General features: G+C 39.5%; 2 protein-coding genes and 1 non-coding gene across 5 annotated transcripts; 2 read left to right on the forward strand and 1 right to left on the reverse strand.

Moving 5' to 3' along the window:
* The first annotated feature begins 1,807 nt into the window (after positions 1-1,807).
* Positions 1,808-39,693, forward strand: DLGAP5 (DLG associated protein 5). The gene is made up of 19 exons (XM_021701470.1): positions 1,808-1,819; positions 3,407-3,645; positions 7,384-7,577; positions 9,583-9,645; positions 11,225-11,309; positions 11,411-11,533; positions 12,292-12,362; positions 15,095-15,369; positions 16,406-16,533; positions 16,880-17,003; positions 19,757-19,842; positions 20,586-20,746; positions 25,683-25,775; positions 28,526-28,745; positions 32,529-32,721; positions 34,917-34,974; positions 35,762-36,005; positions 37,240-37,286; positions 39,225-39,693. The coding sequence occupies exons 2-19, from the start codon at positions 3,408-3,410 to the stop codon at positions 39,363-39,365; spliced, it is 2,544 nt and encodes an 847-aa protein (XP_021557145.1). The 5' UTR covers positions 1,808-1,819; position 3,407; the 3' UTR covers positions 39,366-39,693.
* On the forward strand, positions 10,806-10,912 carry LOC123325764. Its single transcript, XR_006540622.1, has one exon. It is a non-coding gene; the product is annotated as a U6 spliceosomal RNA (small nuclear RNA).
* Positions 39,694-43,167: 3,474 nt separating the features above from the next.
* On the reverse strand, positions 43,168-60,444 carry LGALS3 (galectin 3). 3 transcript variants are annotated; one of them, XM_044918004.1, is made up of 7 exons: positions 60,366-60,443; positions 53,879-53,900; positions 52,052-52,171; positions 51,743-51,970; positions 49,640-49,728; positions 46,454-46,619; positions 43,168-43,467 (listed from the first exon to the last, which is right to left on the reverse strand). In XM_044918004.1, exons 2-7 carry the CDS (start codon positions 53,894-53,896, stop codon positions 43,312-43,314), a joined length of 777 nt encoding a protein of 258 aa, XP_044773939.1. In that variant the 5' UTR covers positions 53,897-53,900; positions 60,366-60,443; the 3' UTR covers positions 43,168-43,311. The 3 variants fall into 3 exon arrangements, with proteins under 3 accessions (XP_044773939.1, XP_021557104.1, XP_044773940.1); XM_021701429.1 differs by having other exon boundaries at positions 51,743-52,171; XM_044918005.1 differs by lacking the exon at positions 46,454-46,619 and having other exon boundaries at positions 43,380-43,467; positions 51,743-52,171; positions 60,366-60,444.
* Between the last annotated feature and the right edge of the window lie 11,354 nt (positions 60,445-71,798).

Here is a 71,798-nt window from a genome sequence, read left to right on the forward strand (position 1 = left end):
ATGTTGGAGGGCTGTTTTAATCTGATTAACGCTCCATACTCCTGTCACCCAACCAGGTTTTTGTCCACGCACCCATCTATTAGGTAGTTGTTCACGTGGGAAAAGGTGGAGGGCTCCTTCCAGTGTGGTGTAAAATCCTTTTAAGGGTAGTTTCCTCTTGAGGGGAGAGGGGGCTTTGTCCCTGCCTGCCTTTCTCCTCCATTAGAGGGGTTAAAATTAGAGTGATGACTCCAAATGTTAAGCAAGCATGTGGAACAACTGGGGCTCTTATACATCACAAGTGGGAGTGTAAAATGGTCCAGTCATTTTGGAAAACTGCTTATCAATTTCTTATAAAATTAAGCTGACCTTCAACGACCCAGATATTCCACACCTATATTTCCCCAAGAGAAATAAAACATGCCCACAAAAAGATTTGTACAAGAATGTTTATAGCAACTTTTTAAATAATAACTAAAAACTGGACCGATCTAAATGTCCATCAGTAGGTGAATGGGTAAGCAAAGTTCAGTTGATCCTTACATTACAGGGGGCTAGGAGTACCAACCCCCTTACAGCAGAAAATCTGAGTGTAACTTTTGACTCTCCCAAAACTTTACTAATTGCCAATTGTTGATAGGAAGCCTTACCAGTAACATAAACAGCTGATTAACATATTTTGTATAGGTATTACATACTGTATTCTTACAAGAAAGTAAGCTAGAGAAAATGTTAAGAAAATCATAAAGAAGAGATAATACATTTACAGTACTATATTTATTAAAAAAAAAAAAAACACTACGTAGAAAAGGACCCATGCAGTTCAAACCCATGTTGTTAATTATATACAATTGAATTCTCTTTGACAATAAAAACAACTAAATGTTGATTCACTCACAATAGGGATGGATCTTGAAAACATGAAAGAAGGCGGGTGTGAAAGCATACCTACCACCTTTATTTTTATGATGATAGACATCAGAGGAGTGGTTGTCTAAAATGTGGGAGATTGGAAAGGGGCTTGAAGGAACTCTTGGGTAGTGGTTACACAGCTTTTTACATTTAATAAAACTCATCAAATCTACACTAAAAAAAGCTGTTTTTCCTGTTTTTAAATTTTACTTCAATTAAAAAAAAAAATGGAGGGGAAAGAAAAAAGACTGGCTGGGTGCCTGCGTGCCTCAGTCATTAAGCATCCAATTCTTGAAATCAGCACAAGTCTTGCTCTCAGGGTCCTGAATTCAAGCCCCACGCTGGCTACCCCCTGGGCGTGGAGCCTACTTAAAAACCAAACCAAACCAAACAAAAACGGGCACCCTTGGAAAGTTGACACTAAACAATTAAAGGAGAAATTTGATGGGTTAATTCCTTCCTTTGAAACGTTGAGGAAAACAGTCCAATAAACTCTCTGATTTTTGTGACTAAATAGGGACATTAAAAAGCCCTGGAAACTCTCCGCTCCTTCTCAGTTTTCTGGGGGCCTGGGAACAGGGTGACTCGAACGCCAGTTACGCGGGCCCAGGCTCCGCCCCTCATCAATTGCAGACCCGCCCATTCATTCCACTCACACCCATCCTTTGAACCGTCCGTTCACCTTTCAATCAATTCAAATATCGCAAGGAGCAAACCAATCGCAAGCCTCTTCGAAGGGAAGAGGCGGGCATTTCCCCGGAAGTGTTGGTTAAAACCCCTCCAATCAGAGGCTCCGTGCGGGAAGTTTGAATTTTGCGGAGCTCTGGGTTGTAGGGGTTCCTGCTTCGGAGGCGGCAGTGGTTCTTCAGACCCAGAGGATTCCTTTACTTTTAGTTCTGTTGAGGTTTTACTCCAGAAGCTGCCTCAGGTAGGTGGGTGCTGCGGAGCTGGCGGGAGGGAGCTGGCCCGCTTTGTAGAAGTTCTGGAAGGGTCGGAGGACGGAGGCGGTGGGCTGGACGCAGGTCAGGGGAGTCTCCTCTAGGACCGTGTTACAAGTCCTTCTGTAGCTGATGACGCAGCTCTCCAGGAGAGTAAATATTTGTTGCCCTTGCCCATGTAGTAGTCAGCGTTTCGCCACCGGGGCGTAATTAGCCTTTGGGCGGGACAGTATTTAGTAGGTACTGCAAAGTATTGTCAGCCCCAACATTAAATTCCAGTAGCTCTTCTCAGATCCCGTGAAAACTGAAAACACCCCGGTTGAGAACTTCTAGACAAGCAAGACTAAGGCATTTCTAGATTTTCAAGCTGGAAGAAACTCTAGCAAATCAAGGAACAGAGCTTAGATATATGCGAAGAGCCAGGCTGCCTGACTTGGGATGCCAGATCCACTACACTTTAGCTGTGCTAACGGGAGCAGTTAATTTCCCTCATCTGGATAATGGCAGTAATACTATCTTTTAGGGTTTAAGTAATTATTAAATATCACTTTAGTGTTAGTTCTCTTTCTCCCTCACCTTCCTTTCTCTGCTGTGTATAATGCTATGCTGTATTTTAAAATAACTAATCATAAGTTTTATTTTTTCTTTAATATTGAGCAAATTGATACTTGGCAGGAGGTGACAAATCAAATAGTAGAGGAGGATTCTTGAAAAGCACAGTCCTTGGGTGCCTGCTGGCTCAGTCGGTCGAATGTGGGACTCTTGATCTCCCAGTAGCGGGTTAGGGTTAGGCGAGCAGCGAGCTTGAGGCCCAGGTTGGGTGTAGAGTTTACTTTAAAAACAAAAGAAAACAAAACACAATCCTTTGTCACTTCCCCATGGCTCTTGAAGAAGAATCTTATTGGCATCCAAGTCATATGCATTCTCAATTTTAGCCTCTGTTGATTGCTTTAAATCATGTAACATTTTAATTTGTTGCATTTCTTATGCAGATTTTTCTTTTATCTGGAGTTTTCCGGCAGACTTTCTTAGTCTTGTTGAAGAGTGTAGTGTGCTTATAATTTTTGTAACTTCCTAATGCCTCTAGTTTATATTCTGGACCATAGCTTCCTGGGCTTCACGTCATCTGTCAAGCAAGTTTTTATTTGTTTGTTTATTTTTTTTAAAGATTTATTTATTTATTTATTTGACAGAGAGAGACACAGCGAGAGAGGGAACACAAGCAGGGGGAGTGGGAGAGGGAGAAGCAGGCTTCCCGCTGAGCAGGGAGCCCGATGCGGGACTCGATCCCAGGACCCTGGGATCATGACGTGAGCCGAAGGCAGAGGCTTAACGACTGAGCCACCCAGGCGCCCCGCAAATTCCTATTTAGAACTAAATAAAAAATTTGTTTTTCTTTTGATAATTTCCTTCCCTCTCTTTAGTGTTACATACTTTTTTTTTTTTTTTTTTTTTTTTTTTTGTATTTTAATGTTTTTATTTTCAAAGACTCTGAGATAGGACAGGAGTTGAATTGAAATCTTAATTTTTTAAATAATAAAAATCCATGGAAGTTGGTCTCTTTTTTCCTCTGATAGGATGTCTTCATCACATTTTGCCAGTCGACACAGAAAGGATTTAAGTATTGACATGATTAGAACCAGAATTGCTCATAGAAAATCACTGTCTCAAAAAGAAAACAGACATAAGGAATATGAACGAAATAGACATTTTGGTTTGAAAGATGTCAACATTCCAACCTTGGAAAGTAGAATTCTTCTTGAATTAGATGAGACAGCTCAAAAGCTTGTTCCAGCAAAGGACAGTGTCAAGCCAAGTAAGTAAAGGTCTATTGTAACTTTAAATGCTTTGAAGAGTAAATAAAATTTGGTTTAATACCTGAGGTTACGAAAACCCTGAACAGAAGCATGGAGTTTTGAAACATCATTCCAGGTAACTTGGTATTTTCTACAACTAAATGCTATTTGTTTAAGGTAAAGGCTGTGCAAGTCCCTGGCTAGGCTAAAGCCATTCACCTATGGAGTATTATAACACTGTATTATCTATATTGCCTAATAGGAATCCTAAAGTTCTTACTTTTAGAGCTTGATAAGATAACTATTGACAAGAGAAATTGATAAGGGGCATTAAAAATAGAACTGATTGAAGAATCCAAGAAATAAGGATACCTTATCAATGGGAACGTTTCTCAGACGAGCAAAGAATTCACCCTTCCAATTTGCTAAAAGGACTTGTAGTCATTAGGAAGGAAAAAACCAATTAAAGAAGAAAGGAATGATCTCAGCAAAAGATAAAAATAAAAGTAGAGTGTCTTAGAAGGCAAGGGATGCTATAGACAAGTAGGAAGAGAATTGGGAAATGACTTTAAAATTTTGCCAAAAGGAATCACTGGACTCCTATTTAGTTGCATTTATATAACAGGCATTAGGAGCTGGATTGCAGTGAAATAAAGCAGGGATAAATGCTGAATAAATGACAGAGATAGTCTTTTTTAGAAGTTTTATAGAGAATGAAATGGGTTGCTAAGTTCTTTAACTCTCACTACTTCAATTTTATTGTTTCCAGGACCAGTGTAATATGTGGCACTTACAAGACACCCTATATATTTAAGCCTAATTAGTTCTGTAAATGAGAGTATTGGGCTAAAAGATTTCTTCTGGATTTATCATGTTTGTGATTCTAAAGGAAAGTGAGAGAAAAGAATTAGATAAAGTGTTATAAGATTTTGTTTTTGTTTTTGAGATGATGTGATCCATGCATGTTTGAAGGTCAGAGGAAATGGGCTGGTAGTTGAAGGGGAGAAAGTAAAGAGCAACATCTCTTAGGAGTTGGGAGGAAATGAAAATGGGGTCATAGAATGAAAGAGGATGGCTTTTCAAGGAGTAACTAGACATTTTTTTGTCTGGGAAGCAGTTATGTTATGACTCCTAAGTCATCTCCTTGCCTCTTCTCTTGCCCTCTCAAATGCTCTATTCCTTGACCAAAATCTCAAATCAAAGTCTAACCTTTTCAGTATGCTATTAAAATATCTGGTTTATTTTCCATTTGCAAAGGACTAGAAGTGAGAGTGAGCCTGGTGTGTTCTGGAGAAAGCAAGTAGGCAAGCATGGCTAGAGAAGAATGAATAAGGGGTAGCTCCCATCCCTGGAGCCCTCAGGACTTTGGCTTTTACTCTGAGTGAAATGAGAAGCCATTAAGGGATTAATAGGTGTTTATGTAAATTTGATTTATGTCTTAGAAGCATCACTTTGGCTGCTGTGTTGTGAGTAGATTGTAGGGTGGCAAGCATGGCCTCGGGAAAACCCAAGTGGGAGACTATTGCAATAATTTAGTTGATGGCTGATCAAAGTGGTAGCATTAAAGATAGCTGGTTGCATTCTGGATATACTTAGAAGATTGGACCAATAGGATTTCCTAATGGATTGGATGTAGGGTTGATAAAGAAGAGTCAGGATGACTCCAAGGTTTTCGGCAGCACCACTCAGGACATAGTCTTGCCCCAAAAGTTGAGCTTGAGTCTAATCAAAACCTTAGATATAATTTCCAGTTTATAGAAGACATGAAGGCTAGAGGAATGAATAAAAAACGTGAGAAAGCAGACAAACAAATGTACAGTGCAGGACATTCTGTAAGACAACTGACTAGCTTTTTTCAGTAGGACCATAGCATGAGAAGTAGGGTGCCAATTGTGTTACAAATGAATACAGGTGTGACAAAGTATTGACGTTTCTGGGAGGATGTGGGTTGGTCAGAGATCTCTCCCTGGCTGGTTGTATTTGGTCATAAGCAAATCTCTCTGTTTGTTCCAGTGTGGTATGTAAATATTATCTTTTACGTGTGTCACAACATGAGAAAGATTGAAATACTGGCATGGAAGGGAAGAAAGCCTAAGAACTGAGAAGCCCTGGTATTGGAGGGGTCATCAAGATTTGTACAATGATAGTGACGGAGACAGTGACAGTGAGCTGGGAGCTAACGCCTTCAAGGGACGAGAGGAAACCTGGAGGGTCTATAGACGACAAACTGGGGTACTGGATAGTGTGATCTGATGACATGAAATGTAAAGGTGGGATCTTTTAGTGATGAGGAGGGAATCACTGGGAAGCAGCGATGAGGACACCTCTCCTCTTTAGGTCCAGTGATAGCACCATTGTGAGAGGAAAAAAACAGTCAACCATGGGAGAGGTTGGGGAGACTGTCTTCAGGGAGAGCCAGGTTTCAGTTAGATCAAGAGATGAAGAGAACATTTAGAGAAGAAGTTGAGGATACAGAGGTTTTGTCAGTTAACCATTTCAGCACCTGTGCTTTTGCATGTTCTGTTTTCTGGCTTTTTTTTTTTTTTTTTTTAACAACTTTATTGAGGTGTAATTTACATGGCATAAAAAATCTACCCATTTTAAGTACATACTTCTTTTTTTAGTAAATTTACTTGGTTGGGCGGTTATCCTCCTGAATTATTTTTAACCCTTTCCCAGCGGGTAAACATAGACTCATTCTTCAGAACCTTTTTCAGGTATTCTCTTTTTGAGGAGCCTTTCCTGATCTTCCCACATGGAGATTTATTCTGATTCTCTATTGTGTGCATTCTCCTATTTGTTTCATACTAAACCAGACTGAAACTGTTCATTTATCCAGGATGCTGTGAGCCCTTCAAGGGCAGAAATTCTCTTGTTCCTACTGCCTAAGCATGTCTTGCACATAGCTCCTCATACTTCCCCAAACCAGTTAAAACAAACAGTATGTAGGTGGAAACCTAAGTTGAACTAAAGAAACTGACTGGTAGCCCTAATATTGGGGTATTTGTTAACCTAAAACTTGGTGGCTTAAAACAATAAACATTTATTATTGCACACAGTTGTTGAGGGGCAGGAATTTGGGTGCAGCTTAAGTGGGTGGTTCTGGATGTTGCAGTCAAGATGTCGTCTGGGGATGCATCTGCAGACTTGACTCAGACTGGATGATCTGCTACCAAGATGACTCATTCACATGACTGGCAAGTTGATGTCGGCTTTTGGCAGGAGGCCTTAGAACCTTGTCATGTAGACACCTTTATAGGGCCAATCGAGTCCCCATAAGATTTTACAAGGCCACTGGCTTCCATCAGAGCAAGTGACCCAAGAGGGGGCAAGGCAAATGCTTTAGTGCCCTTAATGACCTAGTCTTGGGAGTCACACTCCATCATTTCTCAGTCCTTTGTTGGTTATCCAGGTCAGCCCTATTGACTATGGGCAGGGATGACACATGGGCATCATTGCCAGGAGGTGAGAATCATTGGTGTCAGCTTGGAGGTTGGCTCTCATACAAGCTCATTAATTCAAAAGTGAAGTAATACATGCTTAGTGTGTAGCAAGCAGTTAATAAATATTTGAAAAGACAGGCAAAAGAAATACAAATTTTAAAAGAATAGGGGTTGAAATAACTTGTGGTTAGAGTGCTAAGGAATTAACAAAAGTTACTGAAAGCATTTCTCAACAGCAGTTGAAGTTAGAAGTTAAGACATTTGCCTAACTTTTTTTCTGAAATGTATTATGTACTGTGGGTTTTTTCTGCCTAGGGTCAACGAAAACTGTTCTAGGTGATCAACGAAAGCAAATGCTCCAAAAATACAAAGAAGAAAAGCAGCTTCAGAAATTGAAAGAGCAGAGAGAGAAAGCTAAACGAGGAGTATTTAAAGTGGGTCTTTATAGACCTGATATGCCTTGTTTTCTGTTATCAAACCAGACTACTATGAAAGCTGAGCCAAAAAAGGTAAATTTACTGTCCTAATTTGATATAGAGGAATAGTTCTTTTAACTGGAATTTTCTTTAAGAGATTAAATAACTAGAATAACCACTTCCCCTAACTCTCTTTATTAATTTAACTAGTTGGTAGGAGATGGGAATGACATAATAGTAACTCAGAAGATGAAAATCAGGTCTCTTGATGTAGTTTATAGGTTCTTGAGATAGGAAAACAGTGGGCAGAAGTCAGGTTCCAGTGATTGACTGAGGAGGACTGGTCTGAGTGGCTAGAGTACTGAAACCCAGCATAGAAGGGTGGATGATCTAAAGAAAATGGTCAGTGAGTCAAGAAGGATAAAGTTTGAACCGGGGCAGTGGGATTTGTAACTTAGTCACTGGTGATTTGCTATTTTAAGATGTGTATAAAAGATCTTAGACTGTGTACTCATTCCTGATTTAATACAAATTGAATAATATAAAGGCTTATTGAATACTGCCTATTTTTCTGGGCATCACGCATCTCATTGATTTATTTAAACAGATCTTTGATTATTTGATTATTATTTGTGTATGACCTTAGGATAAGGTGGAAGGGACCCAAAATTAATACAATAGTGTTCAGGTGGAATGATATAGATAAATATATTCTATATATTAGAGGAGGGAGAGATTATTTATGTTTGGAGGAACATCAAAGAAGACCTCTTAGAAGGGGTTAGATTTAAGCTGGCTTTTTGAGATAGGATACCAATCATTGGTCTAAACTATAGACAACTATTTAAAAATACGTTAAAAATATATGTAGGGGAAACAAATGGACAAAGGAAAAGAGAGAGAGAGACAAACAAATGAAGGAACAGACTCTTACCTCTAGAGAACAAACTGGTAGCGACCAGAGGAGAGGTGGGTGAGGGAAGGGGGTCAAACAGGTGATGGGGATTAAGGAGCACACTTGTCATGATGAGCACAGGATGATGTATGGAATTGTTGAATCACTATATTATATACCTGAAACTAATATAACACAGTATGTTAACTATGCTGGAAATAAAATTAAAAACTTAAAGAAATATTTATATTACAGTGTGTGTAGGGGGAACAAGAGACCCATCAAGGTGTTAAGTAATAAGATTCGCCAATAATTGTTTTTTATTTTATTTAGATGGCCATTGTTGAATTCTGGTGGCCTTGCAATCTAGAGAAAAGCCTAATTTCTTTAGCACTAGATTTTCCCTGAGATTTGGAGAAGAAAATGACTTCTCATCTAGGGGAAAAATCTGATTATGTCTAAGACATTTTACATAGTTGATAAATATCTTGCCACTTTTTTTTAAAAAACATTTTATTTATTTATATATTTGAGAGAGAGAGAGAGAGAGAGAAACAGCATGAGAGGGGAGAGGGCAGAGGGAGAAGCAGGCTCCCCACTGAACTGGGAGCCCGATGCGGGACTCCATCCCAGGACTCCGGGATCATGACCTGAGCCGAAGGCAGTTGCTTAACCAACTGAGCCACCCAGGAGCCCCATCTTGCCACTTTTTAATCAGCCTTTCTCATGCTAGATTTTTTCCACATTTTGTGACCAAGTCTCCATTTTCTTATTGACTGTGGAGAAATGCATAATCATGAGACTTGAAGGTAAACTGTCAAAGCTGGGAGAGTAAGCTGTACAGTATCTTTTCATTAAACAGAAAACAAAAGATCCTAAAACTCTAGTCTGTTCATCTACCCCCTTCTAAATATGTCCAGCTAATTACATTAATGAGGATTCAAATAACTGGAAAATATGGCTTGAAATTTCTTCTTTCAGCTCACTGAGAAGTAAGTTTTGAAGCTATTAATTTAAATGTAGTTTAAGTCAAGCCAGAAGCAGAAAAAATAGGAATTCAAATTGGCAAGTATCTTTTTGCCATAAATGATCAAGGATAAAATTTCCCTTTAAAATGGAAACTTTATTTCATAAAGAGACATGAAATTAAACTTGTGCCAGTTCATTTTTTTTTTTAACTTTGTTTTCTTTGACTGTTTTAAGGCTGTTCCATCTTCTGTACGGATTACAAGGTCAAAGGCCAAAGACCAAATGGAGCAGACTAAGGTATAGTTGACAGTTAGTAGGTAATTGTTACTAAGATGACAAATTGTACTTTTTTTCTCAGAGTAAATTAGTTTTTAATCTAATACCAGTTTTAAGTGTAGTGATTAATTTGCTAGAGTTAATAGTACCAAAATCAATATTATTGGTATGGTGACATAAAATCATCTTGGCTACTAAGGAAATACTTAAAATATCTTTGCCTGACATCCCTTGTGAGATGTATGCTAAACCTTGTGTCACACTCTTTTGTTTACTGGGCTTCTGTTATGCATTCCATGTCATCATAAAATGTAGATAGGGATATAAAGCACATAGGGTGAGTGTTATAAATTTATGGGTCTTCAAAACACCATATGATTAAAATTATTAGGAAGATTACTAAAACAAAGTGATGTGGGCAAGGAAGAAAATAGTATGCCTGTTCATCAGGTGAGGAAGCTGAACTTCATGTATTCAATAATGTTTGAGTCACTACCACATTTCTCTCTAAGGTATGGTAGTGAACAAAATAAAAAAAAATTCCTTGTTTTCATTGAACTTACATGTGAGATAGGCAATTAAAAAAAAAGTATATAGTATGTCAGATGGTTGTAAGTATTATAGAGGTAAAAAAAAAGAGTGAAGGGAGAAGGGGAGTACTGGAGTAGGTGTCAGGTGGACTTTTGATTGGGGTGGTCAAGCAGGGCCTCGCTGAGATGGTGGCATCTTAAGTGAAGTCTTTAAGGAGTGGAAGAGTGAACCATGGGAAAGCGCTTTCTCTCCAGGAGAAGTTTCTAGACCCAATTCAAAGGTCTTGAAGTGAAAACAAGCCTGGAATGTTGAAGGATTCTCAGAAGATTATAGTCAGCTATTTTTAATAGCTTAGGTTATTAGCATTTTCTGAAGTCTAGGATTCTAAAGCTGTGAGGAAGTTTATATAATGGAAAACTTTTTTCTTCATCTCATTTTATTTGGGGAAGTAGATTTTTTTGCCGGGTCATTTACAATAGTCAGATGAGGGGTCAATTTACAGAAAACAAATGAGGCAGTAAGGAGGGCACGTATTGCATGGAGCACTGGGTGTTATACACAAACAATGAGTCATGAACACTACATCAAAAACTAATGATGTAATGTATGGTGATTAACATAACATAATAATAAAAAAAGTGGCAATTTGAGTGCTTGCTTTGGCAGCACATATACTAAAATTGGAATGATCCGGAGAAGGTTAGCATGGCCCCTGCATAAGGATGACGCACAAATTCATGAAGTGTTCCATATCCGCCCCCCCACCGCCCTCCCTGCCTATAGTTCTGTTGCCCCTCATTTATCCATTGCTATTTTTGTGATGTGTCCACCCTCCCCCACCATCTCCGCCTTTTGTAAGTGGCTCCTGGGGGATGGGGTCTGCTCAATCCTTCTCTTCCTCTTACTCCACTCCACTTTGGAAGAAAGTGGGGGTGGCAGAGATAAGGTGGTGGGTGGTCTTTGTATGGTTGAATTAATAAAATGACTTGAAAACTAATCCCCCCCCCAAAAAAGTGGCGATTTGATTCATTATGCAATTAAATCACATAACACCTAATCTTTTAAATAGATGGATAACGGGAGTGATATTCGAGCAATCCGACCTGGTCAGAGACAAACTTCTGAAAGAAAAGTGTCGGACAAAGAGAAAAAAGGTAGGAATTTAACAATTATTTTATTATATATCTTATTATAAGCTCTGATGTTGCCACAACAGTAATAATTACAAAAAGCGTTTGATTATTTTTTCCCACAGTTGTACAGCCTGTAATGACCACATTGGTGAGAATGACTCGATCAGCCTCTCAAGCAGCAAAGCAGATTGCCAGAACAGTCTCCTCTACTACAACAGGAAAGCCAGACACAAGAGCTACCAATGGTAAGAACTATTTCTGACCAGTGACCGATCTAGAATGTTTTGGTCTTTGAGGTTTTTGTGTTCAGTTTTAAAAATCATCATGTAGGATTCTTAATAAGAGGCTAGGAAATAGGAGATTCCAGTTCCTAAGGTAGGTTCCATGCCTCAGCACCCACACACAGTGGATGCTCAAAGGTGGAAGTACCTGAATTGGTGTTAGCAGCGCTTCAAAGAGAAAAATTAATGGCCCAAATAAATTACAGCCCATCCATTTGGCAACATATAATGTAAACATTGAAGAACAGTGTTGTGAAAGAACCTGATGTATTAAGTGGGCAAAGAATAACAGATGAAATTCTGACCAGTATGATCACAATCCTAAAATATGTATGTGAATATGTGAACCTAGGATAAAACTGGAAAAACATACCCTAAAGTGACAACCGTGATTTTTACTGAGTAATGTAATCTTGGGTTCTTTTTTAAAATATTGTGGTTTTTGTGCTTTTCTTTATTTTCCTAATTTTCTATAACAAATATGTATTTGATAGTCAGAGGCAAGGTGTTAACCTTGGTTTTGTTTTGAAAACAGATGGCCTATATTTGGCAGGAAGTTGCATCTATTTTTATCTCGTTTTATAATATGACTCTTAATCAAAAAATCCTTTAAGATATACATTCCTTTTGTTGCCTTTTTTCCTTTTCCAAATTACCTAGTACTTTAAAAGCAGCATTTTCCATCTAGTCAAAATGGTTGTCTTTTTTCACTTTTATTTTAGATAATGAAACAGAAAGAAAGGCACCAAATCAAGGAAGACCTGCCAAAAAGATAGAAACAAAACCTGACAAGGTAGAGTATAAACATCTGTTTATTTCTAGATACTTTGAAAATCTCATTGCTACTTTCATAAAGTTGAAATTAAGCATACAGAACTGCTTTAAGAGGGTTAAGCTACATGTGTGTTAAAACGTCTTGAGCCATAAGGAAGCATCAAAAGGATTTACTGTTGTTGTTGTCTTTCAGGTATTACATCCTCAGAGCTTTATAGCTAGAGAAAGCATAATTTGGTTAACGGGAGATAGAGAAATACAGGAACACAGCTGACAGAAACCTTCACGTGGAAATTCACTAAGCTATAAGATGGAGTAGGGTGAAATGTTTTGATTTTGGATTCATTAGGCATGAATTTGAATATTGTCTCTGCTTCCAATTAGCTAGATAACCTTGGGCAAGTTATGAGTTTGTTTTCCCATCTCTAACATGCAATACTTACATAAAGTAGTTTTGTTTTCTTTTTTTTTTGTAAAGATTTTATTTATTTGACAGAGAGAGACACAGCGGGAGAGGGAACACAAGCAGGGGGAGTGGGAGAGGGAGAAGCAGCCTTCCCGCTGAGCGGGGAGCCCGATGCGGGGCTCGATCCCAGGACCCTGGGATCATGACCTGAGCTGAAGGCAGACGTTTAACAACTGAGCCACCCAGGCGCCCCTTACATAAAGTAGTTCTAAGAATGAAATAACCTAGGGGCAGCTGGGTGGCACAGTTGGTTAAGCATCCGACTCTTGGTTTCAGCTCAGGTCAGGATCTCAGGGTCCTGGGATTGAGCCCCGCATCAGATTCCACGTTCAGCATGGAGTCTGCTTGAGATTCTCTCTCTCCCTCTGCCCCCCTCATGCTGTCTCTCTTTCTCTCAAATAAATAAATAAAATCTTTTAAAAATTTCTTTTTAATTTCTTTTTTTAAAGATTTAATTTATTTATTTGTCAGAGAGAGCACAAGCAGGCTGAGGGAGAGGCAGGCTCCCTGCTGAGCAAGGAGTCCAATGTGGGACTCAATCCCGGGACCGTGGGATCATGACCTGAGCTGAAGGCAGATGCTTAACAGACTGAGCCACCCAGGCGTCCCATGAAATAACCTAAATTTCTGATAGCATCTAGCACAGAGCCTAGTAGAGTCTTCAAAAAAGAGCCACCAATTTGAGGGCCCAATTCCTTGGCTTATGATCCACATTACAATTCCTTAACCTTAAAAATAAAAGCTCTGCCAGAATGTAAGAAACCTGGCTAAATTCTTGTAAGAATCAAACCTAGCTCCTCCAAGGAAGGCAGTATAGGATGAATTCTTCACAAGCAAGCAGCTGGATCTCATAGTTCTTCCCTTAAGATTGATTTCCTCCTTTTTTTTTTTTTTTTTTTTTTTTTAAAGATTTTATTTATTTATTCATGAGAGACACAGAGAGAGAGAGGCAGAGGGAGAAGCAGGCTCCCAAGGAGCAGGGAGCCCGATGCGGGACTCGATCCCAGGACCCTGGGATCATGACCTGAGCCGAAGGCAGACGCCCAACCATCTGAGCCACCCAGGCACCCAAGATTGATTTCCTCCTTATGGGTTAACCTAGGTTTTTACTTTCACTGCCATGTTGGCCTCAGGGACAATGTCACCCTTAAATTCTTGTCCAGGTTGAAATACTCTGGTTTCTGTTTACAAATTGTTGAAAATCAGAAACATAGAAACTTCTAAAAATTATGTTTAAATGATGCATGAAATGGATGAGGGGGGTCAAAAGGTATAAACTTCCAGTTACAAAATAAATAAGTCCTGGGGATGTACTATATCCCATAATGACTGTAGTTAATAATTCTGTATTGCATGTTTGAAAGTTGCTAAGAGAGTAGATCTTAAAGGTTCTCATCATAAGAAAAAAAATTCTATTAACTATGTATGGCTAAGGTTGTTAACTAGACTTACCGTGATCATTTCACAATATATACAAATATTGAATCATATACTTTTTTCTTTTTAAATATTTTATTTATTTATTTGACAGAGAGAGAGCAAGAATGGGAACACAAGCAGGGGGAGCGGGAGAGGGAGAAGTAGGCTTCCCGCTGAGCAGGGAGCCCAATGCAGGGCTCAATCCCAAGACCCTGGGATCATGACCTGAGCCAAAGGCAGACACTTAATGACTGAGCCACCCAGGCGCCCCTCATATTATATACTTATAACTAATATAATGTTATATGTTAATTATATCTCAAGTGAAAAAAAAACCAAGTAATTAAATTGACTTGAAAAAGAAAATATGCTTCACATTTTATTTGGTTCATCTAATTGTGTAACACTGAAAAATAGTTTTGCTCATATGACAAGGTTATTTATAATAATCCTAGATTATTTACAAAAAGGATTTGGTTCTTGACAATAGTAATCATTTAAGAAACATTGGATTTCTGATTCTGAAACTATTGTAATTATTAGCATAATCTAAGTAAAAAGAGGTCTGTATTTGTTAGATGAGTAAATTTTTCCACCTTAGTTTTCCTATATTTTAATTTGTTGTGACACCTAAAACCTGTTATTTATTCCTATAATGAGGATTGGTTCTCTCTCTTTCTGGATCATAGCAATGGTTTAGTGTAGCTGGTCTTCTGATTCCTTGTATACATTTCATTGTATTTGTTTTTGTCTCTCTATGTTTGTGCGACATATATCTCAGCTTTCACATTTTCAGTCCTGTAAAAATTGTTTAAATATATACCCAGAAGAGGAATTCTCACTCTATTCTGTTTACTCACAACTAGGTTGTTTCTTTTAAAGTCAATAGTGAAGAAAATACTTTGGATTCACAAACCAGTGCAACAAATGGAATGGATCCAGATGGAGTCTTACAAAAAACGGAGAACTTACCTAAGACAAATACTGCAAAAATGAAAGGGAAGAATTCCTTCGCACCTCAGGATTTTATGTTTCAGCCCCTGGATGGTCTGAAGACCTATCAAGTAACACCTATGACTCCCAGAAGTGCCAATGCTTTCTTGACACCCAGTTATACCTGGACCCCTTTAAAAACTGAAGTGTAAGAATGTAATGTTAATAATGAATTTCTTGCGAAGATGGGTAACAAATGCCTTTCTTAGATTTAGTCTGCGCTTTTCAAAAGTTCTTTTTTTTTTTTTTAAAGATTTTATTTATTTATTTGACAGAGAGAGACACAGCGAGAGAGGGAACACAAGCAGGGGGGGTGGGGGAGGGAGAAGCAGGCTTCCCGCCGAGCAGGGAGCCCGATGTGGGACTCAATCCCAGGATCCTGGGATCATGACCTGAGCCGAAGGCATACGCTCAACGACTGAGCCACCCAGGCGCCCTTTTCAAAAGTTCTTATATATCATGAAAATTTGGTTTTTAAAAAAAGTTCTTCAGAAGGCTACAATAATCTATTTGACAGTTTTGATATTTCTTATGCATTGTTACCAATATAATTTTCACAATACAATTTGTTTTATTGCTTTTAATAAGTGACTTTGTTATAACACTTAGAAATAAATTTTTAGAAAGAAGTAATTGCTATAATACTGTAGCTCAGACATGGGTTTTTGTTTGTTTGTGTTTTTTTGCTTAGAAAAATTACCTCTAAAAGCAAAAATGATTAACTTGCAAAGTGGAGGCTGGGGGCAGGTAGTGGGGATCATTTGGAATCTTTAAAAGGCAAGATTGTTTTGCAGACTAGCTGTTGGCAAACTGCTCAGCAGCGGCAAGACTAAGTGTTTCATTAAGAGATTTTCAAAATCTTTAGACCTCATTACAATTAGTAAAGATGGACATCCCCACTATATAGGTGTTTAAATTTTTCTGCCCTGGAATAGATATATTGTTTTTAAAACGAACATATTTCTGGGGCACCTGGCTGGCTCACTCAGAAGAGCGTGCAACTCTGAATCTTGGGGTCGTGAGTTCAAGCCCCACATTGGGTGTAGAGATTAAACAAACTTAAAAAAAAATTATACATTTCTATTTTTATTCCTGGTTTTTAAAAAGCAATGTAATTTTGAAATCCTTCAATTAGATGTATAGGATTCATGCTTCATGAAATTTATTTTTGCTATTGTTTTTAGTGATAAGACTCAAGAAGTGACAGAAGAAATTTTGGCTCAAAAATATAAAACTTACTCTGCAAAGACAGTACATCAAGATTCAGATAAACTACAATGTCCTTTGGGTTCTCTAACAGTTTCGAATAAAGGTATGGTATTTTAATTAAATTTTTACTTGCCTTCTGGATTGTGATTTATCAGAGATTTATTTAGAGCCCCACAGGGTCAGAAGAGATGGGAAACGTGGGGAAAGACATCTGGACAGAGTTGGAATGAGGAAAGCAGACTGAAGAAAGAGGGGAAATAAATATGAATTTGAAGAGATGAAATTATTGAGACATTCTAGAGGAAATGTAAATGAAATCATTGAAGCAGAAATAAAATGTTAAAATTTAACAACAAAAGAATGGAAGGATTTTTAAAATTTGTCTTTTGTAGGGGATGTCATTTAAAAAATTGCTGCTTTGAAATTTATATGTGGTGTTTTCTTTGTAGAACATGTCTTAAATAAAGATGAGACTACTAAAATTTCAAATGGCCTTACAATAAAAGAAGTCCCATCACTTGAAATAAATGAAGATCAGATATCTCAGCCCCACCATGATGTGCCATATTTCAGGTTTGTCCATTTGTTCCTAGTGTAAGACTTTGTATTAATGTGTAGATATTTGAAACCAAAATTAAACTATTTTAACCTTAATATAATAGATGAATTAGACTCTGGGTGATTTTCATTTATTTTTTAAAATTTAATTATTTTTTCAGTAGCTAGTATTTTCATTCATGTGGTTTCTAATTTGAAAGGTAGAAAAAGGTACAAGTGAGAAGCCCTTTCTCAACTGTCTCCTAACTTCACAGTTCAAACCTTCCATGGAAGCAAGTGTTATTCATGCTTTGTGAAAACTTTCAGAGAGATAGATAACATATATATATATAGATATAGACAGACATGGATATCTTTTCCTTTTTTTATACAAACAATAGCTTACTATTCTGTTTTCATTTAATGTTTATTGTGGGAGACATTCCATTTTAATACTTAAAGAGCTTTTTCATGTTGTTGTTTTGTTTGTGGGTATGGGTATGTGTGTCTGTTTAGTGACCATATAGTATCCAATTATGTAGATGTACCACAATTTAGTTAGTAGTAAATTGCTGTTGCTGGTTATTTATATTGAGTTGGGTCTTTTACTAATACACTCAAGCCTGTAAAGAACAACCTTGTATACTTTCCAATTCTCTCATGTGAAAATATGTCAGCAAGGTATGGGCAGTTCCTATTTTCTCATACTTCCCACCCCCCCACAAAAGAAACCAAGTTAATCTTTATTTTACGAAACAAGGATAGTGGGAGATGGTAGGAAGCTCTTTGGCCTACTAAATCATAAGATACGATTACTTTTCTCCAACTGTGAAGAGTGAAAATTAACATCCTGTTTGGGGAACCTCAACTTTGTCCCCTATAGGCCTTGGAAACAAATCAGAGGACTGCATTTGGAGAAAGACTCCAACATTTCACATTACACAGGAAATGATTACATGCTGCTATTCTTTTTTTTTTTAAGCTTTTTATTGTGGAAAATTTAAAACCTATATGAAAGTGCAGGGACTTGTACACAACCCCCATCACTCATGGTCAGTCTTGTTTCCTATTTATTCCCATATACTTCTGACTCAAGATATTTTAAGAAAATCCCAGATAATCATATCACTTCATAAATATTTCTGTAGGTATTTTTCAAAGTTAAAGACTCCTATTAACATAACCATAATACTTATTGTGTTAACATAATCATAATTACTTAATGTCATAAAATATCCAGTTAGTATTTAAATTTTCCAAATTATAGTTCACATGCAGGCATGCACACATACATATTTATGTACATGTTGTTATTCTTTCTCTCTTTTTTTTTTTTTTTGAGAGAGACCGAGCATGTGTGTGAGCAAGGGGCAGAGGGAGAGGGAGAGCGAGACTCTTAAGCAGGGTTCATCTCACAACCCCGAGATCATGACCTGAGCCGAAATCAAGAGTCAGACACTTAACTGACTGAGCCAGCCCCCATACTATTACTCTTTTTTTTTTTTCCCCAAGATTTTATTTATTTTTTTGACAGAGAGAGACAGCGAGAGAGGGAACACAAGCAGGGGGAGTGGGAGAGGGAGAAGCAGGCTTCCCGCCGAGCAGGGAGCCCAATGCGGGGCTCGATCCCAGGACCCTGGGATCATGACCTGAGCCGAAGGCAGATGCTTAACGACTGAGCCACCCAGGCGCTCCCATACTATTATTCATGAATGAATGTAGGAAGAATATTCTCATACCTTTTCCAATACAATGTTAACAATTTTTTGAGCTTTGCCAATAAAGTAGATAAGAAATACTCTCTTGCCTGTAGTCTTAATATTTATTCTATTATGAATATCTTTTTGTATGTTTGAAAGCCACTTCAATTATTTTTAGGGCATGAAATTTTAGAATTGTAAAGGATTTTAGTGATTAGCTAATCCATTGTGTTTTCAACTATGAGACATTGAGATAAAAAGCAATTTACCCAATTAAATAATGTCAGATCTAAGCCAGGTCTCTTTTCTCATAAATTAATTCATCCTCTGTCATGCCATGAGATATAAATAGGTAAAGTTTTCTTTTAAGAAACAAAAACTATCCACAGTTTCTCCTGTGAGGATGCTTTTTATAAAGAAACAGATTAAGTTTACCTTAGGCCAGTGTTTCTTAACCTTGGCACTATTGATATCTTAGACCAGATAATTGTTGTGGGGACCATCTTCTGCATTGTAGGTTGTTTGGTAACATCCTTGGCCAGTAGCGCTCCTCCAGTTCATGACACAGAAATGCCTCTAGACATTGACAGATGTGTCCAAGGGGACAAAATTGACCCCTCTTGAGAACCACTGCCTTTGGAGTAGCAAGCACAGCCTAAATAATTACAGAGAATCTGTAAGGCTCTATCACTGTAATTTCATACTTACAGTTTTTAGCTTCAACTTACTCTTGAGAGTTGGGTTGGTCTTAGTTCCATGGTCAATAACAGAGAACTAATAACAGAGAAGTAAGGAACATCTGATTCTGTAAAGTCTAAGACTGGAAGAAATTGGAAATATTAGTGTGAAAAGTGGGCTCTTAGCATTAACGATTTGCATAAGTTTTAGGTGTAGAAAGAGGGACATAGGGTATCAACTTGTATTTGTGGATTTTAATGAATCACGGTTCATAAAATCAGCATCAACTCTGAAAAATTAACATTGTGACCATCTTTTATACCTTCCTAATGTTACGTGTGTCATAATGCTAATACTTAGGTATTAGTATGAGAAACATTTGTAAAACTGAAATGTATGTCCTAATTTTAGAAATATTCTTCAGTCAGAAACTGAGAAATTAACTTCGCACTGCCTTGAGTGGGACAGGAAGCTTGAATTGGACATTCCAGATGATGGTGAGGGAACATTTATATTTTTTTTGTTTTAGTTTTGGTTTTTTAAATATGGTTATATTTATCCAAAACAATGATCTAGGGTTGTCTAACTGAATTGGTTACATTGTTATTCAAAGCAGCAAGAATTTTTCATATCTCAACATATGTTTGCTGCTATCTCTGTACTAAAATGGATATGACTTAAAAGATATAAGTAATTAGAATATTGATTGTTATTGCTGAAAATTAGACATTTGCCCATTATTAGATTGATATAACTATGAGTGACATCTGTAACTGGTATTGTCTAATTAAACAAAAATATTTTTCTGAATGAAAGTTACCTAAATCAATATGGAACAGATTTTCAGGGAAGTTCCTTAATCTTACTTATTTGGGGAAGCTGTTTAGAAAAAAAAATCATTTGTGTTTTATCAGTGTGAAGCGTTTCATAGATACTGATGTGTGATGGGTTGTTTGTGGTTGAATTCTTATTAAACACAAGGAAAGGTAGAGTGCTGTTAATTGTGCAGAAGTATGTATGAGAATGAATATTGCTAATTTTTAGCATGAATTGAAGCAGATAGTGAATGCTCAGTATTTGTAAAACAAAGTTTTGTAGTGATATTTTTTGTTTTACTAAGGTAAGAATTTGATTCTGTAAGCCCGAGGTATTTACGGTGAGGTCTTCTTATCATCTGGTGGGCTGGCAATAAAGGTCCAGTTTTGTCCTTTAACTTTTAAAAACCTCATATTTCCTTTAGCTAAAGATCTTATTCGCACAGCAGTTGGGCAAACAAGACTCCTTATGAAAGAAAGGTTCAAGCAGTTTGAAGGACTGGTGGACAATTGTGAATATAAACAAGGTGAAAAGGAGACTACCTGTACAGATCTGGATGGATTTTGGGATATGGTTAGTTTTCAGGTATGTGATCAAGCATTTTTAGTGTATTAACTCCGAGTAGGTCTTTTTGAAAAGGAGGTTAGCAAAAATAAAATGGGGGTAATGGGAGCTGCTTTTTAGGTACCTGTAATATTAAATGAGATATTAGATATTATTAAATGAAATATTAAAGATATTATCTTTATAAACTGTAAAGCACTGTCTAAATTTTAAAGATTTATTTATTTATTTTAGAGAGAAAGAGAGCATGAGCAAGGTGGGGAGGGGTAGAGGGCAAGAGAATCTCAAGCAGACTCCCCGCTGAGCATGGAGCCTGTCATGGGGCTCAGTTTCATAACCCTGAGATCATGACCTGAGCCAAAACCAAGAGTCGGACACTTAACCAACTGAGCCACCATCACACCCCAGCACTGTCTAAATTTTATAACTGATGTCCACCTCTTCTCCATGTTGTCAGGGTGATTTCTATATGGTTTGGAAATTGAGATTATATTCAACTGTTGCATAGACTAGGATGACTCTACATTTGAGAAAAATGAGCAAATTTAGTCTTTACTAGTTCAGATCATCTAGCATTTATTGAGTTCTTAATGTGTGCCAGGCATTGTACCAGGAGTTGAAAAATAAGGTACATTCTCTCTCCCAGAGAAGTTTGTAGCTTATTAGCAAGTCAGACACAACATATAATTTCACTCTAATGTACAAAGTGCTATGATAGTGGGAATCACTAGGAAGATCAGGAAAGGTATGGGAGGAGATGACACTTTCTAGCTTTTTGATCTTATTTTAGAGATGAACATATAAAATACTATTTCAGGAACTAGTAGCCAATAATCATTAGACATTTGATAAAAGCTTCAAACCTGGGGGGAGAAAATAAGTCAAAGCAACCCAGGAAGAAAGCTTTTTTGGAAGGAGGAAATGAGGATAATAAAGGAGAAAAGAACTTTTAAATGCAAGTGTTAATATTCTCAAAGAGACCAGACATTTCATCTGCCAAATAAGAACAGCTATTAAAAAAAGAACATTCCAAGAACAACAAAAATTGCTCTTTGAAGTTAAAAACTATGAGAGCAGAAATGTAAGATTCAATAGAAAGATGGAATATGAAGTTAAGATATTCCATAAAATGGGAGAGATGTAAAATAAGAGAGACTGCATAAGAAATAGATAAGAAGATTAAGTGGACCAGTCTACAAAATATAATATCCAAATAATAGGAATTCCAGAAAAAGAGAATAGAAAAAATAGCAGAGAGGAAATGATCAATTAAATAGTTTAAAATTTTCCTCAGAATTGGAGGACCTGAATTCCAGATTGAAGGAGCCCATTGAGTGCCTAGCACTGTGAATCAGAGTAGACCCACACCAATGCACATTATTAAATATGATTGTACAACTTTAGGGATGAAGAGAAAAATCTAGAAACTTCCAGGGAGAAAAGAAACAAGTTTTTTTTTAAAAATTTTTATTGTTATGTTAATCACCATACATCACATCATTATTTTTGATATAGTGTTCCATGATTCATTGTTTGTGTATAACACCCAGTGCTCCATGCAGAACTTGCCCTCTTTAATACCCATCACCAGGCTAACCCATCCTCCCACCCGAAAAAAAACAAGTTTTATACAAAGGGTCAAGAATCAAAATAGCCTTGGATTTCTCAACAGAAACACTGAAAGCTGAGAGAAAAATGCCCTCAAACCTCTGAGGGAAAATAACTTCCAACCTGGAGTTTTGTACCCAGCCAATCACATGTGAGGGTGAAAAGGCACTTTTTAGACACCCAACATCTCAAATTTTACCTCCCATGTTCCCTTTCTTAGGAAACCAAGTGAGAATGTATCTCACAAAAATGAGGGAGTAAACCAAGAAGCAGGAGGAGGTGGGACTGATCCCCAGATGGGGGCTAAGGGAATGGGGCTGAGGTGAGTTGAGGTGTGCAGTTAGGAAGCAGTAGTTGAGGTTGGAGCAGGAGGATACAGGGCTCTGTGAGATTGGTCTCTGTGAAGCTGACCTAAATATAATACCTGATTTGTTTGCTTTTTAAATTGTGTTAGGAGGTTTATATAGACTTGAGAGGTGAATTGATGATAGATACATAGAAGCTAAGCAAATAAAAAGCAAAAACGATGATTCAGTAGAGAAAAAGTGAAGGAAACATAATAATGTCCAATGCTGTACAGCCCAGATGTGAATTGTGTTTAGGTAGTCATGGTGATGTGTTGCTTTATGACCAGTTTTTATATATTTACCAATTTTCATAATGAGTTGGTTCACTACCATCCTTCAATAGTGACCAATTAGTTTTGTGTTTTTTAGTGTTATTAATGGATAGATTTGAAGGTTTTTGATGTGTTTGTATTGTTTACATTTATCATCTACTGATGATCATTTCCCAACTTTGGCTGTTGGGAGACTTTTCAAGTTGGCTCCTGGGACCTCTTTTTTTTTTTTTTCTTTAAGAGCTGTTTTCGGGTTTAATCTAATATAAAATTTACCAGTTCTAAATGCACAATTCATTGAGTTTCAGTAAATTGACAGAGTTGTTCAACCAGTGCCACAATCCAAATGTACAGTATTTTCAGCATAAAAAGATCTTCTTGCCTATGTGCAAGTCAATCCCCATTCCCACTCCCAACCCCAAGCAACTCACTCTTTGTGGATTTGCCTTTTCTGGACATTTCATATTAAATAGAATAATACAATATATAGCCTTTTTTTTTTTTTTTTTTAAATATATAGCCTTTCGTATGTGGCTTCTTTCATGTAGCATGATGTTTTCGAGGTTCCTCCCTGTTGTAACATGTATCTGCACTTTGTTGCTTTTCATTGCTGAGTAGTATTTCATTGTATAAATACATCACTCTCTAGTCATCAGCGGAGGGACACTTGGATTGTTTTCACTTTGGTGATGATGAATAATCTTCTGTGAATATTCACATACAAATCTTAGGGTGGACATTTGTTTTCATTTCTCTTGGGGTAAATAGATTTGCTGGGACATATAGTAAATTTACATTTAGCTTTTTAAGAAACTGCCAAGCTATTTTCCAAAGTGATTATATGACATTTTACTTTCCCATCAACACGTATGAGTTTCTTAGCACTCCCTATCCTCACCAGTATTTGCTATTGTCTAGGAGAGCCATCCTAGTGGGTGCAAAGTATTTGTCGTAGTTTTGATTTGCGTTTCTCTAATGAATAATGATGTTAATGATCTTTTCATGTGTTTATTAGCCATTTGTATGTCTTCTTTGGGTGAAATTTCTATTTAAATCTTTTGGTCATTTGGGTTTGTCTTTTTTTATTGAGTTGTAACTGTTCTTTATTCTGTCTTTTATCAGAAGTATTATTTGCAAATATTTTTTCCCTTGTTTGTGGCTTATTTTTCTTAATGGTGTCTTTTGAAGTGTAAATGTTTTTAATTTTGATGGTGTTTGATTTATCAATTTTTTTCTTCTATATTGTGATTTTTGGCATCATGTCTAAGAACTCTTTTTGCCTAATGTCAGCTCACAAAGATTTTCCTATTTTTTCTTCTAAAAGTATTGCAGTTTTAGTTCCACAGTTAGGTATCTGATTCATTTGGAATTCATTTTTGTGTATGATATAGTTAAAGAGTTCATCTTTTTTCTTGTGGATATCCAATTTTCCCAGCACAGTTGAAGACTATTTAGTTTCCTCATTGAATTGCATTGATACATTTGTTGAACATCAGTTGGTCATAAGTGTAATCCTGAGTCTTTATGGAATTTACATTTTTTCAGGAGAGAAATTGAGAGTACATATGTGTATAAATGAATAGTAGGGGAATGTGAAGAATGTTTGCTAAACTGTTGACAGTGGTTACTTCTTTGGAGGAGATTGGAAATACCAGACAGATGAGGATCATACACTGACATCAATGACTCCATCTTTGGCCCTCCATCTTGTTCGTGCCCTCGCGATGACCTCCCCCCCGGGCTATGTGTTCCAGCCCCTGGAGGTTAATGTCAGCCCCAACTGGAATGAGGGAAGCTTGTTCTGATCTTCCCTAAAGTGGCGCACAGAAGGCACCACTTCAGATATCTAGTAGAGATGAGGATCATACCAGAAGGATATGGATCATACATTCTCATCCTGCTAGTAGATATATTACTTGAATCTTTTAAAATGACATTGTGTCAAGAGAATGAGAAGGCAAGCCAGACTGAGAGAAAGCATTTGCAAAAGACATTGTGGTTAAAAAAAAAAAAAAAAAGACATATTGTGCTCTGTGTTCACATTGTATAATTTAGGAAACAAAAACATCTAGAATATCTCCTACATTTTATTTATTTATTTTTTAAAAGATTTTTTTTTAAATTTATTTATTTGACAGAGAGAGACACAGCAAGAGAGGGAACACAAGCAGGGGGAGTGGGAGAGGGAGAAGCAGGCTTCCCACCGAGCAGGGAGCCCGATGCGGGGCTCGATAGGTACCCCTATCTCCGACATTTTAATGGTCAAAAATAAATTAGGAGCGTTCTTCATATTTGACCCTCTTTATGTAGATTGTGGAAGCTTGTAAAACCAAAAATAACAGTGAACAATTTTACCATAAGAATTCTTTTTTGGGGGGGACGCCTGGGTGGCTCAAATGGTTGAGCGTCTGCCTTCGGCTGAGGTCATGATCCCTGAGTCCTGGGATCGAGTCCCGCATTGGCTCCCTGCTCCATGGGGAGCCTGCTTCTCCCTCTGCCTGCCACTCCCCCTGCTTGTGCTCTCTCTCTGTCAAATAAATAAATAAAATCCTTAAAAAAGAGAAAAAAAAAAGCTTGATTTGAATACTAAATTGAGAATGACTTAGTCTAATTTGTATGCCACCAGTCCAAGTCACCATTCTCGATTTTTATTGAAGCTTAAATTCATTAGCTTTTCATTTTAATAAAGTTAGCTTTAATCTGATAAACTTGTGCTTTATTTATTAACAGATAGAAGATGTAAACCAAAAATTCAACAATTTGACCAAACTTGAGGAATCTGGATGGCAGAACAATAATAATATAAGCAAAAAAGTTGTTCGGGTAAGTTTGTGGTTTTATATCCAAATTTCTAATACAGACTCTTCTACTTTAACAAATTTTTATTTTTAAGCTTTAAAAATATTTAGCTTCAGATCTTTCATCTTTTTACAAATAAAGTTCCATATATTACTTACATGTCCTGATTGCCTTTGAAGAAAGAATAAGGAAATGGTCAAAACTAAATTTAGTGTTATTTCTGGAGGGAGGAGGGGCTGTAATTGAATTGAGACACCTAGCGGGCTTCTAAGTTACTAAACAGTGGGTATCTGCATGTTTGTTTTATACTTCAAACTGTGCATCTCCATTTTGTTGTAATTATAATAGTAGTACTACATAATTTATATAATGTGTAGTCTGTGCCAAGTTCTGTTCCATGTTTTTACTTGTATAAACTCATTTAATCATCACAACAATCCTGTGAAGTGGGTTCTGTTCTCCCCATTTTACAGTTGAGGAAACTGACATCCAGAAATCACTTGCCAAAGGGGGAGCTGGCTTTCAAGGCCAGACTTTCTCATTCCAGAATCTGTGTTCTTAATCAGTAGGCTCTGCCACCTCTCTGTTTTATATACTCTTTTGAGTGATTTATTTCAAAATGAAAGAATTGAATAGCAGAGAGGAACAATCTCTCTTTAGAACATCTATCTTCTTCCCTATGCTTTATCTTATAAATTTTCTTATTTTCTCTGTAAAATTTGCTTTGTTAACATGATAAGATTCCATTCTTGTCTGTTTGTTTCTAGTAATATTTTGAACTCAAAAGTTTTTGGTCAGATGAATGCTTCTCAAACCACCTTACAGTATTGCCAGTTTTTCTTTATATTTTAGAAAAATACCTTTGGTTGTAGAATCAGATTTCTAAATTTGTGCTTTATTCTTATGTAATCCAAGTAAGATCTGTTTTAAATCCTATCGTAGGAGTTTAAGATGATAGAATATTAAAAGAACCTATTACAGCATCATTTTGTGACGAAATTAAATGAATGGATTTCAGATCTATTAAACAGTGAAGAATGCTGGAACATTTTGAAGCCACTGTGGGTATTTCTTATTGAGTACCTGGTCCTGGAGACATAATATCATCAGTGCTGCAGATAATGGCTGTCAGTACAGCATTCGGTCAGAGCCTTGTAATTCCGTCCCTTATCACCAGGTGTCTCTCTCTCCTCTTACTTTATTCTACAGGCTATTGTTAAGATTACGGAACAAATAAACTAAAACTATTACCTATACTTGATACCCTTACCTCTGACCTCTTATTCGTTGATCTCTCATTCCATCAGTTAGCCTTGTTTTCTCCTTTCCGCTCTCTTTTCCATCAGTTTTTAGACATGTTTAAGGGTCTTATCTTTGTTTCCATTAAAGAAAAAAACAACTTGTGATGTTCCCTACTCCCAATCACAGACAAGCTTCCAGAAAAAGTTGTCTATACTCTGTTGCTACTATTTTGGTTCTCACTTATCTCTCCAACTCACTGCAATTCAGCTTCACCCCTCCCTTTGCCTCTAGAACAGTTATCACCAAGGGTATTGATTCTCTAGTTGCTGAATTATTAGATACTTATAAAATCCAATCCCTCTGCAGGATTAAACATTGCTGAGTCCCTCCTTCTTAAAATTATATTCTGATTTTCCTCCTGCCTCTGTGCCCATTCTTCAGTCATGTTTGCAGTTTGTTTTTCCATTTATCCCTTATATGTTTGTGATATTCACATTCCTACCTCAACTCTGTTTTTTCCTTCCACATTCTCCCTGTACAGTCTTACCCATCCTGTGATGAGTCCCAAATCTGTATTTCAAACCACACTTACTGCTAAGCTCTAGGTTTATATATCCTGACTCCATGTACCTTAAAATCAGTATGTCCCAAACTGAAGTCATCTGCACACACATCACTGTTTCTGTCTCAGAGAATGGTATTGGCATCTCACTAGGTGTCCAAGGTAGAAACCTGACTATCTTCTTTAGTCCTTTCTCTGTTTCACCATCTCTACCCCACACACATCCAATAGATTGCTAAGTCCTCTCAATTTGCCCCCTTAAATATCTCTTGAAGCCTTTCTTGTTTTTCCATTTTTCCTCCTTAATCTAACTGCTGTCATCTTTTTCCAGTATCTGTGCAGTAGTCTCCTTCCTAACTGGCTTGTAACCCTCCAGTCGCTTCTCTGGGCTGTAGACAGAATGACTTTTCTGAATCACAAAGCTGATAATGTTAATCTCCTGGTTAAAAATCACCTATAAGCTCTATTCCTTTGTCCTCTGTATAAATGTGGAAATGGTTACCTGCAAGGGATTTTATAATCTAGCTGTTGCTTACCTCCTCCCAGCTCCTCTGCAATTTCTTTCGCTTCTGGCTTTGCAAATACGCTGTTCTCTGCACCCAGTCCTGTCCTCACTCCATCTTGTAGCTTGGCTAACAGTGATTCCAGCTCAGGGGCTACCTCCTGTCAGCCTTTCTCAATAACTCTGAAGATTGATTTAGGTGATAGCCTTGTGTTCTCTCATAGCCGTCTGATTTTGTCTGTATCATGACATTTATTATTCTTAGTGTCTATATATAGCCCTTCCGTAAGCTGTGAAGTCCTCGAGGGCAGGGGCTTTGTCCTTTACCTTTTGGCCCCCAGCATTTTTAGCACATACGAGGAATCTGATTAGTGTATGATGAATGTGTTAAATATTTTTTGTATGCTTTGTTTTTCTTGTAAGATGATAACTAGTAGCTTTAATACATGTCATAATTTCTCTTTGCAGAAGAAAGTGGTCTCAGGGGTAGCAAGTAAGCCCAAACAGGATGATGGTGGAAGAATTGCAGCTAGAAATCGCCTCGCGGCCATAAAAAATGCAATGAGAGAGAGGATGAAGCAGGAGGAAACTGCGGAGGCAGCGACCTTTGTAATGCCAAAGGAATTTGATAAAATAGTGTTTGATGCTGGATTTTTCAGAATCGAAAGTCCTGTTAAATCCTTCTCAGGTTAGTTTTTCTGCTAAGACTCCTTGAGAGAAATATTTGGGTTGGATGGGAGCTTGTATAAGAGGTCAAAAATAGTTTTCATATGAAGACCTACAAACTCTCTGAGTCTGGAAAATAGACTACATGCTCACTCACATACAAGGCATGTGTGGATATGTATGATTAGATTACTTTAAGTGTGCTGTATCTTCTAAAATGGCTCTTACATTTTCTAAGCGATTTCACGTCTGTTACTACCACTTAACCCCACAATACTGTGAGGTAGGTCACAGGGTCCCAAGAGGTAAGGCACATGATGGAAGCATAAGAAGTTAGGTGGTTTTCTTCAGGTTAGTTAGTTGGATTGGAATTTAAGATGCAAAGCATCTCAGGCATCAAACCCTCGCCCTTCTTTAGTTGTGCTTTAAAATGAAGCTTATGGAAAGTGGAGTTTGGTTTAATTTTCATTTGTATTTAAAACGTCTGCTCAGATTTTATGAGACACAGTAAATATACTAATTTCCTGATTTAAAAATATTCCAGTGAAACCAGCTTTTAATACTTCAAGAAACCATTCTTCTTATGATTTTCTAACTGATTTCTAACTCTGATCTTCTTATGATTTTTCTTTTTTTTTTAAAGATTTTATTTATATTTATTTGACACAGAGAGACACAGCAAGAGAGGGAACACAAGCAGGGGGAGTGGGAGAGGGAGAAGCACGCTTCCCGCGGAGCAGGGAGCCTGATGCGGGGCTCGATCCCAGGACCCTGGGATCATGATCTGAGCCGAAGGCAGACGCTTAACAACGGAGCCACCCAGGCACCCTCTTAATGATTTTTCAATAGCTATTTGTCATAGGTTGTCTTTATTAGATTGAATTTCTATATATAGATGAAAATTATTTATTTATAAGCCATGTGATGAGAGGTCATAGCTGAGGTAATCTCTTCTGTAAATCTCGGTGGGTGCTTCTATCAGTGCTTTAAGTGCTAGATGTTTGTTTTCAAGGAGAAAGGGGCCAAGTCCTCTTCAGGTACCTATCAGCTGAACGAATATTTTTTCCCTATTATTTAACTGTCCACGGGGAAATTTTCTGAACATAAACTTGAGCTGCTATCCAGTATTTACGTTAAAATGTAAATTTATCACCTCAACTATATTATAACCTTCCTGTCAGTTTAGCTATCACATCTGGTGTGGTCTGGTTTGTATCCTTTACTCTAAGCAGCTGCTTTTCCTACGAACCCAGGAATTGCCTCCTGCTAGTAACATGGCTCCTTGCTGCTAACTTCCCAAGGAACTCATTGCCACTATTCTCTCATGTACCCGACTTGGCCTTTAGGACTGGGGAGATTAAGGTTTATGGTCCAAATCTATCTTGTTAAAACTGAGTTTTAGTTCCAGAGCACATGGTTTGTATGAGGCTTGTTACAGAGCAGAAGTCCCCCAAGAAGCCCCTCTCACCCCATGTGTCACTCCCTAGAGGCAACCACTTCATTTTTTTAAGATTTTATTTATTTATTTATTTATTTATTTGATAGAGACACAACGAGAGAGGGAACACAAGAGGGAGAAGCAGGCTTCCCGCCAAGCAGGGAGTCCAATGCAGGGCTCGATCCCAGGACCCTGGGATCACGACCTGAGCCGAAGGCAGATGCCCAATGACTGAGCCACCCAGGCACCCCCACTTTTCTTTTTTTTTTTTTTTTTTAAGGTTTTATTTATTTGTCAGAGAGAGAGTACACAAGCAGGGGGAGTGGCAGGCAGAGAGGGAGAAGCAGGCTCCCTGCTGTGCAGGGAGCCCGGATGCAGGACTCCATCCCAGGACCCCAGGATCATGACCTGAGCTGAAGGCAGACGCTTACCGACTGAGCCACCCAGGCGCCCAACCACTTTTAGTTCTTAGAGGAGTCTTGGAGTCTTGAGATGTTTGACTGTGTAGATTTTTTTTTTTTCCTCAGGTTGTGTAGATTTTTGTGTGTGTGTGAATTGTTCCTTGGATTTACTCTCCTTAGTCGGTCCTCTCTAATCTATCTTTTCAGAAACATCTATTTTATTTTTTTCCTGGTAAATAGACTATTTTCATAATTTTTCCTGTACTTGTTTTTTACTTCCTTATTTCCTCAACTTTCATGTTGGCTCTCATGGTGGTTGTTTTTATTTTTTAGTTTTGCTCTCATGGTTTAAATTCCCAAGAGCTCTTTCTCATTCTCGGAATGTTCCATTTTATAACATTTTGTACTAGTTTGGTAAGTGCACTGCCTTACCTTTCTGAGGATGTTAATGATAGCTTTTATGTTTTCTTTCCCCTCTACAGTCAGTATTTGTTCCAAGAAACTTTCATTTGTTTGGTTTTGGTGTCCATCTCTTGTTTTGGAGGCTTTCCTTGGGTGTCTGGTGATCATTCACTGCCTGCTTGTGGTTAAGAACAGGTCTCTGCCCAGCAGCATGTGGGTAATGGGGGCTTTACTATGGGGTGATTTAGTTGTGCCATAGTGCTAGGAATCTATACATCACTATATTTAATTCTTTTTTTTAATTTTATTTTATTATGTTATGTTAATCACCATACTTTACAAATTAGTTTTTTTTTTTTTTTTTTTTTTTTACAAATTAGTTTTTGATGTAGTGTTCCATGATTCATTGTTTGCGTATAACACCCAGTGCTCCATTCAATACATGCCCTCTTTAATACCCATCACCAGGCTATTTAATTCTTTTCTTATGGGCTAGCTGGGTTCCCCAGAAAAGATTCGTCCAGTCTGCTGCCTGGAGAATATAATTCTGGCTGTCAGCCTTTCAGGAGCCAGGTGGGAGGGAAAAAACTAAGCGTCTCAACAGTTTGTTTGTGATCCCCTTTTTTCCATATAGTACCAATCTCTCAACCTTACCTGGTATCCCTTAAGCCAGGGACCTTCTCTTTCACCTTTTCATAAAATAAGCGTCTCTAGATTTCTGGTTTGGGTGGTGGTGGGGGGGGTGGCATGTTGACAGTCGCCTACCTGTGCAAAATGAGGAAAGGGCTCCATTTGTTCTTTAAACTGACTTTGAACCGATCTTCCTGTTTTTAGCTCCCTTTTCATCTCTGCTTCCAGACATACTTGAGGACACCAATTCTTTTGAAGGATGCTGTGGTATAAATTGGGTTAATTCTCCTCTTTCCTAACTGGTGACTGGTGGCTTAGAAATTATTTTCTGGGGTCTACTAAATATTATCCCACTCACTCATCTACATTACAACTTCCAAAATTCTCTGTTTATTATTGTCTCTTTTTTTAGTTCCCTTTGTCCAAATTTAAAAAGCTGAGTAGGAGCGCCTGGGTGGTTCAGTCAGTTAAGTGTCTGCCTTCGGCTCAGGTCATTATCTCAGGGTCCTGGGATTGAGCCCCATGTCGAGCTCCCTGCTCAGAGGGGACTCTGCTTCTCCCTCTGCCCCACCCCCTCCAGCTAGTGTGCACGAACTCTCTCTCTCTCAAATAAGTAAATAAATAAAATCTTTAAAAAAAATTAAAAGCTGCTGAGTAAAAAAAAGGGGGGCACTCTTTGTCCTTGTAACGTTCTGCCTTTTAAGATGATCTCTTTTACTGCTTATAGTAGTGGGATGTTAAGAGGAAACAGAATCTAATGTGTGTGTTCAATACTATCTTGAACTGAAAGTCACAGGCATTTTTCTTTAAAAAACATATTATGGAAGAAGCTAGTTGGTAGGGTAATAGGAAGAACTTGCACTGTCTTCCTGGATATAATGAAAAGTGAATGAAAGAACTTTTTGATATTGAGATGATTTCTCTCATCTTCTAGGAGTTTCTGTCTCTTCTGAACGTCTTTCTCAAAGACTTAGGACACCTAAGTCTGTCAGCAAAGCTGTGTCTGAGAGCAGGGCTGAGATGGACCATCTAAGACAAACTATGTCATCACAGAATCCTGATCCTCAAAGTACCAAAAGTGAGCATGTTGATAAGGAGACTTTGCTTTCAACTATTCCTAAAAACAGGTATTTCTTTCATGTGTTGTTGTTAAGAGTGTAACAGATGCTGGGGTGCTTGGGTGGCTAAGTGTCCACCTCTTGGTTTAGACTCAGGTCATGATCCCACACGTGGTGGGATCCAGCCCTGCATCAGGCTCTGTGCTCAGTAGAGAGTCCGCTTGAGGATTCTCTCCCTCTGCCCACTCATACACGTGCACAGATGCGTGCACTCTCTCTTTCTCTCTAAAAATAAGTAATTAAGTCTTTAAAAAAGAAGCATAACAGATGCTGACATTAAATATCATTTCGGATTGTTAGCCTGGTAAAATATGCAAGACCTATATTTTTAATTAGATTTCACAATGACCCTGTAATGTGTAAGAAATACTTCTATTTTCTAAATGAGAGAATTAAGGCTTACAATTTCATATTGATTATTGGTTATATTTAGGTGTGCAAAGTAAATTCTCCAGAACTAAGAAGAAAAGAAACAATACAATGTTGTTTGGTGCTAAACACAATACAACTTTGGTGCTTGGCAGGTCTGAGTTCAAAACCAGTTCTATGGCATACTAGCTGTGAAACTTTGGGACTTTAATTAACTCACTTAGCTTCAGGTTCATCATTTATGAAACAGCACTGCCAGTACTTCCCTACAGGGTCCTTGAGAGGTAGGCACTTTTGTGCCAGCCTCTACCGAAAATGCCTTGAGATTGCTATCTTGCATAAATAAGGGAGAGCTCATGTGTACTGAAGAATTATGCGCTAGACGTGGTTCTAGGTTATGAACAGGTATTATCTCATTTCATCTTCAAAACAACCCTGTGAGGTACTAGATGCCCATTTTTCAAGTGAGAAGACTTGAAAAGTTAGTGACTTACCCATTTTCAGCTTATAATTGGTAAAACTGGATGCCGCCTCTATTCTTTCTGCTGCAGAGGACTGCCTCTGCACAAATGCACCAGAATTATCTATACAGTCCTTGTTCCTGGAACATAAATGTACCAGAAATCTGATAGGAAAAAGATACTTTAAGGTAAGTAGAAAATAAAATTGTAGTCTGGAGCCAAGAGAAGACTATTGGTTTTATTATTAATCTGGAGATGGGATAGCATTGAATACTCCGTCATTATAGCAAAGAAGGTTGTCAAAAAAATAAAAGAACACTTTATGAATTGAAATAGAGGAAACAAATGAAAGTTTATGCTCTTAAATATTTCATGGAACAAATTTTAAAATTTCAAATTTTTAGTATAAACCAAGGTATATTTAGCCTTTGTGAGAACTAAATATTTTAGATATTCTAGAAATATCTGGATGATAAAATACCAATTTATTGTCATTTCTTAAATGCCAGTTGCTTTACTTTATATATCCTCTAGTTTATTATCTTGTGCTAAGAAGATCCATAATTATATTTAAAAGATACTATAAGTATTCTTTAAAATTTTTTTACTTAATTCCCCAAAATAGTCGTGAAATAGCATCTTACACATAACTTTGTGCAGTGAAGGCGAAGTGGAGTTGAAAACTAGAAAAATAGGATATTTTTTATTTATTTATTTTTATTTTTATTTTTTTAAAGATTTTATTTATTTATTTGAGAGAGAGAGTGAGAGAGAGAAAGAGCACAAGAGGGGGGAGCGGGAGAGGGAGAAGCAGACTCCCTGCTGAGCAGGGAGCCCGATGCGGGACTTGATCCCGGGACCACAGGATCATGACCTGAGCCGAAGGCAGTCGCTTAACCAACTGAGCCACCCAGGCGCCCGAAAAATAGGATATTTTTTAAAAAAAAAATGACTTGCAAGGGTTGAGACAGGTATTTTTAATGAAATAAAGTTACAGACTTCAAGATTAGAATATGTTAAGCTATAACTAACAAGTAATGTAGTCAACTCCAACTACACAGTAACTGAGTTGTTGCTTTGACCCCCCAGGAGTTGGCTTTATTCTAACCTTTCCCTACTATGTATATAGCTCTGGATTTGGCGAGATTCAAAAGATTGCTGGTGGACTGAGCAGCATGGTAATAGGCTGTGAACTTTCTGGGGAAGAGTTCATCTAGTCTTGCTGCTATAGCTGTAGTCCAAAACTAACTTCTTTGGACCAGGTCTGATCTTGGACCAGGCTCCATCTTTGACCCATGAAGGATAATATTAAAACACAAGTAAAAAGATAGCAGTATGTTTAATTATCTGATTATCTACTTTTTTCTTTTTTAGGAACAACATAGAAGATGCTCAGTGTCCTGGATTACAAGATTTAATTGAAATAAATTATGTAAGCCCTACTCCAGTATAGTAGATAGCAATTTATGTGGTTATATGTAATAACTCCATAAGCAACTTCCAGAATTTCCATTGGAAATCTAAACCAGTCATTAAAATGATACTTCTTGTTTTATTTATTTATTTTTTTTAAGATTTTATTTATTTATTTGTCAGAGAGAGAGCACAAGCAGGGGGAGTGGCAGGCAGAGGGAGAAGCAGGCTCCCCGCTGAGCAAGGAACCCGATGTGGGACTCGATCCCGGGACCCTGGGATCATGACCTGAGCCGAAGGCAGACGCTTAACCGACTAAGCCACCCAGGCGTCCCGATACTTCTTGTTTTAAAGGCCTTTGTCTTGTTTGAAACCATAGTGCCATTTTGTGTTCTTTAACTCACATCAAGATTATTTTTTTAAATAAAGTTTTATTATAACACAGCCATACTTATGTATTATATCTGGCTGCTTTGCAATACAATGGTAGAGTTGAGTAGTTGTGGCCAAGATTCTGTGGTTCACAAAGCCTAAAATATTTAGCATCTGGCCCTTCACAAAAAAATGTTTGCCAGTCACTGAACTGGAATATCATAGACACTTGCTGAGAAGCTTTCCTTCAATCATACCATTGCTATAATACTCTTTGAACTAATTGTTCAAGAAGCAAGATAGTAAGATTTACAATGTTCTTTAGCCTGTGTTCAGAATGTCATTCTACTGTTTTTATTTTTAATTGCAACAAGACTTTTTTCTATTTTTTCCAATTTTTGGTAATTAAATGTAAAAACATTTTTTACTTTCAGGATGCAAGCAAGATAAACTTTGAGATGGATTGTTTACCCAGTGAAAGAATGAATTTGCCTCTACTTGCTGGTGAAGTGGCAGATGATATTAATACTAATAAAAAGGAAGAAATTCCAGATGTTGTAGAAGGAATGGAACTACATTCTTTAGTTACAGCACAGGATGTTTTGATGAGCAGCCCTGAAAATACACCATCACAAAATGACATCTTACAGGAAGAGAAGACTAAAATTTCTCAGTCAGGTGAGGTCTTTTAAATTTATTTAGATGAGGCTTTGTTAAATAAATGAACTTGGACTAAAACATAGATTATTGTGAATACTTCTGGGTACCAGTTTCTAAGAGTAAAGGTTGAAAAATTGGGCATTCACAAGAAATACCTTCTAAGAATCAGTACATGTTATATAGTATCCCACTGTCCTCCTCAGACCTTTGGAAGTATACCTATTAAACTTATTAATGGCTACTAATCCATGTTGGAAATAAGTAGCATTTTACATTAGACCTATTTGGATTCTTCATTGTTTGTGAAAATTCAGAGAAATTCCCCGAAGTTTATTTTTTTAGTTTACCTCTTTGTCGACACACATCCTCAAAGCTTTCTTTAAGATGCCCTATTTTTCTTTCATAATGCCTTTTCCTATCTACTTTGTTGTGATTGTTCTGCAATAGGAAATGGCTCTTGGACTTTTGTTATAGTATAATGTGTGATAGTTTCGCCTACTATTTTCATCTGCTACTCAGTGGTGCTGTTCTGGCTGGGGACTAAGGCAAAATAAACTGTAACCTTGGCCAGACATTTAATGTACTCCAGCTGTGTTCTTCACCTAGCATCTTTGGGGTACCTTTTTTTTCCAACCTTAGTATATTACCTGTTTATTATAAAAGGATATAACTCAGAAATAACCATGTGAAAGAGATGCATAGGGCAAGGTATGGGGAAAGGATACAGAGCTTCCATACCTTCCAAATGCACCACTCTCCCCAAATCTCCACATATTCACCAACCTGGATACTCATGGTACCTTTAATATTGCAAGCATGAGATTTGTTTATAGAAGACTCTTTTTATACTGAATTTCAGGATGAGAATTTTAATTAAAAAAAATTTAAGTACATTTTAAAAAATGCTATAGCATGGGCACCTGGGTGGCTCAGTCGGTTAAGCGTCTGCCTTCGGCTCAGGTCATGATCCCAGGGTCCCGGGATTGAATCTGGCATTGAGCTCCCTGTTCAACAGGGAGTCTGCTTCTCCTTCTGCCCCCATCCCTGCTCGTGCCCCTCCCTCACAAAAATAAATAAATAAATCTTAAAAAAAAATTTTTTTTAAATGCTATAGCATAAGATGACCTATATTTTTGTCTTAGCATTTCATAGGGAGCTTTTCATCATTTTTGTCCATTTCTAACAACCCTTGACTGTGAGGATATTTAAAAAGGTAAAAGTTGGGGTTTTTTGTTTTGTTTTGTTTTTTCAGTATTTGATATTAAAAGTCTCACTACTGAATGCCATCTTCTTGATTCGGTAAGTTTTCCAACTTAATTTGAAAAATTGCTTTATATTCTAGATCTATTTTATAAAATGGTTTATTCACTTTTCAGTTTGTGTACAAAGTTGGTTTAAAATTTACATGTTATTTACTATGAAATCCATTTGTTACTCATTTTTCTCAAAATGGGAAAAAATATCATGTTTATAAACTTTAAAATATAGCATGTTTTAATACTACATTCTGAAGATTTATTTCCCTATATAATTTAGCTATCAAATTTGTTATGACATATTGGTTGAATACTTAAATATCTAATTGTAGCTTAGGTTATGCTAGGTATCGCTAAGTGATGTAAGAAAAAATAAGGCAAGGTTTCTGCCTTTAGAAACGTGCAGTTGGGAAGATAACGTCTATCCTACCTTCAGTCATCACTGGTTATTTTCATTTTAATTCTTTTGGATTACTATATCTATATACATAGATATATAGATATGTCCTAGTATTTTATTTGGAGGCTCCCCAGCTTTACTTTTGGTGACCTCTTGCCTCTACATCTAGTTCAAACCTTAGCCCTTCTGTGAGGCCTTCCTGGAAAAGCTCTCATCTCTCCCATATTAATTTATATATAGATATATATATCTGTGTGCACAATGCACACACTTATTATCTCTTATTAGGAATATAATATGAATATGTTATATTCCTAAAACATAATTTTAGGAATCTCTTTCCCTTATTGTCTGTAAATTCCTCTCTAGGCAGAGCTGTCTGATTCATATTGGTGGATGGGGGCACTGTGGCATGAATGAAATAGTGCTCTCTTGCCTACTCTTTACAGCACTGCTTTTCAGCCCTACCCCCAGATATTTTTATTTCAGCAGTCTGGAGTAGGACCTTCATCAGGTGATTCTAATGTGTAGCCAGTTTGACAACCCTGGTTTATAGCCTTACCTTGAAATTTTCCAGAGCCAATTGCTAAAATGGGTCAGGAAATGGCCTTGGTTTGCTAATCTTTGATCTCAGAATATAAAAAATTCATTAAGGCAAATGTAGGATAAAAGCAATAATTTTTGTTAACCTCATAAAGCCTGGCAAATGCTTGGCTTCCTTAAGCCACTAATTCCTTAAGGACCTCTGTATATGTTGGCTTCTCTTCATGTCCAGGCTTCTGGGCTGCCTGTGTCTCAGGAGCAGAATGAAGTGTGTCAGTGTGACCTGTAGTCTGCTTTCTTGATCTTAGAGTCAGGGATTTCAGCCTAAGGCCAATTGATATAAATCTGATTTAATCCTGTTCTCAGATCTGAACTCTGAATGCTTGGTTCTGATAATATAGGATATTCCAAATAAATTTGGAATGTAATATATCATAACATTTTGTTTTATACTAATATTATGATTAAAAGTGTTTCAGTTATCTTATACATTATCTAGTTGACAAGTCTTGGTACTCCCTATGAATTCTTTTCCACTTTCATAAATATTAGAACTCAGACTTTTTAATTTTATTTTTTGTAGGTCCACCTGTCTATTTTAGAACCAAATTATTACTTGCTTCTGTAGCATCACTTGAACCTGAAATAGGGCTGGAGGGGGAACAAAGAAAAGGATCCGAGTAGGATCACATTAGTAAAAAGCCTAGTAAGTGAGTTATATGGATTAGGATTTGTGGAATCTGTGTAAATGGCTTAAGATATGGTCTTAATTTTATTCATCCTACATATACTGCTGAAGTCAATTTACACATTACTAGTCACCTTTAAGGCATATGTGCCTAATACACCTTTTCAATTAAAAAAAAAGTATATATTTGAAATTAGATCCACTGGTAAGTAGCAAACTCATTGTGCTATTAATAGTTTTATTACTATATAGAAATTTATGTTATTAATTAACCTACTATTAACTTGCAGTGTTGAAGGCTTAATTGGTGAAACCCTTGATTTAGTGACTTCTCTGAATTTATTCTCTAGCCAGGCCTAAACTGCAGTAATACATTCACTCAGGTGGAGAGGAGACATCAAGATCATGCCAGACACATTTCCTTTGGTGGTAACTTGATTACCTTTTCACCTCTAAGGCCCCTCCATGATGAACAACCAGAAGAATTTTGAATTTAAAAATAAATCCACATATTTTTCTTCATATTATCAATGTGATATATTGTTAGCATATTGAAAATTGAAGAGTATGTATTTGTGTTCACTTCTGGTTAATTTATATAGTGTCATAAAATGTTTTAATATTCAGTGTTCATCGAAGTGTGTTTTAGATATGATAGTGTTTCTCGAGGGAAGTGGGGATATTTTGTACATTAACTATGCAGAATAAAAAGTGTACTTTACCTCGCCTCTCTTGTTTAAAATGTATAAACTTAAAGCTAAGTGTACTTAGAGCTTATGAACATTCTTCAGTTTAATCAAAATATAGTATTAAACTTTGACAGAAATATTTGCATCTTTTTATACTCTCTTAGTTTGGACTCTTAAATTTGTTGATATTGAACAGCTTTGCATATTGCATTTTTCAGAGTATACCGAGGTTTTTTTTTTTTTTTTTTTAAGATTTTATTTATTTGACAGAGAGAGACACAGCGAGAGAGGGAACACAAGCAGGGGGAGTGGGAGAGGGAGAAGCAGGCTTCCTGCTGAGCAGGGAGCCCAGTGCGGGGCTTGATCCTGGACCCCGGGATCATGACCTGGGCCAAAGGCAGACGCTTAACGACTGAGCCACCCAGGTGCCCCTATACTGAGTTTCTTTAAATGAGCTTTCTGGAATCTGAAGTTGTTTACATGCTGCAGTTTCAAACGGTTAAACGGTTAGAGGGGCCCGTTAAATCTTTGCCTTTTTCTTTTCATTTTCCCCTTGACGAAACTGACAGCCTTAGAAGGAAATGCCTTCTTCCCTTGAAAAGAATTGTATCAATCACTTAATGTGTTTGAAATATTTTCTCTTTTATAAAACTCTTAATTATAGGATTGTAGAAGACAGGGCCATAATAGCACCAAGAAGACTCGTAGAAGCTAACGCTTATAACCAGACCTGGGTCCAGTTATTTCTACCTCTAAATGAGTTAGGGTTGGAGGCATTCACCAAACAAGCAGCAGCTTTATAAACGTGTAAGATTAGAGGTTTTCAAAAAGAAAAGAAGACACATCCACTTTTGTTGTCAGAGAAAGGTATGTTAGGCTTGTGGGAAAGATAGTAGTATCAAGCCCATATGAGCAGTTAGGCTATGTGAGGTGCTGGCTTAGAAGAATGTTCTCAGAATACCTAATCTTACCAAAAGATAAAAGCAGCTTTAACAGCCCATTAATGAATAATTCAAGCAAGACATGCAGAACAAAGAAACATACATAAAAGTTAGGGTTTTCTAAGGGCCCATGCATATGAGCATGCGAAAGAAGTTGGTGCAAAGAAACCCAAAGACTTAGAATATAGATAAAGCAATATACAACAAAACAATAAAATAATATTTGCCCTCAAGGAGGGCGCCTGGGTGGCTCAGTTGGTTAAGCGACTGCCTTCGGCTCAGGTCATGATCCTGGAGTCCCTGGATCGAGTCCCGCATCGGGCTCCCTGCTCGGCGGGGAGTCTGCTTCTCCCTCTGACCCTCCCCCCTCTCATGTGCTCTCTCTCATTCTCTCTCTCTCAAATAAATAAATAAATCTTTAAAAAAAAAAAATATTTGCCCTCAAGGATAAAGCAAATGAGAATAAAAACAATGTCAGTAAACATGATTTTTTTGTGGGTTTAATAAGATGTACTGTTGACTTGTTCAGAGAACTTTTGTCTGTTTAGTGATAGTAGAGTGAACTCAAACTGGCTTAATAACAGGGAAGTTTATTATTTGCATGCACAAGTTGCCAGGGTGATTCCAAGCACTTTCCAATCAACAGCTCCATGATGGTATCAAGGTCCAAAATTACATTCATAGTTTCTGTCATCCTTGCTGTTGGCTTCTCCGTGGCTGGATCCTTTTGGGATCACATATATTGTTAGTGTGTTGAAAATTGAAGAGTATGTATTTGTGTTCACTTCTATTCAATTTATATAGTGTCATAAAATGTTTTAATATTCAGTGTTCATCAAAGTGTGTTTTAGATATGATAGTGTTTCGGGTGCCTGGGTGGCTCAGTTGGTTAAGCGACTGCCTTCGGCTCAGGTCATGATCCTGGAGTCCCTGGATCGAGTCCCGCATCGGGCTCCCTGCTCGGCAGGGAGTCTGCTTCTCCCTCTGACCCTCCCCCCTCTCATGTGCTCTCTCTCATTCTCTCTCTCAAATAAATAAATAAAATCTTAAAAAAAAAAAAAAGATATGATAGTGTTTCTTGAGGGAAGTGGGGATATTTTGACTATCCATTTGATATGGTCTTTAATCAGGATCCCTTATTTTATCTAGGAATATACTTGAATAAAACCATGACTATTAGGAAACAGGGAATGGATGGCTAAGCAGCCATCAGTATACCCTACATCTAGATAGTGTTCTTAGGCTATTGGACTCTAGAATTACGAGGTTTTAGAAAAATCTTCAAAGATACAGGAAAGAATATTGCTTCGCAGAACAAATGCCTTTCCAAAAATGAAACAAAAAAAAATGTCCATTTGTTGAGGACCTCCTATATGGCAAGCCCTTTGTAAACAATATTTATTCAACGATCACAGTAACCCTACAAAAGGTGTATTAAACCACCATTTTATAGACAAAGGAACCAAGGCTCAGGATTTAAATAATTTTGTGTAAACCAAGTTCCCCCTTTTTATCATAGCTTATGTTTTTCCACTTAATCATAGGTGTGGAAGAGTCAAGATGAGAATGTTGGAGTAAGGAAGTAACATAGTTTTTTGAAATAAACTGCTCACATCCCTCTTTAGGACTGAAAGTCTTTTTAATTGCTACAAGTGCTGTTAGATGGCTTTCAGATATCATTCCCATGTGACAACTACCTCAGGGGAAGACAGCCGCTCCTCCCGAGGTCATACCGTTTCTCAGGTGGCTTGTATTCGTTGACTGATTGAAGTGAAGACAGAAAGGACTGTCCCCCCTCTTGACAGCTCCAAAGGATCATCCCAGCTTCAGAACCCCTGTAGGGTGGGCTGAGGCATCGATACCCAACTTCTCCCTCTGCCCGATCCTGTGCCTTCTCATCCCAACAGCTGTCGATCTCAAGATTCTTCCCCCTAAACCTCTTGGGTTCTAATCTCTGCTTCCTGGGGAACCCAACTTTTGTGACAATAAAAGTATCTGAGAAGATGGTGTTATAGAAACAATAAATAGACCAAACAATATTTTGATTATTTTATAAAGTGAAGTGCTATGACTACATCCTAGTTTTGAAATTGTATGAATCTTTGGGCCTGCTGGTAATGAGGAAGGGCAGAAAGGCATGGTTAAGAATGTTGGCAATGGGAACTATTAAATTTTTCAAGCTGATGATATATCTAATTAAGAGCTTAATTTTCCTCTATAAATATGATGGAGATTTCATAAAAACCAGGAGAACCTACAGCAAGATTGTCTCATATTGGTATCAAATATGGATTTGAAAACAGCTAAGTATAGTCTAGAGAGAAAAAATAGTTAAAAGGAGCAAAAAGAAATATACCAGAATGCTAACAGTAACTGCCTGTGGATCATCAACAGCTATACTTTTTCTTTGTGCTTTTCTCATATCCTGAATATATACTTCCTTAAGTAAGGAAATGGGGGAATGATTTCCTTGTAGCATCTTCTGGTTTTTATGAAACTCTGAAAGACAGAGGTTAAAATAGTATTTTCTTTAAAAATAATAAGTATAGAAAACTCTGGGAGACTAATGTAGAATTAATATTACTACATATTCCTTTTTCACTGAGTCCATTGTGCATTATCAAGAATAAATTGCCCCAATTCAATGACATATAAAGACAGGAAACTCTTAGAATGTTTATTAAATGGATGATTTACAAGACGGACAGTGATGGATAAAGGTAAAATTTTTCAGTCAGGAAACATGAAGTTTCAATGTGTAAGGGTTTATATTCAATTTCATTTTTTTTAAATCTTCCCCTTTATGATTATATCATAGCATGTGAAGCACTGGTGAGATCTATGTCACCAGAAATTCCCAGTTTGCTGATTTCCTGGAGATTTTTCATCCGATGATTGTACTGCAACAAGTGAGCATCATTGACCGCAACCTTGAAGTGGTCGGATTCAACCAGCACTTGTATCTGAAATGGCACATACACAAAACTGTTAGAAATGCTCATTAATTTCAAAACCAGTCTGGCCTGAGCTGAGAATGTCCCACATTTCATCTTTATGATCATCTGTGGAACTGACTGAAGTTCCAAGAAAGGAACTTTGGGGGCACCTGCATGGCTTAGTTGTTAAGTGTCTGCCTTCAGCTCAGGTCATGATCCCAGGGCCCTGGGATCAAGTCCCACGTCAGGTTCCTTGCTCAGTGGGGAGCCTGCTTCTCTCTCTCCCACTGCCCCTAACCCCTGCTTGTGCTCTCTCTCTTCTCTCTCAAATAAAAAATAAAATTAAAAAAAAAAAGAATTTTGCAGCAAAAATAAACTCCACAGATTATTCAAAGATTCAAGCAAAATGAAAAAAAGATAACAGATGATAAAGATAAGGTGAAGCTATAAAGGTAAAGATTAATAATGTGTCTCCATAAAAACAAAGTTTTTGTATGGCTAACACCTAAAAGTAAAAATATAAACACACCAAGTGCTGGCGAAGACGTAGAGAAAAAGGAACACTCATGCATTGTTGGTGGGAATGTAAATTGGTGCAGCCACTTTGGAAAACAGTATGGAGGTTCCTCAAAAAATTAAAGATAGAAATACTATATGATCTAATAATTCCACTACTGGGTAAGTACCCAAAGAAAATGAAAACGCTAGTTTGAGAAGATATACGCAACCCTATGTTTACTGCAGCATTATTTATAATAGCCAGGATATGGAAGCAATGCAAGTGTGGATCCATAGACAAATAGATAAAGAAGATGTGGCATCTACACATATACCACACACACACACACACACAATGGGATATTACTCAGCCATAAAAATGAGATTTTGCCACTTGCAACAACATGGATAGACCTACAGGATATTATGCTAAATGAAGTAAGTCAGAAAGAGAGACAAATTCCATGATTTTACTTATATGTGGAATCTAAAAAAAAATCGAAGAAATAAATGAACAAAAAGCAGAAACAGACCCATAAATACAAAGAACAAACTGATGGTGCCAGAGGGGAGGCGGGTACAGGGATGGGCAAAATGGCTGAAGGGGAGTGGGAGGTACAGGCTTCCAGTTATGGGATGTAAGTCATGGGTTAAAAGGCACTATGAGCATAGGGAATACAGTCAGTGGTATTGTAATAGTGTTGTATAGTGACCGATGTAAGCATAGCATAACAAAGAGATGATGATCTCTATGTTGTACACCTGAAACTAATGCAACATCCTGTGTTAGCTGTACTTCAATAAATAAATGAAAGTAGAATACTAAAGTAGGAATCCTCTACAGAGTGGCAAATGTTGCGAAAATTGATAATAACCAGTTTGGGCCAGAGTAGGGGAAACATTCTTCCTACAGGTAGTAGTGAACATGTTTATCCTTACAGCGTTTTGGAAGCAGCACTTTGGCAATATCTTATCTAAATTTTAAATATGTATATTCTTGAGGGGCGCCTGGGTGGCTCAGTCAGTTAAGTGTCTGCCTTTGGCTCTGGTCATGATCTCAGGGTCCTGGGATCGAGTCCAGCATCAGGCTCCCTGCTCAGTGGGGAGTCTTCTTCCCCCTCTCCCTCTGCCCGTACCCCCACCCCCCGCTTGTGTTTTTCTCTCTCTGTCTCAAACAAAATCTTTTAAAAAATATGTACATTCTTGGAATAAAATTCTTGTTCTAGGAAGCAAAGATTTATAAGGACCATTATTACAGTATTTTAGTAAATAAACCTTTCAGCTTTTATTTGTTTGGAATATTTCCATACTCCAAATTATCATCCATAGGGCACTCATAGAATTAGCACATATCTAAGCAATGAAATACTATTAAGTAACAATGTTCTTTTTTTTTTTTTAAGTAACAATGTTCTTTTTTTTTTTTTTTTTTTAAAGATTTTTATTTATTTATTTGAGAGAGAGAATGAGAGACAGAGAGCACAAGAGGGAAGAGGGTCAGAGGGAGAAGCAGACCCCCCGCTGAGCAGGGAGCCCGATGCGGGACTCGATCCTGGGACTCCAGGATCATGACCTGAGCCGAAGGCAGTCGCTTAACCAACTGAGCCACCCAGGCGCCCAGTAACAATGTTCTAATGTGAGAAGATGTCCACCAAATATAGAATATGGTCCCTATAAGTCCCTGCCCTTGAGGAGCTTATAGTCTAGTTGTTTCATTGCCCACTATACTGTCAAGCTAACCCAGCACTGTGGACCTAGTATTTGTTAAAGCAGTGCTTAAAAATAAAAAGGGTGTTGGGACAGTTGGTAGAGCATGTGACTCTTGATCTTGGGGTCATTGGTTCAGGGGTAGAGGTTACTTAATAAGTTTTTAAAATAAATAAACAGTGCTGTATGTCACAGAAAATACTGGAAAGATGGTAACCAAGTTGCAACCTCTGTGAGGTTGGGAGAAAGGGGAAAAGATGGAGGTCTTTTTAATTTGAAAATCTATAAAAAATTTTTTCATAAAACGTCTCAATTTTAGAATTTAAAAAAAAATTAGCTTTGATTGCAATGCCAACTATGTTGTATTAAGGTACTAAGTCTCAGCCCAACTGGACCATTGAGACCGTCTGTCCTTTTTTTTTCTTTTTTTAAGTACACCCAGCGTGGAGCCCAACATGGGACTTGAACTCACGACCCTGAGATCAGGACCTGAGCAGAAATCAAGAGTCAGACACTTAACTGAGCCACATAGGCACCCCCTTCTGCCTTCTTTATTAAAGATGCTATTTTCCTCATTTCCAGAAAAGCTTAAACTCAGAGGTGTGGTAACAGGGACAATGGTGAAGGGTGGGAATGGGGCTGGGGAGTGTGCCAGTCCTGTTGAGCCTGGTTCCCTGGGATGGGGAGCAGATGTACCCGTTAGGTGTCCCAGGATAGCGGATAAATTCTTTTCAAGTGCCTTATGGTTATAAGAGTGATTCCCGTGAGAAATATCCATTATCCATATATAATAGTAGCAATAACTTACTTTAAATGGTTTACCACTTTCAAATGGGAAAGTTGCCTGTCTTTCTTCCTTTCCCCAGATGTTATCCAGCTTTGTATTGCAAACAATGACTCTCTTGTTGTCCTCACTGAAGCGTGGGTTAAAGTGGAAAGCAACATCATTCCCTCTCTTGAAATCTAAAGCAAGTCTGTTTTAAACCAAAGACCAGAGTTAGTAAAATGATTCAAGCTGTACATTTGTTTTTGTTTTTTTTTTTAAAGATTTTATTTATTTATTTGAGACAGAGAGAATGAGATACAGAGAGCATGAGAGGGAGGAGGGTCAGAGGGAGAAGCAGACTCCCCGCCGAGCAGGGAGCCCGATGCGGGACTCGATCCCGGGACTCCAGGATCATGACCTGAGCCGAAGGCAGTCGCTTAACCAACTGAGCCACCCAGGCGCCCTAAGCTGTACATTTGTATCAAGTGAAGAACATACAATTTTCTAAAGATCCAATCATTTTTTATAAAATACAGGAACATTTTCAAACGGAAGCAAACAAACCAGAGTATGTCTTCAAACTGGAAAGTATACGAGGCCTAGTATTTGATGTATTCTTGTAGTATCTGAAAGTAAGCAAGGTAGTATGTGTTCCATTTTTTTGCCTCCTTGTCTTTGGTCACATCACTCCATTCAGCTGTCATTCCCTCTTTAACTGCCTCTACTATGAAAACTCGTCAAGGTTTCCTTATAGAAGTTTAGGGCCACTTTGAGGGCACTTTATGCTGTACATGGCAAATAATAATGCTTACCTCTTTCCTGCCCTGCCAGTTACTTTTCATACCTATTAAAGGCAAGTCAGTCACATCAATAGAAGTTATCAAATACCTGGCTTCCTTATAGTTAACCAAAAACCTAGTCCTAAAATAACAGGAATGAGATAACATAATGTTCAGTGTCCTGTTGCTAAGTTGTAACGTCATGGCAATAAATGTGTTAAACATTCCCTGATGTGAATTAATGGAAGTGCCGGCTTAAATTTTTGACCTTGTTCCTTCTCCTTGGATGTTAATGCAAACACAAGGCCTTGGACTGTTAAAGTATTAACACTATCTCTCAGTTTCTCAAAGTGTGCTCCCTGAAGCGCTAACATCAGAATCAACCGGGACTCTTGTTTGAAAGCAAGGTCTACACCCTAGACTTATTAACAATGATTCCTTGAGCATTTTCATTTACCCATTAACAGACACATAAAACCACAAATGTATCTTCCAATAATTAAATGCCCAGGGAGAGGACCAATATAATCAGATGACAATAGCATTTGTATTTGACCAAAAAAATCCAATGGCTGTATTTTTCTCTACAGTGAAAAGGAAGATCTTGCATCTCTACCACTTGAAGCATTCTTTTTTTGTCAGGTAATTCCTCACAAAGATTTTGCAGAATGAAGCAACCATTTTTTCAGTTTACTACCATCTTACCCATTTCCACAAAAATGAGTGTTAATCTGCCATAGTCTCTGTCTACACCTCTAGTGTTACTGGAGCTAAAGTTTCTAGTGCAAAAACAGTCAATAAGGCAAACACACCAGTGTGGTTCTGTATGACCGTGGCTAAGGGAGGAGAGCAGATACTCACAAATCGTGCCTAGGCTCAGGTGTGCTGGGTTCTATGTTATTTGGGGAGATAAGATGGATAAGGACATAGGCAGGGGATATATACATTTTGTAATGGGCTGTGAGACAAGCTTTATTGTGCAGGTAAGCACTGTGTTTAGAGAAGCTGTATAGGCTGTGTGGAAAGAAGAAGGGGCTTAGGGTACTGGCTACCACACAGAACCAGAGAAGGCTGGCTGGAGGTACGCGTGAATGGGCTGGCTGAATGTAAAATGACTATATCAGAGGCTGAGTCCATTTCCTGGTAACAGAAGAGGAGGTTCCCACTGATCCACCAGGAGCAAGGTGACAGACACAGGTTGTTTATGGATTCTTATAAACCTGTGTACATAGCTTGAATTTGTACCTTTTGTGCACTGTCTATAAAACCCCAAAACACGGATTAATTTATGGCTGCAGCAGGGGCTTTAATGGTACCACTAACCTCAGGGGCAGGCATACTGGATATCTTCAGGATATCCTTAACCTGCTTGTATTACATGGAAATAAAACCAATGGTGATAACAGACCCAGGCATCCCAAGGCAGCCATAAGTCAGCACGGCTTTTCCTAAATTAGCTCAGAGGCTCACTCCATCTTAGCTCACCTCTATCAAACCAGTTCCAATGGCAAAGATTGACTTCTTTTGAGGAAGTCTTTAACTTGTAGGATCTTTTCAAATCTTTTTGTAAATTGTATATACTCAGAAGACTGGGGTTCCCCCACCCCGCCACTTAACATCCGTAGACCTGGCTGACCCCATGGGAATCTGTGACTGCTGATGTGCCCAGTAGGAAGGCGGAAAGGGAGGTCAAGCTCACCAGATCTGAGACTGCACTGTGACCTTCATGACTGCAGGGTGATCTGTCCAAATATGAGGAGAGAGTGGTATGATGTGCAAGCTCTCAGATCAACTCAAAATGACGTCCAGTGCGATCTTTGTGTTTCTGACCCTAATTTTTGATAGTCATCTAGATACAAAGTGCATGCTTGTTTTTTTAGACAAGATATGGCTCAGAGGTGGAGAGATGGCCAAGCATTACATTACAAAGGCTGTCCTTCCCTTAAATTCTAAGGTTCTCACTGCCAGGAAGAACCTAGGTTTTTCTGTATGGGTTGTCCGCTCTTTCTCTTTGTCCTCACAAAGCAGAACTGTTTCCGGGCGCCTGGGTGGCTCAGTCAGTTAAGCATCTGCCTTTAGTCCAGGTCATGATCCCAGGGTCCTGGGATTGAGCCCTGCATGGGGCTCCCTGCTCAATGGGGAGCCTGCTTCCCCCTCTCCCTCTGCCCCTCCCCCTGCTCATGCTCATGCTCTCTCTCTCTCTCTCTCTCAAATAAAGTCTTAAAAAAAAAATAGAACTGTTTCATTGCAGTTCTGGGAGAAAAACAAGATTTAGTGAGGGACACTTTATCCCCTTGGTGGACACACACTGATTTTTGGGATAATCCCATTCTATGGTATAGAATTCTCAATGCATAGTTTTAAAAATTTTATTAAAATTCGAAATAGATCATCCTTTACTCAAAAACCAATTGACAAATATGTTAGAGTTGCTAATATTGTTCTTTACCTGTTTGCATTGGGCTTTACTGTGCCCAGAATTGTTATCAGCATGCGCGGCATGATTCCTCCAGGCAAAGGCAGGTCATAAGGCACGGTCTGGGAATAAAAAACATATACATAACAATAAAGAGTCATGTCTTCTTGGGGAAAGAAATAAAAATATGTTGCTAATGTGACTAACACATAACCCTAATTTAAGCCATTTTTCCAGACTCTCTGGTCACCCTGCCCAGGGCCTGAAAGGATAAGGCTTCCTATCTGCACAAGTAATAATCAAGAATAAAGCCATCAAGGGGTGCCTGGGTGGCTCAGTTAAGCATCTGCCTCCCTGCTCGGGCTCCCTGCTCAACAAGAAGTCTGCTTCTCCTTCTGTCTCTGCCCCTCCCCCTGCTTGTGCTCTCTCTCTCTCTCTCACTCACTTTCTCTCTCTCAAATAAATAAATAAATAAATCTTTAAAAAAAGAGAAGAAGAAAGCCATCAGTTAATTGGTGCCAAAGACAGAACATATTCCCTTTTGGACCACTGTATCTCTCATTACTAAGGTCATCCCAATCTATAATTCATTTACTTGGACTATTTTTCGGAAAGGCTTAGGCTAGACCTTGCAATCAACATTAACATTTTTGTGCCACTCTTCTTTTTTAAAAATTACTTTTATTGAGATATAATTGTATTGGTTTTAGCTGTACAACTGTGTGCCACTTTTAAGAACCTGGTCACATAACATACTTCATCATGGTCATTTTGCTCCCTGAGGGCAGGCATTGTGTCACATCGGGAACTTGTGAGTTCTTATAAGTTCTACTTACAAGGCATCAACAGGAGGCTCTGAATGTGGCAGATACTAAATATTTGTGGAATGAACACTTTTCATTTAATACATTCCCTAGTTCTTCCACAAAAATGTATTAACCATCTAGGTTCAAGGTGCTATAAATATTCCCAAAACTCCCTTTGGCCTCTTCTCTCTTCCCTTCATAATTTCTTCCCCCTGTGTTCAACCACCAGCCAAGTCTTTTCTCTTGGGCCCCAAACCTCCTCCTATCTGAATTTCCTACAGATGCCTCAAAACCTAAAAGCAGGTCTGGGAGAAAAACATTACCTTGGTTTCCCTACATGTTCCTTCTATGACCCCAGGCAAGCTGTATAACTCTCTTGTTCCCTTTCCTCGTGTGTAAAGTAGGGACAATAACAGTAGCTTATGGGGCGGATATAGGGTTAAATGAAATCATCCATGTAGAAGCACACTGCTGGCGCATGTTATGTGCTCAGTGTTTATTAATAATGGTAACCAAAATGTTCCCCCATTACTATGATCTTAACTTCATTTATATTAAAGCTGCTTTACAGATGTCTTCAAAAGATATACTGACTTCTCTTTATACTAACAGTTCCCATACTAAACTCAATACAAACAATGATTTTTTCTTTTTTTTTAAATTTTTTATTGTTATGTTAGTCACCATACATTACATCATTAGTTTTTGATGTAGTGTTCCATGATTCATTGTTTGTGCATAACACCCAGTGCTCCATGCAGAACGTGCCCTCTTTAATACCCATCACCAGGCTAACCCGTTCCCCCACCCCCTCCCCTCTAGAACCCTCAGTTTGTTTCTCAGAGTCCATCGTTTCTCATAGTTTGTCTCCCCCTCCGATTTCCCCCCTTCATTCTTCCCCTCCTGCTATCTTCTTCTTTTTTTTTCTTAACATATATTGCATTATTTGTTTCAGAGGTACAGATCTGTGATTCAACAGTCTTGCACAATTCACAGCGCTTACCAGAGCACATACCCTCCCCAGTGTCTATCACCCAGTCACCCCATTCTTCCCACCCCACCCCCCACTCCAGCAACCCTCAGTTTCAAACAATGATTTTTTCTATTGGGCTGACATACACCATGGCTGGTCCTTGAAAAGTGGCTCTAACCAGCGAGTTTAAAGCTTCAGGTCTCTCTGAAGTCCTTTGCAGGTTGGTGCCCAGAGCCAGCTCCCAGCCAGAGCACAGCAAAGTAATGGCACCAACACTCCAGACAATTAGTGTGTTGGTTCTTCATTAGCTTTGTCCTGATCACAATCAAGTCTATGAAATGCCTAGTTCCATCTTACCAGTGGTCCAGCAGGGATGCCAAAAGGGCCAGCAGCAGGGTGGGCTCCAGGAGCACTTGGCTGTCCAGGAGGTGGGTAGGCCCCAGGCCCACTCGGTTGCCCAGGGTGGGCTCCCGGTGCAGATGGTCCAGGATAAGCAGGTGCTGTTGGGCCAGGGTAGGCTCCTGGAGGTGCCTGACCAGGATAGGCACCAGGAGGGGCCTGGCCAGGATAGCCACCAGGAGGGACCTGTCCAGGGTAGGCTCCTGGAGGGGCCTGACCAGGATAGCCGCCAGGAGGGGCCTGTCCAGGGTAGCTACCAGGAGGGGCCTGTCCAGGGTAGGCACCAGGATAGGAGGCCCCTGGGTAGACTCCAGGAGGCTGGTTTCCCCATGGACCAGGCCATCCTTGAGGGTTTGGGTTTCCAGACCCAGATAAAGCATCATTAAGCTGCAAAGAAAGACATCAACAATTACAGGATGAAAAACATTCACAAAAACAGAATTTTCAGGAAAACAGGAATATGTGATCTAAGAAGTAGAGGGATATGGTAAGGGTATGAAATTCAAATCAATAAAAATTTTCCCACCTATTAAATAGTTTGCAGTTCCTAAGACTAAAATTAGGCTTTGGGATTATATATGCTTCATCACTTTATTCTTTTTTTTTTTTAAGTAAATAATGTATCAGTACTGGTTTATTAATGGTAACAAATGTACCATACTAATGTAAGACGTTAATAATAGAGGAAAGTGGGCGTAGGGTATGTGGGAACTCTTGGTACTATCTTTGCAATTTTTTGTAAATCTAAAACTATTGTAAAATTTCAAAGTTTATTTTTCTTAAAAGGCCAGATCATGCCATTAAGTAAGTGGGATTCCAGATTGATTACTGTCTGTATGGGGAGGAGGAGAACCATATAGAAAATGATAAGCAAAGCAATTTACGGTTCTCAACATGAATTGTCTTACCATAAAGAGTGCATTTTATTGATGGATTGTAATTCTAATAAGGATTGTTATATTTTCTTGGCCATATAGGGTCAATATATTAACTACATAGTAAAGTTAATACAACTATCCAATGGCATAGACTTTTCCTTGCAAAGAACAAGGATGGCTTAATAAGAGTCCCCATCCTGGTTTCACAAGACCATTCCAGAGGAGGATTTCTGGAAGGTGTGGCCCCCTTCTTAGTGGCTTTCAAAGGGCTTCCAGTCCCATTTCTAACCTCTAGCAGAACCACAAGCCTATCCCTGGCAGCCACAACAGGTACATGGCCACACACAGTGGTTTCAGATATAGGCCTGTACTTGCCTTATCTGTGTTTTTTTTTTTTTGATCATGGCTTATCACAGTCAAGCAACTGCATGGTTCAGATGAAAAGATGCCCTATAGTAGGTGGTCAGGGTGATGGGCCTGAGTTCCCACAGTTCAATGAGTTCCATGTTTGACAGCAAAGAGTCAGTCCTGCCATATTCCCAATGTGGGATGTACTGGTCAAATCCATCCTTCTCTTTGCCTTGTGCTGATCACAAGGAATCTAACCCCTGCAGATGGTGGTTTCCAGGCTTCCAGATGAGTCTGGCTAAGGGGCAGCATTGGCAGGAGATTAAAGAATGGGAAGAAGGGAGAAGCCGGGGTAGCTCCCTGCTCCTTTCTGCCTCACGGGGTGTCTGGGCAGCTGCTGCATCTCCTGCCTCCCTTTATTCTTGCTTCCCATCATCTGAGATCATGGAGGGTTGCTTTTTATAATTTGCCAAAGTTGGGAGCTAGCCTTCCTCTATGTAAAAGCATATCCTCTCTAACTGACAGGAGAAGAACAATCACAGAAATCAGGATGCTCAGACTGCACCACACTTCCCTTTGCTCATATTATTTCTCAGCTCCTGCCCATGGAATCCACCTGTTTCTGTCCCAGGCTTTTCAGTAGGGGGGTTACTGTTAGTGAGTCCCAGGCCTCTATCTGCCTGGCTTTCTTCCTGAACCTATGGCTGGAAAAACAAGACTTCAGCTAACAAGGTCTCATTGGTCAGTTAAGGCCAGAGGAAGCCACAGGGTGAGAGACTTAGAAGGAGATGTTTGGTGGTAAAGAAGAAAGCCCCCAACCTACATGAAATGTATATTATGGTAAAAAAAACAGACATAAAATACTTACTGAAAAACTGTCTGCCATTTTCCTGAAAGGGGAAAAAAAAGATAGGTTATCATTTGATCCTAGATTTCACCAGTTTCCATATTAACATAACATCACAAATAGTTCATTGGGCAGTTCTAGATGATCTACAGGCATTCTTCTAACCAAGCCAGTTTATTCCCCAAATACACCTAAATCAATAGTGTGGAACCACAAAACCAGCCCTAGCAGGGATGCACTCCAGCTACATCACCAAGCCCTATTTAACTCATAATTTTAAACTCTAATCATACTAGCCTGTGTTCTGAATCCTGGGAGTAACAGGCCAAACAACACAGGAGAGAGAAGAACAAAGAAGATAACGTTCTTCCCCTTTCCTTGGTAAAGACACAAACAGTCCTGGTTCATCTGTGGTCCTCCTCACCTTCCTTCCTGGGCACTGTTTCCACCACCTCTTACAAAGGGTTTAGTCTCTTCATATCACCCACCTCCCCTCCTGTTCCTAAGATCAACCCCCATGCCCTCTTCTGCATTTTAGCAGGAAAGCAGAGTTGACTGCTACTGAGATTTGAAACCAATGCCCCTAGATGCAGTTGCTGCCAATTATTTATTTCCTCATTTGCACATATTTATGACTGCTCTGGGCCAGGCACTGTGTGACCTCTTGCCTGGGTTGGAAGATGGATAGGCCAAGACCTGTATGGTCAAAGGGCTCACAGGCCAGCAGGAATCACAAGGGATCGACGCTGTGAGCCAGACTGGGTGATGGGGAGTCACAACTAGAACTATTACTTCTAAGAGGGGACGAGGTGGTGGTGTTTGAGCTAAGCCTTAAAGGAGAGGTGAGATCCAGATGTGGAGCAATAAAGAGAAAAGACAGGTATAAGATGCTTTTTTTTTCTTTTTTTTAAGATATTTGTTACTCCAAACGAAACTCCGGCAGTATAACAAACTAGGGTTTAAGGAAAAGAAAAGAAAAAAGAAAATAGAAAAGAAAAGTAGTCAGGCAATGTAGAGGAAAATATTTTTGGGTAGGATGCTACCAAAGAGAGTTGGCTTTGCCCAAAGCTGACTCAAGGGGTGGCCTTGACACATCATCCCTTCTTTCTCCTGCTCCTCTCCCTATGTCAAGTTTCTAACCATTTAAGATGTTTTACACCTGCTCCCACTTGCAGGTGCTCTGGCAGTGAGGGGAAGAGGGTAGCTTTGGACTCGTGAGGTCTGAGTGAGTTTTCTTGGGTCAGGATCACCAGTCCTATAGCCAAAGTGACCTGGATCTTAAACAATCAGAATCTCTTTTCCCTTGAGTTGTCCACTTGTGGTATTTACTAAATTATTTAAGAAATGACATTACCTCCAAGGGATCCTAATTGATAGGTCCTAAAAATCTAAAATATTAGACTTTTTGTTTAAAAAAAAATAGGCAGAACTCCTCTTAGGACTTAATGTCCTCCATTTATACACATCAGATGTTTTATCATACTCTGCTGTTATTTATACCACAGTTAAATATTACCTTCTATTAAGTTTTTTTTTTTTTTTACACATCTCTTTTTTTAAATCTGGGCATTCTCAAACATATTTGGAAGCAGTTTAGGGTATCACCGTACCCATCTTCTAACATGGGAAACTGCTGGCAACTTGACTGGGAAGTCACAGTGACTTCCATTCCTGGATTTCCTATAGCACTTGATCTTTTAAAGTAGAAGTCAGGTGTTCCTCTGCTTGTGCTTCCTTCCCCAAAAGGCTTCCGCTGCTTAGAAAAGTGTGCTGCCACCGCAGGAGGAACTTGAGAGAAGCATTGTTCCAGAAAAGGAAAAGAGGGTGCCTGGGTGGCTCAGTTGGTTGAGCGACTGCCTTCGGCTCAGGTCATGATCCTGGAGTCCCGGGATTGAGTCCCGCATTGGGCTCCCTGCTTGGCAGGGAGTCTGCTTCTCCCTCTGACCCTCCTCCCTCTCGTGCTCTCTGTCTCTCATTCTCTCTCTCTCATGTAAATAAATAAAATCTTTAAAAAAAAAAAAAAGAAAGGATGTTTCTTTCTTTTTTTTTAAGGTTTTATGTTTAAGTAATTTCTACACCCTCATGTGGGGTTCAAACTCACAATCCCAAGATTGAGAGTTGCATGCTCTACCGACTGAGCCAGCCAGGTTCCCCAGAAAGGACATTTTCATTTTTTAGATTTTTATTTATTTATTTGAGAGAGCAAGTGTGTGTGAGAGAGCACTTGCTAGAGTGGGGCGGGGGAGGGGCACAGGCAGAGGGAGAAGCAGACACCCCGGGAGCAGGGAGCCCAATGTGGGACTCAATCCCAGGACCCCGGGATCATGACCTGAGCTGAAGACAGAGGCTTAACCAACTGAGCCACCCAGGTGCCCCTAGAAAGGGCATTTCTTAAGAAAACAAAGCCTCTCTCATTTTGGAGGCCAGTAGGAAACAATCTTGAACTTCACGGTGGGCAGAAAGTTTAGTTCCTTTGATTACACAAACTTCTTCCATTCCTGCACAACATACCAAAGACCCAGACTTATAACTTTATAAGTGTTTTGACTTGTCTTAAATATTCCTATTCTGTAAAGACTTTCCCCATCCGTTGGAGTTGTCTTGTGCATTACAGGATGGAGAGCAGCATCCATGGCTTCAATGCACAAGATGCCAGCAGCATAATACCCCACCTCCCAATTGTGACAACCAAAAATGTCTTCAGATGTTGCCACATATCCTGGACTCCGGGGAGTGGGGGGAGAGGTCAAAATTTTGCCTGGTTGAGAAACACTTGTCTAGGCTGATCGGCATGTGTATCTCTCCAGAAGTGTAGATACATAGGTCAATAAAAACCAAAAAGTTAGTTTCAATAGTTAAAACTAGCTAAATCTGTACCATGGGCCTAATAAGGTGTCATATTAACATAACTCCAATCAAGCTAAAATATGTTTAAAGGCTGATTACAACTAGAAACCAAAAACAGCATTTCCAAAATGTAACATTTCTTCTTAAAGTCTCTGCTTAAGCATATTCAGCTTATTTTCAGCTCCAACCAAAATAATTTCAGAAACAAAGCAGATTTCACTTTCTTTCCACTGTGTTTCACGTAAAGCCTTGGGTAACAGTTTGCATCATGTTGTGACACACTGGACAAGCCCATTAGAATGATGACACCCTGCATTAATGTGGTGCTTTTCAGTTTATGAAGCACTTTCCCATACTTTTCCTATTCTCATTCTGATAATGATCTTATAAGATTTTCAGGGGAAAGTTAATATTCCCATTCTAGAGGTAAGGAAACTGAGACTCAGAGAGCTAATATGGTGGCCCAAAGTCATTCTGTTCTTGGCAGGTCAACAACCAGGGTCCAAGCATCCTCACTCTTAATGCAGGTTCATTTTACACTAAATGTAAAACCTCACTTTGAAATTTTAAAGTATAGTCCTTTAAAAGTGTTAATTACTTCACTTAGAAATTAATTCTCTGACTTATTCATTCAGAACTATATAACATGTTGAAATTGTAAAAAAAAAAAAGAGAGATCCTGTTTTTGTCAGAAAACTAGCTGGGTGACTCATTCAGTAAGCTTCAATACACACTGTATTGAATACAACGATGCCATTTTGCACAGTCACTTTGCTAATTATAACCACATTTAAACCAATAAAGTGTACTTCTCCAAAAATTAGGTATGCACTGTTTTGATATGTTCATTCTCAACCATTAGTTCTCTTTTACAAAAAAAAAAAAAAAAGATTATAACTGATACATTTTTGAAATCAAGGTTAGCAACCTTAGAACTTTAAAAAAAATGTATTTGGATAAATATCTTTCTTACTTGCCTGGAAAATTTCCCTCCCTCCCTCCCTCTTCTTTCTTCCTTCCTTTCTTTCTTCCTTCCTTCTTTCTTTCTTTTTCCTTCCTTCCTTCCTTTTAGATGAACAGTTTATATAGAGACACAACCAAATGTAAAAAAAATCTTCTCACCCTACAGATACTACAGATATGTGAATTCCATCCTGCCATTCCCAGAATCAGAGAATTTAGAAGCGCCACAAAAGAAACACTACATTAAAGCAAAACAAAAAATTGAGGAAATACTACCTGAGTCTTCACATTTAGAAAAACCTACAGGAAGTAGTTCAGTGTGCTTTGGAATAAAGAATTTAAACATGAGTCAGAATGTAGACCCTTTTAATTGGCTGTTAATTATAGTTTTTTCCCCCTCTAATAAAGAGTGGCTATCTACTGTACTATGCTATTCTAGGTCCACCTAGCAATTAGTCCAGGAGCACTTCTGAAATTTCTGCTCACAAAGGGCCCTGACTTTTATACAAGCTGAAAGAGAAGTAGATCATGAATGCATTTCCTCAGAACCCCAAGGCACTGCCCACACTCCTCTGCAAAGAACTTCCTGCCCTTGCTGAAACAAGTCTACCTTGCAAAGCCAAATTCGGTGACGCTGAGTTGGAATAAAGGAACTGGTCCTTTACTAGGATTTCCTTCTTATCATAGTTCCTCAGCATCAAGGAAGGTAAAGTTACTTTGTGCCTCTCAGTTACTGACTGTTTTCTCCCTACGGAAAAGCTGAACATCAGTCAAGAGCAAACACATGATACTTAGTCAGCAGCACACTGGAAGTTTACAGCAAGCACTGTTCTGGCAGGCTTACCACTGAGAATTTAATCAGAAGAACCAGTTCAGGGCGCCTGGGTGGCTCAGTTGGTTGAGCGACTGCCTTCGGCTCAGGTCATGATCCTGGAGTCCCGGGATCGAGTCCCGCATCGGGCTCCCTGCTCAGCGGGGAGCCTGCTTCTCGCTCTGACCCTCCTCCCTCTCATGCTCTCTGTCATTCTCTCTCTCAGTAAATAAATAAAAATCCTTAAAAAAATAATTTAAAAAAAAAGAAGAAGAACCAGTTCAGGCACTAGACACCAAATGTTAACCTAGCTGTCCTCAGCAGGAGCCTGTTTCCCAAGCCATCACAGGAAAGGGAGGCTATGTTTTAGATCAGTTAACCATGAGTCTCAGATACAATAATCTCACAAGCCAACTGTATTTAAGGTCAATGTGACATGCTCAGGTTATAATATATGCATGCAAGTCTCTGCAGTTAAGATGTTGAGTCTGGCTGATGAGGTTCTAGGCAAGTAGGTACCCAAACTATAGGTGAGACCAGCATTGGCCCTTGACCTCACTAGCAATAAGTGAAGTCTTCACAGCAAAGCACTGATGTATACTTGCAGCACAGGGAAACATCATTGTTTAAGGACGCCTGCAAAAAACTAGCTTTGGGGGTCAATCTATCAGGCAGTGTTCCCCCTCCTCTGCTACTTAAGTAACCTGGTGAGTAACCTTCTAGCACTTTGAAGCTCAAAACATTCAAAGACCATCATCAAACTTTTCCCCAGAACACGGAGTAGGTGCTGATTCTGAGTGTAACCCCCAAACGTTAGGAAGTTAGGAAGCAGTTCCCATCTCCCAACGATCACAGATGAACTGTCTTCCATTCCTTTCCCAGAATCCCAGAAACAGACTGGGTCACTGCGGTTCAGCCGTCTTCACTGCCCAGCAACCCAACTCCCAGGAGTCACTTTACAAAACTTCCACAGTATCTGGACTAGGAATCACTAACTTAAAGGGGTGGGCCTGAAGCAGAAGTCACAGCCTCACCGTACTTGTCTCTGACTCTCTGCCGTTCAGCTCCTACTCCTCAGAGTGGATACATTATAGTGTTTTTATTTCAGCACCTGATAATTCAGAATACATCTTCAAACCTGTTTTAAAAGCTGTCCCCCGATTTTCGGACCAACATTCTGCCACACCCTACACGTCCTCAGCACAGATCTGGGATAATGCCCAAATTAGCCAGTCTGGGCAGGGATGAGTCACTGATTTGCAAAAGTTTGGATGTGCACTGCTCGCCAAGCCAGACGCATGCCCACTCAGGCCCTGGGGCATCACCACTTTCTGTGGGATCAGCACCCAGAGAGCGGCGGCAGCCCCTACCGCGGCCGGGCCTGCTAGGAGGGCTCGCGCGCGCCCCACAGCCAGATCCAGCGGCCGCGCAGCCCAGTCAAGGGGCGCAGCGGCTGCCTCCAGGGTCCCTGGGCAGGCCCCCCGCGCCCAGGGAAGGAGGACCCGCTTCCTAATCCCACACTGGGGCGGGCCGCTGGGGTTGCTGAGCGCGCCCCCACCCCACCCCCGGCTCGCGGGCGGGACGCCGTGGCCGAGGCTGCCAGTCGTCGCGGAGGGTGCCCCGCGCCCCTCATCGCCCGCCCCGGGATCAGTGCGTGAGTCTTTGTAAAGCGCCGCTAACTTTCCCAGAGCCTCAGACTGCGCTCTCTCGAGGGGTCAAAGCCTCGAGTGCCCCGGTGCCCCCAGCTCCTTACGCGACCCCCGCCTCTTCGCGCCCACCCGCCGTCCGGCAAGCCCCTAGCCCCCAGCCCCCGCCCGGGCGCCCTCGCCCCTGCCGGGTCCGGGCCGTCAGAGGGCTGCCTCCGCGTCCCGCGGCCCCGCCACTCACCGGACGCCTCGACGCTCGCTCGCTTGCTGCGGGGACGGCTTCTGCTGAGGTGGTGCGAACCCTGACCGGGCGGTGGCTCAGCGCCTCAAATAGGCTCGGCCCGGCCCGCCTCTGCGGAGGCGTGGCCCCCACCCCCGCCCGGCCCGGCCCGGCCCGGCCGGGCCTCGCCTCGCCTCGCCCTGCAGACCAGGCCCGGCGTCCCCCCGCCCCGCCGCACACCCCGCAGCGCGGTTCCAGGGCGCAGCTGAGAAGCTCGGGATCTGGAGAGCGGCCGGTGGGACGCTCCGGGGCGGCCCCCAGCCCCGCAGCCTCCAGTTGGTGTCCCGCGGCCACCCGAGACCTGGAGTGGGGGCCACGTTCACCGCCCTCTCTCCAGATTCACCTGGTTACTCCTCAGACCAGGATGGGGAGAGTCTGCGAAGCTTTCAGAGTGTGCTGCTTTGAAGAGTTTTGCTTGTTTGCTTGTTTTAACCGAGTTTGATTATTTTCTGCCTGAATTGCAGACGCTCTCGTCCTTTCTGCATTTATTTTACCTAAATCCTCTCGCAATATCAAAGCCTTCCCAAGAAGTGCGCAGTGACTTGTGTCCCTGGGAGGGCCCTGTCAAGTTTTCTGAGGTGCTGGGTGAGATAGATGCCCCCATGTCTTGACTTTGCATTCATTCCCTTTCTGAACTGCGATGTGGGGACCCACCTCACACTGGGAGCCCGAAATTGTTTTTGTTTGTTTGCTCCTCACTGCATCCTCTGCATCTTACCTAGCCTTTGGTGTGTAGTAAGTTCTCAGAAAAGATTTGTTTTATGAATGAATGAACAAAATAATGAATCCGTTCCTAGAAAGCCTGTTGTTTTCTCAAAGGTTGGGGAGAGTCCGGATGAAGGAGGGAACAGTTAAGCACAAAAGTGGCTTTGGTAAAGACAGGAATAGGATAAAGCTACCACTCTTAAAAATGTTCTTATAACAAATAGTGATTCTTGGGGCGCCTGGGTGGCTCAGTCGGTTAAGGGGCTGCCTTCAGCTCAGGTCATGATCTCAGGGTCCTGGGATCGAGCCCCACATCGGGCTCCTTGCTCAGCGGGGAGCCTGCTTCTTCTTCTGCCTGCCGCTCCCCCTGCTTGTGCTCTCTCTTTCCCTCTCTGTCAAATAAAGTCTTAAAAAAACGACAACAACAAATAGTGAGTCTTGCAAGAGAGAAGGTATTTATTTGGTATAATTTTGCTGGATAATAACTGAGTGAAATGGTTAGGGACGTCCAAGATGGATTTTTTTTTTAAGTTCAGATATCCACTCACAAAACTTACCTCGCAATGGATTAAAGGCTTAATTGTAAGACCTCAAAACATAAAACTCCTAGAAGAAAACAGGAGGAAAGCTCCTTGACATTGGTCTTGGCAATGATTTTTCAGATATAACTCCAAAGTAGAAGCAACAAAGGCAAAAATAAACAAGTGAGACTACATCAACTAAAAAGCTGCATAGCAAAAGAAGTAATCAACAAATGAAAAAACAACTTACAAAATGGGAGAAACTTGAGAACTATGGATTTGATAAGCGGTTAATCTCCAAAATATATAAGGAACTCAAAGAACTCAATAGCAAAAAAAAAAAAAAACACAAAAAAACAACAAAACAAATAATCCTATTTAAAGAATGGGCAAAGGACCTGAACAGACATTTTCCCAAAGAGGACATATGACCAACAGGTACATATAAAGGCATTCAACATCACTAATCATCAGGGAAATGCAAATCCAAACCACAATAAGATATTCCTTCACACCTGTTAGAATGACTGTCATCAAAAAGACAAGAGATAAGTATTGGCAAGGATGTGAACAAGGGAACCCTTTGCGTACTGTTGGTGGGAATGTAAACTGGTACAGCCATTATGAAAAACATGAAGGTTCCTCAAGAAATTAAAAATAGAACTACCGTATGACTTAGCAGTCCTACTTCTTGGTGTATATCCGAAGGAAATGAAACCACTGTCTTGAGATATCTGCATCCCCATGTTTATTGTAGCATTGTTCACAATAACCAAAATATGGAAACAAACTAAGTCTGTTGATGGATGAATGGATTAAAAAATGTCACACACACACACACACACACACAGAGGAATATCCAGGCTGTGAGAAAGAATATATATACTATATCATATATTTGACAGTTGCTGAAAGAGTAGTCTTAAATGTTCTCACCACACACAAAAAATGGTAATGTGTGAGGTGATGAATGTGTTACTAATTTTACTATGGTAATCATTTCATAATACATATGTATATCAAAAAATAATGTTAGGGGGGCGCCTGGGTGGCTCAGTTGGTTAAGCGACTGCCTTCGGCTCAGGTCATGATCCGGAGTCCCGGGATCGAGTCCCGCATCGGGCTCCCTGCTCGGCAGGGAGTCTGCTTCTCCCTCTGCCCCTCCCCCCTCTCATGTGCTCTCTCTCTCTCTCTCATTCTCTCTCTGTCAAATAATAAATAAAATCTTTAAAAAAAAAAAAAAAAACAAAAAACAAAAAATAATGTTAGGAATAATAAGAGCTAATATTCATTGAGCACTTATGTGCCTTGTACTATGCTTAGTACATATATGCCCATATATGGGCAATCCCCCATATATGTACACCGATTTTATTTACTTATTCATTTATTTATATTTTTTTCCAAGTTTTTTTTTATCACCCAGTGCTCATCACGACAAGGGCACTCCTTAATCCCCTCCCTTTTTTTCACCCTTTCCCCCACCAGCCTCCTCTCTGGTAACCATCAGTTTGTTCTCTATAGTTAGAGTCTGTTTCTTGGTTTGTCTCTTTTTTTTCCCTTTGCGCATTTGTTTTGTTTCTTAAATTCCATTTATGAGTGGAATTCATATAGTATTTGTCATATGGTATTTGGCTGACTTACTTCACTTGGCATTATATTGTCTAGCTCCATCCACGTCATTGGAAATGGCAAGATTTCATGCTTTTTTATGGCTGAATAATATTCCACTGTGTGTATATATACCACATCTTCTTTATCCATTCATCAATCAATGGGCACTTGGGCTGCTTCCATATCTTGGCTAGTGTAAGTAATCCTGCTATAAACATTGGGGTGCATGTATCCCTTTGAATTAGTGTTTTTGTATTCTTTAGGTAAATACCCAGTAGTGTGATTGCTGGATCATAGGGTAGTTCTATTCCTAACTTTTTGGGGAACCTCCACACCATTTTGCATTCCCACCAACAGAGCAAGAGGGTTCCTTTTTCTCCATATCCTCACCAACACCTGGTGTTTCTTGTGTTTTTGATTTTAGTCATTCTGATAGGTGTGAGGTGATATCACACTGTAGTTTGGATTTGCATTTCCCTGATGATAAGTGATGATGAGCATCTTTTCATGTGTCTGTTAGCCATCTGTATGTCTTCTTTGGAAAAATGTCTATTCGTGTCTTCTGCCCATTTTTAATTGGATTATTTGTTTTTGGGGCATTGAGTTTTATAAGTTCTTTATGTATCTTGCATACTAACCCTTTATCAGATATGTCATTTGCAAATATCTTCTCCTATTCTATAGGTTGCCTTTTAGTCTTGTTGATTGTTTCTTTGGCTGTGCAGAAGGGTTTTATTTTGATGTAGTCCCAATAGTTTATTTTTGCTTTTGTTTCCATTTCCTCAGAAGACATATCTAGAAAGAAGTTGTTATGGCAGATTCAAATAAGTTACTGCCTGCATTCTCTTCTAGGATTTTTATGGTTTCTGGTCTCACATTTAGGTCTTTAATCCATTTTGAGTTTATCTTGGTATATGGTGTAAGAAAGTGGTCCAGTTTCATTATTTTGCATGTTGCTGTCCAGTTTCCCCAACATCATTTGTTAAAGATATACTCTTTCCCATTGGATATTCTTTCCTGCTTTGTCCAAGATTAATTGACTATATAACTGTGGGTCCTTCTCTGGGTTTTCTGGGTTTTCAGAGTACAGGTCTTTCACCTCTTTGATTAGGTCTATTCCTAGATATCTTATTATTTTTGGTGTGATTATAAATAGGATTGTTTTCTTAGTTTCTCTTTTTGCTGCTTCATTATTGGTGTAGATTTTGTATCCTGTGACTTTACTGAATGCGTTTATCAGTTCTAGCAGTTTTTTGGTGGAATCTTCCAGGTTTTTTATATATGGTATCATGTTCTGCAAATAGTGAAAGTTTTACTTCTTCCTTACTGATTGGATGCCTTTTATTTCTTTTTATTTTCTGATTGTGGTGGCTAGGACTTCCAGTACTATGTTGAATAAAAGTGTTGAGTGGACATTCTTGTCTTATTCCTGACATTAGGGGAAAGGCTCTCAGTTTTTCCGCATTGAAGATGATATTAGCTGTGGGTTTTTCATATTTGCCCTTTATTTTTTTTAAAGATTTTATTTATTTATTTGACAGACACACCGAGAGCAGGAACACAAGTAGGGGGAGTGGGAGAGGGAGAAGCAGGCCTCCGCGGAGCAGGGAGCCCGATGTGGGGCTCGATCCCAGGACCCTGGGATCATGACCTGAGCCAAAGGCAGACACCTAACGACTGAGCCACCCAGGCACCCCATATATGCCCTTTATTATGTTGAGGTGTTCTCTCTAAACCTACTTTGTTGAGGGTTTTTATCATGAATGGACGTTGTACTTTGTCAAATGCTTTCTTCACATCTATTAAAATGATCAGATGGCTCTTGTCCTTTCTTTTATTGATGTGACATATCACATTGATTGATACATGAATATTGAACCTCTCTTGCAACGCAGAAATGAATCCCACTTGGTTGCAGTGAGTGATTTTTTTAATGCATTGTTGGATTTGATTTGCTAGTATTTTGTTGAGGATTTTTGCATCTATATTCATCAGGGATATTGTCCTGTAGTACTCTTTTTTTTGTGGTGTCTTTATTTGGTTTTGGTATCAGGGTAATGCTGGCTTAATAGAATGTATTTGGAAGTTTTCCTTCTTTTTCTATTTTTTGGAATCATTTGAGAAGAATAGGTATTAACTCTTTTTTTTTTAAGTAGGCTCTATGTCCAACATGGGGCTTGAACTCACGACCCTTAGATCAGGAGGCACATGCTCTACCTACTGAGTCAGCCAGGCTCCCCTGTATTAACTCTTCTTTAAATGTCTGGTAGAATTCGCCTGTGAAGCCATCTGGTCCTGGACTTTTGTTTGTTGGGGGTTTTTTGATTACTGATACAATTTCTTTTTTGGTAAATTTTTATCCCCATTTTAAAGATGAGAAAGCTGGGGGCGCCTGGGTTGCTCAGTCATGATCCCAGTGTCCTGGGATCTAGCCCCGCGTCAGGCTCCCTGCTCAATGGGGAGCCTGCTTCTCCCTCTCCAGCTCCCCCCTGCTTGTGTTCCCTCTCTCACTGTCTCTCTCTGTCAAATAAATAAATAAAATCTTAAAAAAAAAAAGATGAAAAAGCTGAGGCACAGAGTACTAGATATGACCAAGATCACAACATAGATCAGTCAAAAGTTTGTCAGGGTCTGAGAAATAAGTGTTTGGAAACGGGATATTTGCCATTCAATAGATTAAAGCAAAGAACACAGAAGAAAGAAAGAAGGAAGGAAGGAAGGAAAGAAAGAAAAAAGAAAGAAAGAAAGAAAGAAAGAAAGAGAAAGAAAAGGGGAGGGGAGGAGAGGAGAAAGAGAAAGGTGGAGGGAGGATGGGAGGGAGAGTTGTGGAAGGAAGAATAAAAACACTACCAAGAACAGGTCACCAAAAGTTGAGAGATTCTGAAGTTGGAAGGGGTCATTCAGAAATGGAAAGAATAATTGACCGCAAGGTGAAATTATCTCTGAGACAACAAAGGAACAAAGTTGCTCTGTGGCTTCGTGTTTTAATTCTAAGGAACAGTTTTCCTATCTCATACCAGATTCTGTGTCTGGCTAATATGTGAGGAAACCTCTGTATGTGCTTGATGTATGTCTTGGGACTTCTGGATTTTTGGCTAGAGGAGAAGGGATTTTGTGCTAAAGAATGGAGTAAAGATAAAGGACTAAGAAGAGGATTTTGGAACCAATCTCAATCCAGCCTCTTTTGCTGGGTTGGAGCCCCAGAGAATAAATGGACTGTCTTTGTGAAAGCTTTGAGAGACACTGCATCAAGGCCCAAGTGACGAGAATAGTCCTCTGGTGTGATGCAGCTCTTCTTTCCCCTTCTCCATATAACCCAGGGCTGTGCTGGCTCTTTGCAGATTTCCAGAGCAGATTCCTGGGACAGACATTAAGGTTCTCACTAGGGAGAACCACTAGCAGTGTCCCTGGGAGTTCCCTCAAGCAGGTAACAGACATTTCTCAAGGATGGAGCAGATACTGCAGCTGACGGGGCTGACACTCTAATTTTGTTAACAGAAGCACAGAGCCGGGGAGAGGCTGCTCACGTAAGGACTGTGGGGGAGCTTATAAATAACCTCAGTGGGACAAAGGAGGCCTGGCTAGAACTGGCCAGCTGGTGGTTGTGATGTAATTTGGCGATACAACCACACATGTTCTGTGTTTGGGGCAATGACTTCACTCGGTAAACCAAAATGGAAAATTGGAAATGTGGTATTGTGGTATAATCTCATGAATACAATGTGATCGAAGGGTAGAGATTAATGAAGAGCCCAAATTACATTTTACCCCCAAAAATACAGATACAGATATATAGATACATTTAGATATATAGTATGTCTATCCATCTATAAATAACTCTAAAAAATAAGATATTCTTAAATGTTTTAAATAAATGTTTTTAAAATGTAGGATTCATGATGGGTTGCAGTGTTCTTATGAACTTAGAAATCATATAAAGTGACCCAAGTACCCTTATAATGTGGGCTCTTTGGGATTCTATGATGTCTGAGAACAATGGATATGTGATGTGTATAAAGCTGTATTGCTACGAAGAAAATTGGAGGAAGCAAACATTTAAATTTGGAGTTTAGGGGTGCCTGGGTGGCTGAGTTGGTTAAGCCTCTGTCTTCGGCTCAGGTCATGATCCCAGGGTCCTGGGATGAGACCCACATCCAGCTCCCTGCTCCGTGGAGGCCTGCTTCTCCCTCTCCCACTCCCCCTGCTTGTGTTCCTGCTCTCGCTGTCTCTCTCTCTGTCAAATAAAGAAATAAAATCTTTAAAAAAATAAAAAATTAAAATAAATAAATAAATTTGGAGTTTAACGTGGACTGCCCCTCCTAGGACTCTCTCCTTCACTTACCCGACCCTGGCCACAAGGGCCCCCTGGCTCTTCCTCCTTGATCACAAAGTTCACTCCAATTTTGCATCCTTGCATTGGTGATTCCCTATGTCTGGAATTCTCTTCTCTCATTATCTACTAACTAACCTTCTCACTTTCTTCAAGTCTTTGCTCAAATGTCCCCTTATCCAAGAGTCTACTATTGTATCACCCTATTTAAAATGGCAACTTGAACTTTTCCCAGTTCCTCATGCTATTGACCCCCCCTTTACCCTACTCTAATTTTTCTTTTTTTCACAGTGTTTATTAATTTCCAGCATGCTATGCAATTTGCTTATTTCTTGTGTCTACTGTTTATAGTTGGTTCTCTGTGCCTTTCTTCCATCCCCTCCCTGACTGCAGTGTTATTCACTATTCGCTGTGTGGTTCACTGATGGATCCAAGTGGCACATAGTAGGCCCTCAATATTTGCTAAGTGAATAAATTCATAGTGTGGGCTGTAGAGAAAAATCCTCTGGCTGTTTTATTTTATCACTTTCAATGCTGTTCCCTCTAGTTCACTATTTAATGTTCCCTTAAAAAAATTAAGAGTGAAAAATTCAATTAAGGGCACCTGGGTGGCTCAGTCGTTAAGCGACTGCCTTCGGCTCAGGTCATGATCCAAGGGTCCTGGGACTGAGCCCCACATCAGGCTCTCTGCTCAGTAGGGAGCCTTCTTCTCCCTCTCCCACTCCCCCTGCTGTGTTCCCTCTCTCACTGTGTCTCTCTCTGTCAAATAAATAAATAAAATCTTTAAAAAAAAAAAAAAGAAAAAATTCAATTAGTAAGTTGCTATGTTTTTAAAATACAAAAAGAAATTATATCTACTCCCCAGGGAACAGATTAATGATTGACCACTTAATTTGGATAAATAGACCTAGTCTCAAAGCAACTTCATTATGAAGCAGTTATCAGTTTCCTTTGCAAAATGTATTTGAAGGGTTACTGTAATACATTTTGCAAAGGAAACTCAAGTTATGTATACTCTCCAAATTTTAACTTTTTTTTTTAAAGATTTTATTTATTTATTTGAGAGAGAATGAGAGAGAGCGAGCACGTGAGAGGGGGGAGGGTCAGAGGGAGAAGCAGACTCCCCGCCGAGCGGGGAGCCCGATGTGGAACTCGATCCTGGGACTCCAGGATCATGACCTGAGCTGAAGGCAGTCGCTTAACCAACTGAGCCACCCAGGCGCCCATCTCCAAATTTTAACTTCGTCTTATCTTTTTCTTGGAAGAAATAGATAAGTAGTATTGTCTCATTTTTGCTGTCAGGGAAAGGGATTTACTTATCTCCACTCATCCATGACAAGGAAGATAATCCAGAAGTCATGACTTTTATAACTCATCTAGAAAAGCACTGACCAAAGAATCTTTGCAGGGACTGGCTGATGTAAACCAGGGAGAAAACCAGGTGTAATCTGGCTCCTAAATAATTCCTGCACTCCCTAAAATAACCAACTAATTAATAACTTGTGTAGAGATAAATTATTTCATCCATTTTTCCACCCTAGGAGGAAAATGTCCACATGAAGGACTCCCTTGATGGAGTTGAAAAAGCGTCTTGGTATCCTCTAGGATAAATCTGAAAGTGCTTCAGTGGCTGGCACTCATCTTGCATCGTTGTCTCCTCTAAGCTTACACAGAGAAGTCCCTGTGTGCTGGCGATGAATCACTGTGTGGGTAGGAATTAATTATGAAAATATATTCCCTTCTCTGAAGCGGGAACCTGGCAACGAATTTACTTGAATGGGTCATCCATAGTAAATGACTAACCTATATCTATTAAAAAGGAGTTACCCACAGGAATGGTCTTTGTCTCCTAGGAAAATGAGTAAACACTTAAATCTTAAGACTTTGAGTCGTGAGGCCACATGGACTGACGCAAGGCATCGCTTCCCTTAAGGGGTTAGCCGCTGGTACTAAGAAAAAAGGGTAGCCAAATGGGTTGTTATGGAGACAAGGGATGAGTCACCCTCTTGCCTTTATTTCTCGTAATCTTGAGTCATTTTAGAGATTGATAAAGGTCATGCCCTTGATACTTAGCGGGCTTATACCTAATCGTAGGATCAGACATTTTTTGGCTTCACTTCCTTACTCACATATCCCCATGCACCCCCTTTTGGCACTGGTTTCATGCCCCTTAAAGCTAGCAAAAGGATTTTCTGTGATCAGGGTGTGTCTGGGGAATTTCTAATTTCTACATATGTGGTAAAAAGGGCTCATTAGTATCCAACCTGAAGCCTATATGAACCCTTCTAAGATAGTGTAAAAAGTGATCTAATAAAATCATTAAAAATATCATTGCAAAACTTCTATGTACAGTTTACTGTACAGTTTGAAAAAAAGGGACAAGCCCAGTATTAATCCTCAAGCAATAGGCTGGCTGATTTCTACAGATGCAGAGATTTTAGGACCATGATACAAAAGCAAGAACCCTAGAGGAACATCTCTCCAGGGCAGGGAGATGCTCAAACAACAGATTCACCTTCTCACAGTTTTAGAGGCTGGAGGTCTGAGATCAAGTTGTCAGCAGGATTGGTTTCTTCTGAAGAAAGAAGATGCCTTGGCTTCCAGACGGCCTACTCCTCCCTGATTCCTCATGTGGTCTTTCCTCTGTCCGTGTCTTTGTCCAGATTTCCTCTTCTTATAAGGACACCACTCATATTGGATTAGGGCCCACCTTAATGACCTCATTTTAACTTAATTTCTTCTTTAAAGCCCTTATCTCCAAATACAGTCATTCTGAGGTACTGAGGGTTAGGACTTCAACATATGGTGTTTGAGGGGGACACAACTCAGCCCACAATGGAGAGAGAAGGGGAAGGAGTGGAGAGGTGACAATTGTTACTTTAGCTTGTGTGGTCAGGGAACATTCCTCCAAGGACGCCATATTTGAGCTGAGACCTAAAAAATGAGGAGAGGGCAGCCATGAAAAGATGTGAGGATAGGGGACTCTTGGTTTTGGCTCAGGTCGTGATCTTGGGGTCGTGAGGCTGATCCCGCGTTGAGTTCTGTGCTCAGTGCAGTCTGCTTAAGACTCTCTCTACCCTGTTCTCTCTCTCTAAGATACATAAATCTTTTCTTAAAAAAAAAAAAAGATGCGATGAAAGAGGGGACAGCAAGCAGAATGTCACTGAGAGTGGCGACAGAGACAAGTGCCAGAATAGACATGTATTGGACGTCTCCTGCCCCAGAAGCCCTCTACTTGCCATCCTAACGGGGTGGCTGCAGGCAGCTTCGTTAGTACCTCATGACCTCCCACCTCAGCGGGAGTTGATAGAATCAGGAGTGAACTATTGAAACAAACTGAGCACTTGGCTTCTCTCACCTGGGAGCTGGGATTCGGGCCCCTGAGAGACCATCAGTCACTTGGTACATGGGGCTGTGAGACAAGACACATGGAGAGATCTGAAGTATTTAAACTCCTGGTTCCAGGCCTTTTCAGAGGCCTTGTCTTTTTTCTGCGTTTGGATTATATGTGTCACCTTTGCCACCACCACTCCTACACCCGCTGGCTTTTTAAAATCCCTTTTTTCTTCTTAGGCTTGCTAGAACTGGTTTCTGTCACTTGCCACCAAGTGACCCCTTAACACAGAACATAAGCGCCCTCAGGGCCTCCCTGGAGTGGGCTTGATTGTGGAAGGCTGGGTCCTCCAGCTGTGCTGCTCTAGAATTGCACGAGAGAAAGCTGGCTTTCCGTGATGTCACCTTAGCCGCTGCCGTTTGACTCCTGTTCCAGAATCTCCCCCACTGAATCTCACACTGCCCACCTAGGGGCATGGGAGACACCCTGCTACTGGGAAATCTTTTCTGGGAACTTGACCTTGGGTTGCACTTTCTGTGCGAGGCAGCCTGTCCACCGTCAGCTCAAGCTTGCTTGGATCCCCGATTTTCTGGTCTTCATCCCTAACAAATCCCCAGGAGTTCTGGCCTCCATCCTGCTCTATTCTACTTCCCGCCTATCCCTCAGCAGATTCTTTCCTCTTCTCTCCCCATAAATCATACTTTCCCTCCCAGAAAAATACATTTCTCGCTTTATATAGATTTCCCCCGGCCTTTACTAAAACTGAAACAGTCAAAACACTCTGGCTGCGACCTCTCCAACTCGCGCATCTGCTAGGTTGGGGAGAGAAGAGGTGAGGAGGCCAGCTGGAAAGTGCATGGGACCCTACTGATTAGCATCGCCTCCCTGGA

The sequence above is a fragment of the Neomonachus schauinslandi genome, chromosome 9 (assembly GCF_002201575.2).
Source record: "Neomonachus schauinslandi chromosome 9, ASM220157v2, whole genome shotgun sequence".
Classification (NCBI taxonomy): domain Eukaryota; kingdom Metazoa; phylum Chordata; class Mammalia; order Carnivora; family Phocidae; genus Neomonachus; species Neomonachus schauinslandi.

Coding starts and splice junctions, on each gene's coding strand:
- DLGAP5 (XM_021701470.1), top strand. CDS start 3,408: ATGTCTTCATCACATTTTGCCAGTCGACACAGAAAGGATTTAAGTATT. Junction 11,310..11,410: donor GTCGGACAAAGAGAAAAAAG/GTAGGAATTTAA, acceptor TTTTTCCCACAG/TTGTACAGCCTGTAATGACC. Junction 37,287..39,224: donor AATGCCATCTTCTTGATTCG/GTAAGTTTTCCA, acceptor TTTATTCTCTAG/CCAGGCCTAAACTGCAGTAA.
- LGALS3 (XM_021701429.1), bottom strand. Junction 46,620..49,639: donor GTAAAGCCCAATGCAAACAG/GTAAAGAACAAT, acceptor GGTTTAAAACAG/ACTTGCTTTAGATTTCAAGA. Junction 43,468..46,453: donor AAAGTGGTAAACCATTTAAA/GTAAGTTATTGC, acceptor GTGCCATTTCAG/ATACAAGTGCTGGTTGAATC.